We start from the raw sequence: 72,089 nt of genomic DNA on the forward strand, positions 1-72,089 counted from the left end.
AGAGAGGGAGGGGAGAGTTGGGGGTCGGGGTCGGGGTCGGGGACAGAGGGACAGAGATCAGGAGGGAGGGGAGCGAATGGGGGGACATGGCCGGGGAAGAGAGAGGAGGGAGAGGGAGGGGAGACGGAGAGAGGGAGGGGAGAGTTGCGGGTCGGGGTCGGGGAGAGAGGGACAGAGATCAGGAGGGAGGGGGTGGGGGGACATGGCCGGGGAAGAGAGAGGAGGGAGAGGGAGGGGAGACGGAGAGAGGGAGGGGAGAGTTGAGGGTTGAAGTCCGGGGTCGGGGGAGAGAGGGACAGAGATCAGGAGGGAGGGGGTGGGGGGACATGGCCCGGGGAAGAGAGAGAGGAGGGAGAGAGAGGGGAGTCGGAGAGAGGGAGGGGGGAGTTGGGGGTCGGGGCCGGGGTCAGGGAGAGAGGGACAGAGATCAGGAGGGAGAGGGAGGGGATGGGGGGACATGGTCGGGGACGAGAGAGGAGGGAGAGGGAGGGGAGACGGAGAGAGGGAGGGGAGAGTTGGGGGTTGAAGTGCGGGGTCGGTGTCGGGGAGAGAGGGACAGAGATCAGGAGGGAGGGGAGGGGATGGGGGGACATGGCCGGGGAAGAGGGAGGAGGGAGAGGGAGAGGAGACGGAGAGAGGGAGGGGAGAGTTGGGGGTTGAGGTGCGGGGTCGGGGTCAGGGAGAGAGGGACAGAGATCAGGAGGGAGGGGAGGGGATGGGGGGACATGGCCGGGGAAGAGAGAGGAGGGAGAGGGAGGGGACACGGAGAGAGGGAGGCGGGAGTTGGGGGTCGGGGAGAGAGGGACAGAGATCAGGACGGAGGAGGTGGGGGGGACATGGCCGGGGAAGAGAGAGGAGGGAGAGGGAGGGGACAGCTGGGGGTCGGGGTCGGGGAGAGAGGGACAGAGATCAGGACGGAGGGGAGTGGGTGGGGGGACATGTCTGGGGAAGAGGGAGGAGGGAGAGGGAGGGGAGACGGAGAGAGGGAGGGGAGAGTTGGGGGTCGGGGTCGGAGAGAGAGGGACAGAGATCAGGAGGGAGGGGAGGGGGTGTGGGGACATGGCCGGGGAAGAGAGAGGAGGGAGAGGGAGGGGAGACGGAGAGAGGGAGGGGGAGAGTTGGGGGTCGGGGTCGGGGAGAGGGGGACAGAGATCAGGAGGTAGGGGAGGGGACGGGGGGACATGGCCGGGGAAGAGAGAGGAGGGAGAGGGAGGGGAGAGTTGTGGGTCGGGGTCGGGGTCGGGGAGAGAGGGACAGAGATCAGGAGGGAGGGGAGGGGGTGGGGGGACATGGCCGGGGAAGAGAGAGGAGGGAGAGGGAGGGGAGATGGAGAGAGGGAGGGGAGAGTTGGGGGTCGGGGTCGGGGTCGGGGAGGGACAGAGATCAGGAGGGAGGGGGTGGGGAGGGGGAACATGGCCGGGGAAGAGAGAGGAGGGAGAGGGAGGGGAGACGGAGAGAGGGAGGGGGGAGTTGGGGGTCGGGGTCGGGGAGAGAGGGACAGAGATCAGGAGGGAGGGGATGGGGGGACATGGCCGGGGAAGAGAGAGGAGGGAGAGGGAGGAGAGACGGAGAGAGGGAGGGGAGACGGAGAGAGGGAGGGGAGAGTTGGGGGTTGAAGTGCGGGGTCAGGGTCGGGGAGAGAGGGACAGAGATCAGGAGGGAGGGGAGGGGGTGGGGCGACATGGCTGGGGAAGAGGGCGGAGGGAGAGGGAGAGGAGACGGAGAGAGAGAGGGGAGAGTTGGGGGTCGGGGTCGGGGTCGTGGAGAGAGGGACAGAGATCAGGAGTGAGGGGAGAGGGGGACATGGCCGGGGAAGAGAGAGGAGGGAGAGGGAGGGGAGACGGAGATGGGAGGGGAGAGTTGGGTGTTGAAGTGCGGGGTCGGGGTCGGGGAGAGAGGGACAGAGATCAGGAGGGAGGGGATGGGGGGCATGGCCGGGGAAGAGAGAGGAGGAAGAGGGAGGTGAGACGGAGAGAGGGAGGGGAGAGTTGGGTGTCGGGGAGAGAGGGACAGAGATCAGGAGGTCGCAGAGGGGGTGGGGGGACATGGCCGGGGAAGAGAGAGCAGGGAGAGGGAGGGGAGACGGAGAGAGGGAGGGGAGAGTTGGGGGTCGGGGTCGGGGAGAGAGGGACAGAGATCAGGAGGGAGGGGAGGGGATGGGGGGACATGGCCGGGGAAGAGAGAGGAGGGAGAGGGAGGGGAGACGGAGAGAGGGAGGGGAGAGTTGGGGGGTTGAAGTGCGGGGTCGGGGTCAGGGAGAGAGGGACAGAGATCAGGAGGGAGGGGAGGGGATGGGGGGACATGGCCGGGGAAGAGAGAGGAGGGAGAAGGAGGGGAGACGGAGAGACGGAGGGGGGGAGTTGGGGGTCGGGGTCGGGGTCGGGGAGAGAGGGACAGAGATCAGGACGGAGGGGGTGGGGGGACATGGCCGGGGAAGAGAGAGGAGGGAGAGGGAGGGGACAGTTGGGGGTCGGGGTCGGGGTCGGGGTGAGAGGGACAGAGATCAGGAGGGAGGGGGGTGGGGGGACATGGCCGGGGAAGAGAGAGGAGGGAGAGGGAGGGGAGACGGAGAGAGGGAGGGGAGAGTTGGGGGACGGGGTCGGGGAGAGAGGGACAGAGATCAGGAGGGAGGGGAGGGGTTGGGGGGACATGGCCGGGGAAGAGAGAGGAGGGAGAGGGAAGGGAGACGGAGAGAGGGAGGGGATAGCTGGGGGTCGGGGTCGGGGAGAGAGGGACAGAGATCAGGAGGGAGGGGGGTGGGGGGACATGACCAGGGAAGAGAGAGGAGGGAGAGGGAGGGGAGACGGAGAGAGGGAGGGGAGAGTTGGGGGTTGAAGTTCGGGGTCGGGGTTGGGGAGAGAGGGACAGAGATCAGGAGGGATGGGGTGGGGTGACATGGCCGGGGAAGAGAGAGGAGGGAGAGGGAGGGGAGACGGAGAGAGGGAGTGGAGAGCTGGGGGTTGAAGTGCGGGGTCGGGGAGAGAGGGACAGAGATCAGGAGGGAGGGGAGGGGTGGGGGGACATGGCCGGGGGAAGAGAGAGGAGGGAGAGGGAGGGGAGATGGAGAGAGGGAGGGGAGAGTTGGGGGTCGGGGTCGGGGAGAGAGGGACAGAGATCAGGAGGGAGGGGGTGGGGAGGGGGGACATGGCCAGGGAAGAGAGAGGAGGGAGAGGGAGGGGAGAATTGAGGGTCGGGGTCGGGGTCGGGGAGAGAGGGACAGAGATCAGGAGGGAGGGGAGGGGGTGGGGGGACATGGCCGGGGAAGAGAGAGGAGGGAGAGGGAGGGGAGACGGAGAGAGGGAGGGGAGAGTTGGGGGTCGGGGAGAGAGGGACAGAGATCAGGAGGGAGGGGGGTGGGGAGGGGGGACATGGCCGGGGAAGAGAGAGGAGGGAGAGGGAGGGGAGACGGAGAGAGGGAGGGGAGAGTTGGGGGTCGGGGTCAGGTTCGGGGAGGCACAGAGATCAGGAGGGAGGGGGTGGGGAGGGGGAACATGGCCGGGGAGGAGAGAGGAGGGAGAGGGAGGGGAGACGGAGAGAGGGAGGGGAGAGTTGGGGGTCGGGGTCGGGGTCGGAGAGAGAGGGACAGAGATCAGGAGGGAGGGGATGGGGGGACATGGCCGGGGAAGAGAGAGGAGGAAGAGAGAGGTGAGACGGAGAGAGGGAGGGGAGAGTTGGGGGTCTGCGTTGGGGTCGGGGAGAGAGGGACAGAGATCAGGAGGTAGGGGAGGGGGTGGGGGGACATGGCCGGGGAAGAGAGAGCAGGGAGAGGGAGGGGAGACGGAGAGAGGGAGGGGAGAGTTGGGGGTTGAAGTGCGGGGTCGGGGAGAGAGGGACAGAGATCAGGAGGGAGGGGAGGGGGGGACATGGCCGGGGAAGAGAGAGGAGGGAGAGGGAGGGTAGACGGAGAGAGGGAGGGGAGAGTTGGGGGTTGAAGTGCGGGGTTGGGGTCGGGGAGAGAGGGACAGAGATCAGGAGGGAGGGGATGGGGGGACATGGCCGGGGAAGAGAGAGGAGGAAGAGGGAAGTGAGACGGAGAGAGGGAGGGGAGAGTTGGGGGTCGGCGTTGGGGTCGGGGAGAGAGGGACAGAGATCAGTAGGTAGGGGAGGGGGTGGGGGGACATGGCCGGGGAAGAGAGAGCACGGAGAGGGAGGGGAGACGGAGAGAGGGAGAGTTGGGGTCGGGGTCGGGGTCGGGGTCGGGGAGAGAGGGACAGAGATCAGGACGGAGGGGGGTGGGGGGACATGGCCGGGGAAGAGAGAGGAGGGAGAGGGAGGGGAGAGTTGGGGGTCGGGGTCGGGGAGAGAGGGACAGAGATCAGGAGGGAGTGGGTGGGGGGACATGGCCGGGGAAGAGAGAGGAGGGAGAGGGAGGGGAGACGGAGAGAGGGGAGGGGAGAGTTGGGGGTCGGGGTCTGGGAGAGAGGGACAGAGATCAGGAGGGAGGGGAGGGGGTGGGGGGACATGACCGGGGAAGAGAGAGGAGGGAGAGGGAGGGGAGACGGAGAGAGGGAGGGGGGGAGTTGGGGGTTGAAGTGCGGGGTCGGGGTCGGGGAGAGAGGGACAGAGATCAGGAGGGAGCGGGTGGGGGGACATGGCCGGGGAAGAGAGAGGAGGGAGAGGGAGGGGAGACGGAGAGAGGGAGGGGAGAGCTGGGGGTTGAAGTGCGGGGCGGGGAGAGAGGGACAGAGATCAGGAGGGAGGGGAGGGGTGGGGGGACATGGCCGGGGAAGAGAGAGGAGGGAGAGGGAGTGGAGATTGAGAGAGGGAGGGGAGAGTTGGGGGTCGGGGTCGGGGAGAGAGGGACAGAGATCAGGAGGGAGGGGGTGGGGTGGGGGGGACATGGCCGGGGAAGAGAGAGGAGGGAGAGGGAGGGGAGACGGAGGGAGGGAGGGGAGAGTTGGGGGTCGGGGTCGGGGAGAGTGGGACAGAGATCAGGGGGGAGGGGGTGGGGGGACATGTCCGGGGAAGAGAGAGGAGGGAGAGGGAGGGGAGAGTTGAGGGTCGGGGTCGGGGTCGGGGAGAGAGGGACAGAGATCAGGAGGGAGGGGAGGGGGTGGGGGGACATGGCCGGGGAAGAGAGAGGAGGGAGAGGGAGGGGAGACGGAGGGAGGGAGGGGAGAGTTGGGGGTCGGGGTCGGGGAGAGAGGGACAGAGATCAGGGGGGAGGGGGTGGGGGGACATGTCCGGGGAAGAGAGAGGAGGGAGAGGGAGGGGAGAGTTGAGGGTCGGGGTCGGGGTCGGGGAGAGAGGGACAGAGATCAAGAGGGAGGGGAGGGGGGTGGGGGTCATGGCCGGGGAAGAGAGAGGAGGGAGAGGGAGGGGAGACGGAGAGAGGGAGGGGAGAGTTGGGGATTGGGGTCGGGGAGAGAGGGACAGAGATCTGGAGGGAGGGGGTGGGGGGGACATGGCCGGGGAAGAGAGAGGAGGGAGAGGGAGGTGAGATGGAGAGAGCGAGGGGAGAATTCGGGGTTGAAGTGCGGGGTCGGGGTCGGGGAGAGAGGGACAGAGATCAGGAGGGAGGGGAGGGGGTGGGGGGGACATGGCTGGGGAAGAGAGAGGAGGGAGAGGTAGGGGAGACGGAGAGAGGGAGGGGAGAGTTGGGGGTCGTGGTCGGGGATAGAGGGACAGAGATCAGGAGGTAGGGGAGGGGACGGGGGGACATGGCCGGGGAAGAGAGAGGAGGGAGAGGGAGAGGAGACGGAGAGAGGGAGGGGAGAGTTGGGGGTAGAAGTGCGGGGTCGGGGAGAGAGGGACAGAGATCTGGAGGGAGGGGAGGGGATGGGGGGACATGGCCGGGGAAGAGAGAGGAGGCAGAGGGAGGGGAGACAGAGAGAGGGAGGGGAGAGTTGGGGGTCGGGGTCTGGGAGAGAGGGACAGAGATCAGGAGGGAGAGGAGGGGGTGGGGGTCATGGCCGGGGAAGAGGGAGAGGGAGGGGAAACGGAGAGAGGGATGGGAGAGTTGGGGGTTGGGGTTGGGGTCGGGGTCGGGGAGAGATGGACAGAGATCAGGAGGGAGGGGGTGGGGGGACATGGCCGGGGAAGAGAGAGGAGGGAGAGGGGGGGGAGACGGAGAGAGGGAGTGGAGAGTTGGGGGTTGAAGTGCGGAGTCGGGGAGAGAGGGACAGAGATCAGGAGGGTGGGGAGGGGATGGGGGGACATGACCGGGGAAGAGAGAGGAGGGAGAGGGAGGGGAGATGGAGAGAGGGAGGGGAGAGTTGGGGGTTGAAGTGCAGAGTCGGGGTCGGGGAGAGAGGGACAGAGATCAGGAGAGAGGGGAGGGGAGGGGGGGGACATGGCCGGGGAGGAGAGAGGAGGGAGAGGGAGGGGAGACGGAGAAAGGGAGGGGAGAGTTGGGGGTTGAAGTGCGGGGTCGGGGAGAGAGGGACAGAGATCAGGAGGGAAGGGAGGGGTGGGGGGACATGGCCGGGAAAGAGAGAGGAGGGAGAGGGAGGGGAGACAGCGAGAGGGAGGGGAGGGTTGGGGGTTGGGGTCGGGGAGAGAGGGACAGAGATCAGGAGGGAGGGGGTGGGGGGACATGGCCGGGGAAGAGAGAGGAGGGAGAGGGAGGGGAGACGGAGAGAGGGAGGGGAGAGTTGGGGGTGGGGTCGGGGAGAGAGGGACAGAGACCAGGAGGGAGGGGGTGGGGAGGGGGGACATGGCCGGGGAAGAGAGAGGAGGGAGAGGGAGGGGAGACGGAGAGAGGGAGGGGAGACGGAGAGAGGGAGGGGAGAGTTGGGTGTCGGGGTCGGGGTCGGGGAGAGAGGGACAGAGATCAGGAGGGAGGGGAGGGGAAGGGGGGACATGGCCGGGTAAGAGGGAGGAGGGAGAGGGAGGGGAGAGGGAGAGAGGGACAGAGATCACATGTTTCTGCCCAATCCTCATTTCCTCGATCCGTTCGGTCTCCACACATCTGCCGGCCTCTGTTTTATGTGAGGACGATCACTGAATCTTCACCGGCCTTTGTGGTGGGGATTTACAGACATTCACCACCCTTGGAGAGAAGACATTTCCCCTCATCTCAGTCCCGGACAGTCCACCTCCAACTTCTTCACACAGATGGTCATCCGGGTGTGGAATGAGCACAAGTGGTGCATGTGAGCTCAATTTCAACATTTAAGATGTTCGTATAGGTACCTGCATGTTAGGGGTACGGGAGTAGGGAGTTGAAAAGCCTCAGCACCAACTAGATGGGCCAAAGGGCCTGTTTCTGTGTTGTAATTTACTATGACTCTGTGTCAAGAACATGAAATAATACTAATGTTTACTCTAATTCCTTCTAACAGCTGAGCAGACCAACCATACATCTGAGTTGGAGATATTTACATGGCGTTAAAACTGAGGCACTTTAAATTAACAGTACATACAAGAAAATCCCAGCTGCATGTTAACCAAGGCTATTTGTGTGAGAGTGTTTCAGTTACTGTGGGGCCAGGAACCCGTGCAGCTCAGTGGGAACAGGGAATAATACCAATGGAGAGAGTCAAACTGAGCCAGGTTACAGATTGGAGATGGCAGAAATGCTCCATTCTTAGAGAGACAGGAAGAGCATCAGAGAATTTGATGGTCATTCCAGATACAAGCACTGTGCCCAGTTACAACATAATTTCCCTCTCCAACTTGGGAGGAACTACACTGCAACAGTGTGATGCCAGATCACACCTTGGCAACTAAAGTAATCTCATCTGAAATGTTGTCCTACACCCATTGATGGATTTTGTAAATCTTTTTACAGGTTAAAAACGACAAGGAATTTGTCTACGGAAGTCTCGAACACAACACGCCAGTTTTGCTGTCTTTGTGCAGATATTTAAGAAGTGGAGCAAGGGATTCACTCGATCATCCTTCCTGCTCAGACTGTGGGGAGGAATTCACTCAGTCATCTCAACTGAAAGTACATCAGCAAGTTCACACTGGGACAAGGCCATTCACCTGTTCTGTGTGTGAGAAGGGATTCAGTCGGTCTTCCCACCTGTGGACACACCGGTCAGTTCACATCGAGCAGAGGCTGGTCACCTGCTGAATTTGTGGAGAAGGTTTCACTCGGTTATCTGACCTAATGGCTCACCAGCGAGTTCACACTGGGGAGAGGCCGTTCACCTGCTCAGTCTGTAGGAAGGGATTCGCTCAGTCATCTCATCTACAGAGTCACCAACGTGTTCACACTGGAGAGAGGCCGTTCACCTGCTCAGACTGTGGGAAGGGATTCACTCAGTCATCTCACCTATTGACACACCGGTCATTTCACACTGGGGAGAGGCCATTTACCTGCCCAGACTGTGGGAAGGGATTCACTCGGTCATCTCACCTACTGAGACACCAGTCAGTTTACACTGGGGGGAGGCCGTTCACCTGCTCAGACTGTGGGAAGGGATTCACTCAGGCATCCAAACTGAAGGTACATCAGAGAGTTCACACCGGAGAAAGGCCATTCACCTGCCCAGACTGTGGGAAGGGATTCACCCAGTCATCCCATCTACAGAGTCACCAACGAGTTCACACTGGGGAGAGGCCATTCACCTGCTCAGACTGCGGGAAGGGATTCGTTTGCTCATTCAATCTGAAGGTACATCAGCGATTTCACACTGGGGAGAGGCCGTTCACCTGCTCAGACTGTGGGAAGGGATTCACTTTATCATCCCAACTAAAGGTACATCAGAGGGTTCACACTGGAGAGAGACCATTCACCTGCTTGGACTGTGGGAAGGGATTCACTCAGGCATCTCAACTACTGACACACCAGTCAGTTCACACGGGGGAGAGGCCGTTCACCTGCTCAGACTGTGGGAAGGGATTCACTCGGTCATCTGACCTACAGAGACACCAGCGAATTCACACCGGGGAGAGGCCGTTCACCTGCTCAGACTGTGGGAAGGGATTCACTTGCTCATCCAGTCTGAAGGTACATCAGCGAGTTCACACTGGGGAGAAGCCGTTCACCTGCTCGGACTGTGGGAAGGGATTCACTGTGTCATCCAAACTACTGGCACACCAGACAGTTCACACTGGGGAGAGGCCATTCATCTGCTCAGACTGTGGGAAGCGATTCACTCAGTCATCTAATCTACTGAGACACCAGCGAGTTCACACTGGGTAGAGGCTGATCACCTGCTCAGGCATTGGGAAGAGATTCTCTCAGCCATCGCCAACAAATGTGCATCATTGAGTTCACACTGGGGAGAGGCCGTTCACCTGCTGTGCAAGTGGGAAGGGATTCACTCCGTTATCTAACCTTGTGACACATGACCGGGTTCACAATGGGGAGAAAGTTTCAATAAGCTGAATGCTGGATATTTGTTCATCGCCACTGCTGAATGCAATTTCGAGAGTGACTGTCGGTGCTGAACTCTGCAATTATTGCTGCTGCTTACCACACCCAGTTCTGCACCCTGGTCACTGGGCATGGGAGGAGTTTCTTCTGCTACATATTCACCTTTAATGGGACTGGAGTTTAATATTCTGGATCTGTGATAAATAAATCAGTTCTATTTTAAACTCTGTCTCCGGTTCTTAGTGAATTTATAACACAACTAGTGTACAGAAGAGAGTCAACTCAGGCCTGCTGGACCCAGCCAGTGATTCTGTCCCATGACAGTCCTTTTAAATCCTCCCCTGCTGTTCATCTCTCGCTCTCCCTAGGGTGATGAGTTCCAAACAGTCACCACTCTGTGGGTGAAGAGGTTTCCGTTGAATTTTCTGTGGACTGAAGAAGTGGAGCTGACTGCAGTTCTGTCTGAGATGTTCTTCACCCCTCTAATCTCTGGGTTGAGGAAGAATGACATTGGGAGTTAATCTCCTTATTCAGGGCTCATTTCCACATTATGGGCCATTTTCCCTGCCTCTAAAGGGTTGTTAGAAAACACCACTGTCCTCAAAAGACTGAAAGCAGAATGGGAAACCATTAGTTGGATGTTGAACGGAGCAGGGTCAGAAACCAGAGGCGGGTCTGCACAGGGCAGAGTTTGGGACTCTGGACGATGGTTGGGGTAAGAACGTGTGATGAGAAGGGAATCAGCAGTGGGGTGTGGCAGCGAATGACAGAGTGGAAACGTTGGAAGCTGATTGACAGAGAAAATAATCTGGTTGTCTGACTGATGATACAAACAATGCCTGTGGTGAGGTGCTCCACTGGTCGAGGAACATGTGTGTGGTGGGAATGGTTTTATCTATTGAGGGAGTTGTTCCTGCTTGTTTATCCTGTAATATTATATCTGGATGTTTATTTTAGATTATCCTATCTGTAATAATGTATTGATTATCTTATAAATAGTGAGATTCTGTCCCTAACTGGATCAGGCTTGAATTTATGATGCCTTAATGAAGTTATGGTGGTTATTCATGAGTTTGTATTTTAAAGCAAGATTTTGGTGAATGATGTTTGCCTCTTGATTGTACCTTCATAAGTAACCAGATTGATTCAAACTGCTAGAGGATCCTGGAATGTGTTGGATTGTGTCTGGTTTCTCGGCATTTGCTGCATTTATTGCCTCGTTTGTTTGTATTATATGTATTTTTGATTTTTTTTTCTTTCTGTGAACCACCTTGTCCTGTATTTCTGCAAGGAACCCCTCTGTTTCAGGGAAGAGGTCTCCAACTCTCAGTCAGGTGTTCGATGCTTCCTTGTCACCATCTCGTCTGCTCAGATCATTGGGCTGTCTCCCATTGAGGGTCATACTCATTCCACTGGTTAATCTTTTCTTCCATAGTGATGATTCATTTTTCTCAGTTTGCCTCTGATCTAAGTTTTCTGGTCTGTATTTCTTATCATGATTGCAGATACACACACACAGGGAGTGCTGAATCCAGTTCAGTTTTGATGAAAATATATACTTGTAAGTTTTATCTGACAGGTTGTGATTTTTTTTTCATGTGTGTTATTTCTCTTCCTCCTTCCATCCAAGGTAGTGTTAATCTAAGTGGGGTTGAGTGTAAATAGTCGGCCTTTTCTCCTTGGAGTGACAGAGGATGAGAGGTGACCTGATAGAGGTGTATAAGATGAGGAGAGGCATTGATCATGTGGACAGACAGGTTTTTTCCCCAGGGCTGAAATGGCTAACACAAGAGGGCATTGTTTTAAGGTGCGTGGATGTAGGTATAGAAGAGATATCAGGGGTAAATTTATGCAGAGAGTAGTAAATGCGTGGAATGGGCTGCCAGTGGCGGTGGTTGAGGTGGAATTGATAGGGTCTTTTAAGAGTCTCCTGGACAGGTACATGGTGCTTAGAAAAATAGAGGAGTATGGGTAAGCCTAGGTAATTCTAGGGCAAGGACATGTTCAGCACAGCTTTGTGGGCCGAAGGGCCTGTATACTGTGTTGTAGGTTTTCTATGTCTCTAAGTCGCTGCATGTGAGGCTGCTGAACAAGATCACAGCTCATGGAATTACAGGAAAGATGCTTGTATGGGTCGAAGATTGACTGACAAGGCAGAAAGAGTCAGAATAATGTGGAGAATTCTGTTTTGCTGTCGCTAACTAATGGTGTTCCGTAGGGGTCAGTATTGAGACCACATCTTTTCATATTAAATCTGAATGATATGGATGACGGAATTGATACCTTGGTGATGAACTTTGCAGTTGATACAAAGATAGGTACAGGACAGGTAGTTTAGAGCAAAGCCGGAGTCTACAGAAGGACTTTGATAGGTTTGGAGAACAGACAACGAAGTAGCAGATGAAATACAGTGTATGCAAGTGTCCAGTCATGTACAATTGGTAGAAAGAATAAAGACAGAGAGAAAAAAATAAATGGGAGAAAATACAAAAATCAGAAATAGGTACTTGGGAGTCCGTGAACAGGAGCCCCTGAAGGTTTGCTTGCAGATTGAGTTAAGGATGACAACTGTAACGTTAGCATATAGGAGCAAGGATGTGGTACTGGAGCTTTATAACACATTGGTCAGATCACGCAGTTTCCGACCTCCCATCTGAGAAAAAGATATGCTCATATCGGAGCGGGTTCGGAGAAGGTTCACGAGAATGATTCCAGGAATGAAAGCGTTAACTTAAGATCTTTGACCCTGTACTCACTGGTCCAGAGGAAAGAGAGGGGATCTCATTGAAACCTATTAAATATTGAAAGGCCTCGGCAGAGTGGCTATGAAGAAGATGCACCCTACGCTGTGTGGGTCTGGGACCAGAGGCCACGGCCTCAATGTATAGAGCACTGACAGCAGAGATGAGGAGGAATTTCTTGAGTCAGGGAGTGGTAAATCTTTGGAATTCATTGCCATGGACGGAGTAGATGCCAAGTCATTGAGTATATTTAAAAAGGATGTTCAAGGATTATGGGGAGAAGGCAGGAGAATGGAGTTGAGAGAGAGAATCAATTGGACACGAAGGAATGGTGGAACAGACTCGATTGGCTGAGCAGCCTCTGTCTCATATCTCATGGCTCAAGAAGAGTCTAGTGAGGTTGCATTAGGGTTAGGGTATTGTTAGGGTATCCGCACCTGGATTATTGTATCCAGTTTTGGTCGTTCTGCTGTAGGAGAGAGGACGTCAAGCTGGAATGAGTGCAGGAGAGATTTACGAGAATGGTGCCAGTACTCGAGGGACTGAGTTCTGGAGAGAGGCTGGGCAGGTTGGGACTTCACACCTTGAACTGCAGGAGATTGAGGCTGATATGATGCAGGTGTCCCAAACCCTGAGTGTACAGAACTGGGGAACGTGCGCAGTCCTTTTCCCCACTTTTGTGGAACCAACAACCAGACGGCACCGGTTCAAGGTGAGAGAGGATTGATTTAATAGGGATGCCAAGGGAAAATTATTAATCCACTCTCCCTTACGGTTTATTGTTTAACTAACTCGATGAGTCCACTCTCAGGTTAAAGGAGCAACACCTCATATTACATCCGGTTAGTTTACAACCCGATGGCATGAACATCGACATCTTTAACTTCTACCTCTTCCTTTTCATCAAACCCACACGCCTGTCTCCTCCATTCTGTCTCCCCACTTCTCTCTTCTCCACTGTGGATCGTCTCCCTCTGGTTCCTCTTTTACTTCCTTTTTTCCCCATGGTCCGTTCTTCTATCCTATCAGATTCCTTCTTTTCATTCCTTTGCATTTTCCACCTCCCACCTCCCCCACCCACTCACCTTCACTCTTACCTGGCTTCACATGTCATCTACCAGCTTGGACTCTCCACTCCTCACACCATCTTGTTCCAGCTTCTCCCAGTTCCAGTCCCGATGAAGGGTCTCGGCAGGAAATCTCTGTTTTGATTTATCCCCCTCTGTAGAAGCTACCTGACCTCCTGACTTCCTCCAACATTTTGTGTATGTTACTCTGCATCTCCAATATCTGCAGAATCTCATCAGGACAGAGTGCAGAATGCAGAGACTACATCGAGTCTCACTAATGTCGAGGAGGCCACACCTGGAAAACTGGAAACTGCAGATGACCCCAACAGGCACGATGTTGAAAAGTTGCCTCATGTGGAAGGACTGTTTGGGACCCTGACTAGTGGTGGGGAGGGTGGTTTGGGGCAGGACTGGCACTTCATCCACTTGCAGAGTTGGCTTCCAGCCCCCTACACCCCTCCATATCGCTGCAAACCTCTCCCTTTTGTGGACAACACTGCCACTTGGTGGTGATTTGCCATAATAACAGGAGCCCCTGATTTGTGGATTCCATTGTCACTAGGTGGCGCTCTGCCGCAGTAACACTGAGAGACAGAAATGTGACGCTGCAGTCTGCTGAAATGTTTATTCAAGGTTGTTTAATTCCATTTCCAGCAGACAAGTGTAACTGAGATCGAAATAGTTATTACTCCAGCTCCAATGCAGCAGGAAAACACAACAGTAAAAACATATATCCACAGCTTATAAACTGTGCACGGATTGATTGTATGTCCATAAAGTGCCTGCACATAAGATGACAGACAGGAAATTATAAAATAGAGGTGTTTGGTGTGTGGAAGGGTGGGTTAGTTGGGTAGAGATATTTATCAGCCTAACTGCTTGGGGAAAGTAGCTGTCCCAGAGGCTGGCAGTCCTGGTGAGGATGCTGCGCAGTCTACCCAAATGGGAGTGGAACAAACAGTCCACGAGTGGGATGGGTGGAGGGAGATTATGAAAATCAGGCTGGTGTTTGATCTCAAAAGAGGGAATTTGGAAAATACCAATGAGATGCCTTTTAGAACAGCTTGTAATTGTGCCCACTAGGAAAAGTTAATTCTGGATTGGGTGTTGTGTAATGAACCAAATTTGATTAGGGAGCTTATGGTAAAGGAACCATGTGGACCCAGTGATCATAACATGTTAGAATTCACCCTGCACTTTGAGAGGGGAAAGGTACAACACGATGCATCATTATTAGTGCAGTGAGGGGAACTACGGAGGCATGCGAGAAGAGCTCACCAAAGTTGATTGAAAGGAGACACTAGCATGGATGATGGCAGAATAGTAATGGCTGGAGTTGCTCAACTTGACAGCCTCAGGGTTGAAGAGAAACACATCATACTCCACCTGCACAGCTCCAACCTGAAGGGATGAATATCAATTTCTCCTTCCAGTTAAAAAAAAACACTGCCCATAGCCTTTCCTTCTACTCTTCACCCTGGCCATTCACCTTACAGTTATGTAAATATGATGCTACCATTCATTACGAGAGGTCTATCCATAAGGATATATTGTTGAGATGTTATAAGGCAATGGTTAAACCACACGGACAATTATGAGCAGTGTAGGAAAAATGTGCTGGAATTGGACAGAGTCCAGTGGAGGTTCATAAAAATCATTCCAAGTCTGACAGGTTAAACACATGAGGAGCATTTGATGTCTCTGGGCCTGTATCCTGTAGTGTTTAGAAAAAAATGAGGGAGGCTCTCGAACACCGAAAAGCCGAGAAAGAGAGTATGTGGAAAGGATTTTTCCTGCAGTCGGGGACCAGGGGAACACGTCCTCAGAATAGTGGGACTTATCAATTACAACGGAGAAGAGGAAAAATTTTTCCTACTGTGTCTTATGATCGGACGACCGTGCATGATCTAAGCTCCTGTGTCCATTCCCCTTGCTCCCCTTAATTAATTATCTATCTGCAACTCAGAATAACTCAGCCAACCGGCCTTCCCACCCTCGGGGCAGTGAAACCCAAAGATTGTACATTCAAATACATAGATACCTCATTGATCACAATGCGAAATTAAATAGAAAATATAAATTTCCAGGAATTTTCACACATTTCCATTTGAAATGAGCATCCCTTATTGAACGCTCTCTGACTGATGAGAAGAGATACTCTATCAAGACGCTCCACAAATACCCTATCATTTGTGAATATGTTCTAAATTCAGGGCCAAATCATCTCACCTCTGCTGGTAAAGCATCCCATGTATTACACTGGTCAAACTGCACTGCTGGCTCCATAGCTACTCTTAAGATTTCTTTCTGCTTGGGGATTAAAACTGTGCATAGAATTCCAGGTGTGGCCTCACTAATACCCTGTACAATGGTAGCTACACCGGCCCATTACATAATCTCCACTCCCTGTGCAGTGAAGGCCAAAATACAATCTGCCTTTTGAATTACTTGATGCAAAACCAGAATGTTATCATTAAATTTCCTTCCTTTGCTTCTGTGTTATCAGCATATTTGGACATTTCCCATCTCATTCTCTCCTCTGGGGATTAAGCAGTGAACATGTTTACTGAGCATATAGGCATGTACAAGAGCATGTCTGCAGGGTTAGTACTTTGCTCTGGGTGTAAGATGTGGGAATCCCGGGAATCTACCCGTCTCCCAGACGGCCATATCTGCGCCCGGTGTGCGAGATGCAGCTGATGAGAGAACGTGTTAGGGATCTGGAGCTGCAGCTTGATGACCTACAGCTTATAATGGAACATGAGCAGGAGATCGATAAGTGGGTGACTGTCAGGGAAGGGATGGGAAGAGCTCAGATAGTAGAGAGCACCCCTGTGGCCATCCTCCTCAGTAATCGTTATCTTGTTTTGGATGCTGTTGAGGGGGATGACCTGACACAGGACGACCACGGCGATCCGGTCTCTAGCACTGGGTCTGGTTCCGTGGAGCAGAACGGAAAGAGGAAGATGATCTCTGTTTTAAGTCATCATAACCTGAATCCCAACTTTGGCTATCATGGGTATCAGAATCATGCTGCGCAGAACGGTCTGCATTGGCAGGCTTTTTAGCCACACTTTGAGTTATTGCGATAAATGTTAAAATCCATCTGTGGGTCGTCAGTGGTTGGCTTAGTTGTCAACTGCACTGCAGGAACAACTTTACCATCTGCCAGGTCATTCCCTGACAGCAAAGTAACATCTTCCACTGGTAAACTGGAGCATAATCCGATCCTAACAGGTCCCGAAACCAACCCTGACTGTAAAGTGACCTTGTGCAATGGCACAGAAACCATGCCACCCCCAATGCCTTTAATAAGATTTACCTCACCAATGTCAGTCTCATCACCAAACTTTAGAACACTGTCTAATATAAGTGACTGAGAAGCCCCAGTATCTCAAAGAATTTTCACTGGTACCAGGGTTGACCCTTCCTTTACTAATACAAACCCATCTGACATAAAAGGATCAACTCCCTTCTTAACTCGGTCAGACCTCTCAGTCCTTAACTGAGCCTCAACAAAACCTGTGGTTTATAGGTGCTTCAACATACTGATTACAGGCACTTGGGACTGCCTCCTTTTCCTTTTTCTCCTTCAGGATGGAACAATTAGCCATCATATGACCAGCTTTCTTACAATAGTAACAAGTAAAGACCAGAATATTTCTCCTTCAACTGCTTCCCTTCATCCTCACTCTTGTCACGAGTCCCAGCTTTAATTTCTGGTTTACCCTGGTTATCCCTGCTACTCTTTTGGAAGTTCTTATTCGGGGTAAACTTAACCTGATGAGTTAAAGCAAACTTATCTGCTAATCTAGCAGACTCCTGCAAAGTGGCAGCATCCTTTTTATCTAAATACGTCTTTTGTCATCAGGGACGCACCTTTTGAATACTTCAAGTAAAACCAACTCTTTGAAGTTGTTTACATCTTCATTTATACTTTTATATGTGCACCAGCGGTCAAAACACACAAACTTCTCATAAGCAAATTCCATACAAGTCTGGTTCACAGATTTCCTCAAATGTCTAGACTTTTGCCTGTATGCTTCTGGGACCAACTCGTAAGCTTTGGGCACAGCCTGTTTCACTGTGTCATAATCAGCTGCTTCATCAACTGTAAAAGCAAAATAGGCTTGCTGAGCCTTCCCCTTAATTACACTTTGTAAGAGAATAGGCCAACCCTCTTTTGGCCACATTAAACTCTGAGCAACCTTCTCAAAATGCTGGAAGTACTTATCAACCTCTGCTTCATCAAATGGAGGTACCAATTTAAATTCCCAACTAGCCTCAAACTTATCACCAGAGTCTAACGCTAGACCCCTTTGCTGCAATCTCTCTAACTTTTTCAGCTCGAACATCCTTTGTCTTTCTGCTTCCTCCCTGTTCTGCCTCTTCTCTCTGTTTTTCTGCCTCTCTAGCCTCAAACTGCCTCTGCCTTTCCACAGCCTCCATTTTTAATTTTTCTAACTTGTACAGGAGCTCAAGCTCACTATGTTTACTTCCAGGAAACACCTCTTACTCCTCCACTTTAAACACATCCTCAGATGCATAATGTTCAGCTATTATCCTCTGCATCTGTGACCTCCTGGTTGTCAATTTCACCTTAGCAAGTTTTAACCTTTTAGCAATACTCAACAACTCAATCCTCCTGGTGTCCTTTAGTGCCTCAGAGGTTGGCATATCCAGAAATCTATCAACATCCATTGCTGCTGATTTTCCAGACACAAATAAATCAAAAGGGATTTCCCCAATGAAATTAATAATTAATCAATACGCCCCCAAGTCTGTTCCTATCCAGGATGCAGGCCCTAATTTTGTTACGAACCATAACACTTTAGAAATGAACCAGCAGCAATAGGCTACACCTGGAGTCTGGTTTTGATGTTAAAGCCACTATCTTTATTAGTATCTACTTATAATATAGAAACTTAAGCAAGATAAACAATAGTTAGCAGTGGTATGTGTACGTCTGTGTAAATATAACTCCCAAACTATTGAGCTCAGGGGAAACAAGGCTTGGAGTCTTGAGATGGTAAAGTATGAAAGTTCAGTACAACCACAGAATAGTTGAGGAGAGAGAGATATTTGTAATCCAGGGTAAATGTTGAGAGAAGGCAATAACGTGAATTCCACAGTTTCCACGGTGGTAAAATGAAAGAACAGTCGCTGTAGATTTTATCCATCGTCATTCCAAATCCACATACAAATTATCACCGAAAGTGACTTGTCACAAGGGGTATCGTCTTCAAGTGAATTACCACACCACACCCAGGAAAGGGTTAACACATAAGTGGTCTTCACAGGATACCCCAAATCCGATCCACTTCTATGGATCAAACGAGGTGACAACCACACATTCGATGTTCGCTGAATCGATAATTAACCCACCCTTGTGGGCAGAGGAAAGTTCTAAACAGTGACCCTTGGCCACCAGTTCCTTGTTCCGATCCTTCCATTTATCCTCCTTCATCTCTGTCTGACTCTGAGTGTCTGTGTCCTCAGTGAAAACTAAACAAGCTGCGAGCCATGACAAGCTGCAAGTCAGACTGATTTCCATTCTTAATCTCTCTCTCTCTCTTAAAATGACAGTCCACAGCAAACGAAACCTAGGGATTCACAACAATGGCCACTCCCCATTGTGAACTGACTGGTGTGCCAGTAGGTGGGATGACTGAGTGAATCCTTTCCCACATTCCGAGCAGGTGAACGGCTTCTCCCCAGTGTGAACTCGCTGATGACTCTGTAGGTCAGATAACCGAGTGAATCTCTTCCCACAGACTGTGCAGGTGAATGGCCTCTCCTCTGTGTGAACTGACTGGTGTGCCAGTAGTCCGGATAACCTAGTGAATCGCTTACCACATTCTGAGCAGGTGAACGGCTTCTCCCCAGTGTGAACTCGCTGATGACTCTGTAGGTTGGATGACTGAGTGAATCCCTTCCCACAGACTGAGCAGGAAAAACGTGAACAGGAAATGGGATCACATGACTGGTGGAGGGTCTCCCATCTGAACCGGTGGCTCTGCTCCTCGCCCCTCACACGCTGCCCGACCCATCTGCCGCGTTTCCCACATCATTCCATATTTACACCGGCATGGACTAGAAGGGCCGAGATGGCCTGTTTCTGTGCTGTAATTGTTATGTGGTTATATGGAAACATGCTGAAAATATTGCAGAGTAAATCATTGTCCACCCACAACGAGAGGACGTGACAGATCCGGATCTCACTGACTTGTCTGAACGGGTGAAAGATGAAGCTACACGTACATGTAGAGCAGTGACCGGCAGATGATGCAGGTCTGTGGAAAAACGTGAACAGGAAATGGGATCACATGACTGGTGGAGGGTCTCCCACCTGAACCGGTGACTCTGCTCCTCGCCCCTCACACGCTGCCCGACCCATCCGCTGCATTTCCCACATTATTCCATATTTACACCCGATACATTTTCACTTTTTCCTCCATATCTTCCCTGTCTCTTTCCCTCCACCCCCAGGTCACAGAGTCACAGGCTCCAACACACAATTCAGACCCAAAACAGAAATGTGCAGGTTTTATTTAAATCCGTCCATGTGTATTTACATTAATTTCTATTCACATTCCTCCAGCTTCACTGGACAGGAACACTGAAACATCAAGTGAGAAACAGCAGGAGGTGGCCATTCAGCCCCTCTAACCATCAACAAGATGGTGGCTGCTCTCCCATCTCAGCCACATGTTTCTGCCCGATCCTCATTTCCTCGATCCCTTTGGTCTCCAGACATCTGCCGGCCTCTATTTTATGTGAAGACGATCACTGAGTCTTCACCACCCTCTGTGGTGGGGATTTACAGACATTCACCACCCTCGGAGTGGAGACATTTCCCCTCATCTCAGTCCCGGACAGTCCACCCCCTTTTTCAGAGACTGGGATCCCTGGTTCAGCCGGTAATGATGTTGTGCATTTCAATGTGTTCACCTCTCAGTCCTCGATTCTCTAAATGAAAGGGTTATCACATTTGATCTTTCTTCATATGATGACCCCACCACTCCAGGGATCAGTCTGGTGAATCTTCATTGCACTCTCTATAACAAATACTCTCTAACCTCTTTGTTAATCCTCCATGGAATTAATTTCCATCTTCTGCAGCCCCGTGTTGCCCCAACCACTCACCTCCCACCCCCGTCACTATTTCCACCTTCCCACCTCCCCCTCACCTGGATCCACCTCTCACTCCCCAGCTCTTGCCCCATCCCCACCCCTCACCTCTTTTCTCGGACTATTTCCCGTCCACTCTCAGTCCAGAGGGAGGGTCTCGGCCCGAAATGTTGACGGTCCATTTCCCTCCACAGATGCTGCCCGACCCACTGAGTTCCTCCGGCAGTTTGTTCTTTGGTCTGTGTGACCCGTGTTAGTGTGGGGAGCGGGATTTTACACCATATTCCCGGTACAGTCTCAACAAAACACAAATAATTGTCACTTTGCCCGGACCATTGGCCCCGCTTGCAGGGCAACAGTCTGCCGGTGTTTGCCCCCCAATGTGGTGAATCGCCACCACCGTGGGCTCAGACATTTCCACAGATGAGCCCCTCCTGTCCCCACCGGGACAAACATCCTGTCCGCCCCCTCTCTCACCGTCTTCATCCTCTCCCTCCCCGGGGAACCGGCATCAAACCGACGGGCCGAGCGGTCTCCTCCTACCTCTCAGCGACACATCAGACTCCGGCCGCAGGAGACGCTTCACAAACGCCCCAACTTCCCTCGGAGGGAAATGGAAATAAATCAGAAAGCGGACATTTACTTTGACGGTTGTCCCGCCGTGACGGAAAGTTCGGGAGACGGTGTCAGCGGGGTAACGCCCTCTCGGCTGGTCCGCCTCCGCTATTGGCTAGAAGCAGTGATTGACATCGCTTCGCACCAATGGGAATAGCGCAGCGCGTGACTCCTCTGTTGACAGCGGTGGGGGAGGGGATGGTCACGTGATTAGTTTCCCAGCCGTTAAACCGACCAAGCTCGAGCTCACCAGCGCGCGGGGCACAAAAGGCCCCGGATGATCGGTTGAGGTGAGAAGGGATCTCCGGGTTGGGGGTCTCACCGGGCGGCGTTTTCAACACCGACTTCGGGTAGTTGCTGTGACTCCGGACTCCGTGACCCGCAATCCCGGGACAGTCCTGCTCTCTTCCCTCTCTCTCAGCCCCACCATCCGTACACGGGCCCCGGGGAGCTTCCGGCTGATGAGGGAATGGGAACCGATGGGTCTCTCAGACAGAGCTGAGCTCCAGCTGTCTAAATGCAAGGATCGGGAACTCGGAGAAAGGGAACAAAATCTTTTACATCAGCTGTTGTGAAAATCACCTTTGTTCTGCCTCCAGTCACAAACAAGAGAAAATCTGCAGATGCTGGAAATCCGAGCAACACACACAAATTGCTGGAGGAACTCAGCATTAGTACTCTTTTCCATAGATGCTGCCTGGCCTGCTGAGTTCCCCCAGCATTTTGTGTCTGTTGCTTGTTCCACCCCCTCTTGTTCTGGACTTTTCTACCCGTGAGAACATGTTTTGTCCCACTCTCTCTGGGTACATAATGATATCAAACACCTTTGTCCTGGGCCACAAGTAGCTTTCACATCACAAATGTGCCAGACTCCAATGAGACAGACTACTGCCCTTCCCTTCATATTCATTGGCATTGCCATCACTGAGTTCACCACCGTCAGTCACCTGGGGGAGGGTTCAGGGGAAATATTTATGTACAATACAGAAACTGGTGTTACCTGTGTGTATTGTGGTGATGCAAAAGTTGCTGGAGAATTTGAAAGTGGGAAGAAGTGGAGTGATATTTGGAAATCTGAGTTTTTAAAGCGTAATTTAGCAAGCAAACCACATATGGACAATGTGCAAAAGCTCTGGCGAGAAAATCCTTCATTACCCGTTACAGGCCTGCTACATAGGTTGTGTGAGAGTGCAGATGAATTCAACTGAACCCAGAGGAGATCAAAGTTCTTACTGACAGTGATTTGCTAGCAGTTAAAATGAATACCTCTCTATATAAAATTCACTGTGCACATGTTGTCACTGGTTAAAAGAATGAACAGTACAAGATTTACTTTACTTTGTACTTTATTGTCGCCAAACAATTGGTAGTAGAATGTACAATCATCACAGCGAAATTTGATTCTCCGCTTCATACTCCCTGGATAACAAATATTAAATATTATAAATATTAAAATTAGTTAAAATTAGTAAATATTACAAATTTAAATTATAAATCATAAATAGAAGATAGAAGAATGGGAAGTAAGGTAGTGCAAAAAAACCGAGAGGCAGGTCCGGATATTTGCATAGTACGGCCCAGATCCGGGTCAGGATCCGTTCAGCAGTCTTATCACAGTTGGAAAGAAGCTGTTCCCAAATCTGGCCGTACGAGTCTTCAAGCTCCTGAACCTCCTCCTGGAGGGAAGAGGGATGAAAAGTGTGTTGGCTGGGTGGGTTGCTTCCTTGATTATCCTGGCAGCACTGCTCCGACAGCGTACGGTGTAAACTGAGTCCACGGACGGAAGATTGGTTTGTGTGATGCGCTGCGCCGTGTTCACGATCTTCTGCAGCTTCTTTCAGTCTTGGACAGGACAACTTCTGTACCAGGTTGTGATGCACCCTAGAAGAATGCTTTCTACAGTGCATCTATAAAAATTAGTGAGGGTTTTAGAGGACAGGCCAAATTTCTTTAGTTTTCTCAGGAAGTAAAGGTGCTGGTGGGCCTTCTTGGCAGTGAACTCTGCTTGGTTGGACCAGGTCAGGTCATTTGTGATATTTACCCCGAGGAACTTAAAGCTCTATGTGCAGACCGGTCATTACAAATTAGAGGGGACATTGGTGGCAGAACCTCCAGTGTCCCTTATGCCCTCACCTACAAGATGTGCGTCCAGCTGCAGCTCATAACCCTGCACTTTTTGGAGTTGGAACTTGAAATGGATCAATTCCAGATCATCCAGGCAGTGATGCAGCCAGTCAGGATGCTCTCAGTTGTGTTCCAGTAGAAAGTTCTTAGGATTTGGGACTCAATCCCAAGCTTCTTCAGCCGTCTGAGGTGAGCAAGGTACTGTTGTGCTTTTTTCACAACACAGCTGGTATGTACAGACCATGTGAGGTCCTCGCTGATGTTTATGCCAAGGATCTTAAAGCAGTTCACTGTCTCAACCCCAGATCCATCGATGTCAATTGGGATTAGCCTGTCTCCATTCCTCCTGTCATCCACAATCAGCCCCTTTGTTTTTTTTAGATTAGATTGGATTCAACTTTATTGTCACTGTGCCAAGTACAGATACAAAGCCAATGAAATGTGGTTAGCATCTGACCAGAAATGCAAAGAATCGTGTTATTTACAAAATAACTGAATAAAAAAGTGCTACAACACCCAAATATAAAAGTACTGAGACAGTACAATACGGATGCAATACTGCTTAGCGCTGTGACTAGAGGTTCAGCAGTGTCACAGCCTCAGGGAAGAAGCTCTTCCTGTGCCTGTTGGTGTGGGAGCGGAGGCTCCTTTAGCACCTCCTTGATGGGAGGGGAGTTAAAAAGTCCATGGTTAGGGTGAGATGTATCCTTGATAATTCTTTTCGCCCTACCCAGGCAGCGTTTATGGTAGATGTTCTCAATGGTGGACAATTGGCTGTCGATAATCCGCTGGGCAGTTTTCACCACACACTGGAGTGCTTTGCGCTCTGATACAGGACAATTGCCATACCACACTGAGATGCAGTTGGTGAGTATGCTCTCAATGGTACAGCAGTAAAAGTCTGTCATATCCTGGGACAGAGGTGAGCTTTCTTGTTGCTCCGCAGGAAGTAAAGGTGCTGTTGTGCCTTCTTGATCAGAATGGAGGAGTTCAGGGACCAGATGAGATCCTCGGAAAAGTGGACACCAAGGAACTTGAAGCTTGATACACGCTCCACTACAGTTCCGTTGATGTAGATGGGGACGTGAGTGTGGCTCCTGGCATGCCTGAAGTCCACAGTGATCTCCTTGGTCTTCTGGGTGTTAAAGGCCAGATTGTTGTCGGCACACCACGCGGCCAGGTGCTGGACCTCGTCCCTGTAGGCCGTCTCATCATCCCCTCTGATCAGACCAACCACCATGGTGTCATCTGCGAACTTGATTATGGAGTTAGAACCATGTACAGGAATGCAGTCATAGGTGAAAAGGGAGTACAGAAGAGGGTTCAGCCCACAGCCTTGAGGCACGCCGGTGTTCAGGGTGAGAGCGGAGGAGGAGAGGTTATCTAACTGATTGGGGTCTGTTCGTCAGACAGTCCAAGGTCCAATTGTAGATGGATGAGCTGATAGCAAGCTGGCCAAGTTTGGTGATCAGCTTGAAGGGGCTTACAGAATTGAATGCTGAACTAAAGTCAATGAACATCATTCTGACGTAAGAGTTGGGGCTGTCCAGGTGGGTCAGGGCAGAGTGAAGTGCCGTGGAGATGGCGTCCTCTGTTGACCTGTTGGTGCGATGGGGGTCCAGGGTAGTGGGCAGACAGGATTGCAGATGTGATAAAACCAGTCTCTCAAAGCACTTTGCAATGATGGGGGTGAGTGCAACTGGGCGGAAATCATTCAGGCTCGTGGCAGTGGAATGCTTCGGCACTGGCACGATGGTGGTGATCTTGAAGCTTGTGGGGACAACACCCCGGGCCAGGGACAAATTAAAAATGTCCATGAAGACCCCGGTCAACTGCCCTGCACAGAGTCTCACCACACGGCCAGGTATTCCATCCAGACCAGCTGCCTTCCATACATTCACCCTGCTCAGGGTCCACAAACATCGGAGGTGGAAAGTGAGAGAGACAGTTCACCAGGTGGGAGATCCGCTTTGAGGGTGACCTCCTTGTTCCCTCGATGAATGCGAGCGTAGAAGTAATTGAGCTCATCAGGGAGGGTAGCAGAGCTGGAAGGGGGCACAGTACTAGGAGGTTTGAAGTCTGTAATGACCTGTATGCCATGTACATGGACCGGGGCTCTGAAGAGTTGAAATGCTCCTCGATTCTCTGTTTGTATATGTGTTTAGCCTGAGAGATTCCCCTCCTCAGGTTGGCCCTGGCTGAGCTGTGAACCTCCCAGTCTCCAGACCTGAAGGCTGAATCTCTGGCTTTGAGCAGGAGGTGAACCTCTCTGTTCATCCATGGTTTCTGATTGGGGAAAACTCTTATTTGTTTTAGTAATGTCTCTCTATCTACACACTTGTTGATGTGCTCAAGGACAGAGTTGGTGTATAAATCAATGTTAATCTGAGAGTCTGTGGTGGTATGGGCAGCAAACGTGCTCCAGTCTGTGTGCTGGAATTGGTGCTGAAGAGCAGAGTCAGCCCCCTCCAGCCAGATCTTAATAGTCTTCATTGTGGGTTTCACACGTTTAGTGACCGGGCTATACTTGGGAAGCAGAAACAATGAAAGATGGTCGGACTGTCCCAGATGGGGGAGGGTAGTTAGTTTGTGAGTGTCAGCCACATTTGTGTACACATGATCTGAGGTTTTATTACACCTGGTGGTGCATAATACATTTTGGTAAAATCTTGGAAGCACGGTACGTAGGTTACAATGATTAAAGTCTCCAGCGACAGTCAAAGCTCCGTCTGGATGCAATGTCTGCAGCTTGCTAATAGCAGCACTGAGGTCTTTCATGGCTACTTTAGCATTAGCATCCAGTGGAACATAAACTGCGACAGCAATGATGCATGTTTTGTGACAATGAGGGAGAGGTTGTTTTCTTTACACCAGTCGGATGTTGTTCAGACCTCAGGTACAGTCAGCAATCAAATGGTTGAGCATGGAGCGATGAATGTGCTGAGCTGTGTATATCACAATGCAAGAAGCATTGTAGGAAAACCAGATGAGCTCAGGACAGGGAATTCTGATATTGTAGCCATTATTGGGGACTTGGTTGCACCCAACAATCCGAGGGATTTAGAGGAACAAATTTGTAGAGAGATCGTAGACCATGCCAAGAAACAAAGGTTGATTCAGTAAGTGATTTTAACTTTCAATGTATTGACTGGGACTCCCATACTGTAAGAGGACTAGATGGGGTATAGTTTGTCAAATGTGCCCTTAATCAGTACATAGAATTCCTGATGTAAAAGTGTGCAATAGGTTGATGATCCAGGGCTGGTGACCGAAATTAGTGACCATAATGCCATGAGATTCAAAGTAAATATGGAAAAAAGAGAGGTCTGGACCGTGGGTTGAGATTCTAAATTGGAGAAAGGGCAGAAAGGATCTGACAAGTGTGGTTTGGGACAGGCTGTTTTCTGGCAAAGGAATACTTGGTAAGTGGGGGGCCTTCAGAAGTGAAATTTTGAAGGTGTAGAGTTTGTATGTGCCTGCATAATAAAAGTTGAAAGTTAACTGGTGCAGGGAACCTTGGTTTTCAAGAGATATTGAGGCCCCGGATATTTTGTTCCTCTAAATGCCTCAGACTGTTGAGCGCTACCAAGACTCACTAATGACTACAATATCATAATTCCACGCCCTGAGCTCTGACTTTTTTTTTTAGACGTCTGCTGTTGGTTTCTAAAAGCTTCCCAATCGTTTTCACTCTTTTGTTTACCCTCTCTTTGGCTTTTATGTTGGCTTTGGCTTCTCATTTCAACCACGGTTGTGTCCTCCTGCCTTTCCAATGTTTCCACATCTTTCGGATGTATCGATCACTGAGCTCCCAAATTGCTCCCAGAAACTCCAGCCATTGCTGCTCCGTTGTCACTCCCAACTTTTCCCTTCCAAACAAGTTTGGCCAGCTTCTGTGTCATAGAAACATGGAGAAGTTCGGTATGGAAACAGGCTATTTAGCCCATCTGGTCAATGCTGAAAAAACATTTAAGCTGTCTAATGCAAGGGTCCCCAACCTTTTTTGCACTGCGGACCGGTTTAATATTGACAATATTCTTGTGGAGCGGCCGATCCGGTGGGGTGGGGGGGGTGTTGGTGGGTAGGGTTGCCAACGGACAAGAGTAGCAGTCAAATACGTTGCGTTTACCCAGAGAAAGACTACAATGACCATGAAGCCTTGCGCGGGCACCAGTGCGCATGCGCGTCGTGACCTGCCGATTTTTCCTGCAAATCCTTTTTCGTGATTCTGTTCGGAGTGGGGGGGGGGGCGGAGTTAATCATGACTGGAATATACGTAATAAATGGCTAATACACCCAATTTCATTTCTAAAAGGGTTTATCTAACGAATTTAATATTGAACACACAGCACATATTTTCCTTGCATGAATATAGTGATAAGTCAATTATCAGAGGAGCTTGAAGTAAGTGATGAATGAACTTCCAGTAGAAGTGGCAGAAGCAGGTTCGATATTATAATTTAAAGAAAAATTGGATAGCTATATGGACAGGAAAGGAATGGAGGGTTATGGGCTGAGTGCAGGTCAGCGGGACTAGGTGAGAGTAGCGTTCAGCACGGACTAGTAGGGCAGAGATGGCCTGTTTCCATGCTGTAATTGTTATATGGTTATATAAGTAAGTCAATAGCATCATGACATTTTAAGTAACATTTGGATTTTAAACACACAGCACATATTTTCCCCGTATGAATATATAAGATCATTGCAACACACCAATATCGCTGAATCAGTGGGAGCCCTGGGCTTGTTTCCCTCCAACAACACGGTCTTATCGAGGGATGATGGGAGACAGCGATACTCGAAGTGAGTTCCTGTCCAGTCTATTCCGCAATTTAGTTTTCGTTGCATTCATTGGAGAAAACTCCGCTTCGCAGAGATATGTTGGAAATGGAAGCAACGTTTTCAGTGCTTTCGTGGCTATCTCAGGATATTTAGCCTTGACTTTGATCCAGAATGCCGACAGAGATGTTATTTCAAACATACTTCTCAGCCCGCCGTCATTTGCAAGCTCGAGGAGTTGATCTCCTTCCCGCGCTGACACAGATGACGCGCGGGTCATGACCTCACATGTGTAATGGCTGATCAGTGGCCGTGACGGGGAATGAGAAAAGGTGCAGCTGACTCATATCACCAAATCATATTGTTTCCTTGTGGCCCGGGAGCACATGCTTTGCGACCCGGTGGTTGGGGACCGCTGGTCTAATGCAACTACCTGCACCGAGACCATCGCCCTCCATACCCCTATCATCCAGGCTCCCATCCAAACTTCTTTGAAATGGTGAAACCGAGTTCATATTCACCACTTGTGCTGACATCTCAATCCACACTCTCACGACCACTGCAGGAAAGAGCTTTTCCAAATATTCCCATTAAATTTTCACCTTCCCCACTTAACCATGACCTCTGGCCATCCCACGCAACCTCAGTGGAAAAAGCTGCTCGCATTTACCCTATCTATACCCTCATAATTTTGTATATTTCTAACAAATCCTCAAAGCAATGTATAGTTTCCTTGTTTATGTTTAGAGCCTTTTTTAGATGTATAAGATGATGAGGGGCATTAATCGTGTGGAGAGCCAGAGGTTTTTTTCCCAGGGCTGAAATGGCTAACACGAGGGGGCATAGTTTTAAGGAGCTTGGAAATAGATACTGAGGGGATGTCAGGGGTAAGTTTTTCACACAGAGTGGTGGGTGCATGGAATGCACTGCCGGCTATTTGTGTGTGAGTGTTTCAGATACTGTGGGGCCAGGCACCCATGCAGCTCAGTGGGAACAGGGAATAATACCAATAGAGAGAGTCAAACTGAGCCAGGTCACAGATTGGAGATGGCAGAAATGCCCCATTCTTATAAAAAAAGGAAGAGCATCAGAGAATTTGATGGTCATTCCAGATACCAGCACTGTGCCCAGTTAGAAGGTGATTTCTCTCTCCAACTTGGGTTGAACCTCACTGTAACGGTGTGATGCCAGATCACACCTTGGCAGCTCAAGTGATCTCATCTGAAATGTTGTCCTTCACTCATTGATTGATTTTGTAAATCTTTTTACAGATTAAAAATGACAAGGAATTTGTCTACGGGAATCTCGAACACAACACGCCAGTTTTGCTGTCTTTGTCCAGATATTTAAGAAGTGGAGCAATGATTCACTCGATCATCCTTCCTGCTCAGACTGTGGGGAGAGATTCATTTGATCATCTGACCGACTGACGTGCCTGTCATCTTACACAGGGGAGAGGCCATTCACCTGCTCAGACAGTGGGAATGGATTCACTCCATCATCTCAACTGAAGGTACATCAGCAAGTTTACACTGAGACAAGCCCATTCACCTGTTCTATGTGTGAGACGGGATTCAGTTGGTCATCCCACCTGTGGATACACCAGTCTGTTCACACTGAGCAGAGGCTGGTCATCTGCTGAATATGTGGGGAAGGATTCACGCGGTTATCTGACCTAATGTCTCACCAGCGAGTTCACACCAGGGAGCGGCCGTTCACCTGCTCAGACTGCGGGAAGGGATTCACTCAGTCATCTAACCTGAAGGTACATCAGAGAGTTCACACTGGGGAGAGGCCATTCACCTGCTCGGACTGTGGGAAGGGATTCGCTCGATCATCCCAACTGAAGGTACATCAGCGAATTCACACTGGGTGAGGCCATTCACCTGCTCAGACTGTGGGAAGGGATTTGCTCGATCATCTGATCTACAGATACATCAGCGAGTTCACACTGGGGAGAGGCCGTTCACCTGCTCAGACTGTGGGAAGGGATTCACTTCGTCATCTCAACTGAAGGAACATCAGAGAGTTCACACTGGGGAGAGGCCGTTCACCTGCTCAGACTGTGGGAACGGATTCACTTCATCATCTCAACTGACGGTGCATCAGAGACTTCACACGGGGGAGAGACCGTTCACCTGCTCAGACTGTGGGAAGGGATTCACTCGATCACCTGATCTGCAGATACATCAGCGAGTTCACACTGGGGAGAGGCCATTCACCTGCTCAGTCTGTAGGAAGGGATTTACTCAGTCATCTCATCTGCAGATACATCAGCGAGTTCACACAGGGCAGAGGCCGTTCACCTGCTCAGACTGTGGGAAGGGATTCACACAGTCAGCTCACCTACAAGAACACCAGTCAGTTCACACTGGGGAGTGGCCATTCACCTGCTCAGTCTGTGGGAAGGGATTCACTTCCTCATCTAAACTGAAGGTACATCAGCGAGTTCACACTGGGGAGAGGCCATTCACCTGCTCAGTCTGTGGGAAGGGATTCAATTTATCATCTCATCTGAAGGTACATCAGCGAGTTCACACTGGAGAGAGGCCGTTCACCTGCACAGACTGTGGGAAGGGATTCACTCAGTCATCTGACCTACTGAAACACCAGCGATTTCACACTGGGGAGAGGCCGTTCACCTGCTCAGTCTGTGGGAAGGGATTCACTCGATCATCTGATCTACAGAGACACCAGCAAGTTCACACTGGGGAGAGGCCGTTCACCTGCTCAGACTGTGGGAAGGGATTCACTCAGTCATCCCAATTGAAGGTGCATCGGAGAGTTCACACTGGGGAGAGGCCGTTCACCTGCTCAGACTGTGGGAAGGGATTCACTCAGGCATCTCACCTACGGAGACACCAGTCAGTTCACACTGCATAGCGGCCATTCGCCTGCTCAGTCTGTGGGAAGGGATTCACTCGATCACCTGATCTGCAGATACATCAGTGAGTTCACACTGGGGAGAGGCCATTCACCTGCTCAGTCTGTGGGAAGGGATTCACACGGTTAGCTAGCCTACAAGCACACCAGTCAGTTCACACTGGGGATAGGCCATTCACCTGCTCAGTCTGAGAAGGAAGTCACTCAGTTGTCCAACCTGCAGAGACACCCGCAAGTTCATATAACCATATAACAATTACAGCACGGAAATAGGCCATCTTGGCCCTTCTAGTCCATGCTGAACGCTTACTCTCACTTAGTCACATCTACCTGCCTCCACCCTCCGTTCCTTTCCTGTCCATATACCGATCGAATTTTTTTTAAATGACAAAATCGAACCCGCCTCTACCACTTCTACTGGAAGCTCGTTCCACACAGCTACCACTCTCCGAGTAAAGAAGTTCCCCCTCGTGTTACTCCTGAACTTTTGCCCCTTAACTCTCAACTAATGTCCAGTTGTTTGAATCTCCCCTACTCCCAAAGGAAAAAGCCTATCCACGTCAAGTCTATCTATCCCCTTCATAATTTTAAATACCTCTATCAAGTCCCCCCTCAACCTTCTACGCTCCAAAGAATAAAGATCTAACTTGTTCAACCTTTCTCTGTAACTCAGGTGCTGAAACCCAGGTAACATTCTAGTAAATCTCCTCTGTATTCTCTCTATTTTGTTGACACCTTTCCTGTAACTCAGTGACCAGAGCTGTACACAATACTCCAAATTTGGCCTTACCAATGCCTTGTACAATTTTAACATTACATCCCAACTCCTATACTCAATGCTCTGATTTATAAAGGTCAGCAAACCAAAAGCTTTCTTCACCACCCTATCCACATGAGATTCCACCTTCAGAGAACTAAGCACCATCATTCCTAAACATGAGGAATTCTGCAGATGCTGGAAATTCAAGCAACACACATCAAAGTTGCTGGTGAACGCAGCAGGCCAGGCAGCATCTCTAGGAAGAAGTACAGTTGACGTTTCATGGGTATGGTGGATTTCTACCACTGTTTGCTCCCCTCAGCAGCCCGAATCATGCGCCCCCTGTTCACCCTGATGTCGGGTAAGGGCAAGGACATTACCTGGGATAAAGAGGCCGCAGCCGCTTTTGTTAAAACCAAAGAAGCCTTAGCAAACGCCGCGATGCTAGTGCACCCCAGAATGGGCGTTCCTACTGCCCTCACGGTGGACGCATCCAACACAGCAGTTGGTGGAGTGCTGGAACAACTCATCCAGAGTCGCTGGCAACCCCTGGCATTCTTCAGCAAACACCTACGACCACCCGAACTCAAATACAGTGCTTTCAACCGGGAGCTATTGACACTATACCTGGCAATCCGGCATTTCAGATATTTCTTAGAAGGTAGGCCCTTCACTGCGTTCACAGGCCACAAACCGCTTACCTTTGCATTCACTAAGGTGTCCGACCCCTGGTCTTCCCACCAGCAGCAACATCTGTCCTACATCTCCGAATATACGACGGACATCCGGCATGTCCGGGAAAGGACAACGTCATGGCGGACACACTATCCAGACCTACCATACAGGCCCTGTCCCAGGGGGGTGGACTATGCAGCGCTGGCAGAGGCACAGCAGGCAGACGCTGAGATCCCCAGTTACAGGACTGCAGTCTCCGGTTTGCAGCTCCAAGACCTCCCCGTAGGCCCAGGTGAGAGGACCCTACTGTGTTACGTAGCTACCGGCCAACCCCGCCCCATCGTCCCAGCAGCCTGGCGCCGGCCGGTTTTCGAATCCATTCACAACTTAGCGCACCCCTCCATCAGGACAACCGTCCGGCTGGTCACCAACAGGTTCGTGTGGCATGGACTGCGTAAACAGGCCAGTGAATGGGCCAAAATGTGCATGCAGTGCCAAACGGCCAAGGTGCAGTGGCACACCAAGGCTCAGCCGCAGCGGTTCGAACCCACCGGCCGGAGGTTCGACCACATTCATGTGGATATCGTGGGGCCCCTGCCAGTATCACGAGGAGCGCGGTACCTCCTAACTATGATAGACTGGTTCACGAGATGGCCAGAGGCAGTCCCGCTCACCGACACCACCTCCGAATCCTGTGCCCGAGCACTGATCGCAACCTGGGTAGCCCGCTTCGGGGTACCGGCCCACATTACCTCCGACAGGGGAGCCCAGTTGACCTCCAGCCTGTGGTCGGCTATGGCCAACCTTTTAGGATCGCAGCTACACCACACAAATACCTTCCACCGTCACCTGAAGTCGGCTCTCATGGCCGGCCTGGAGGGGCCTAACTGGGTGGATGAACTTCCCTGGGTCCTGCTCGGAATCCGCTCGGCGCCCAAGGAGGATCTGCACACCTCATCAGCCAAGTTGGTGTACGGCGCACCCCTGGTTGTCCCAGGAGAGTTCATACCAGCCCCAAGGGGGCAAGAGGAAGAACCCACAGCAGTCCTGGTCTGACTACGGGAGCGTCTCAGTAACCTGGCCCCCATCCCCACTTCACAGCACGGACAGAGCCCGACCTGCGTACCCAAAGACCTGCAGAACTGTAAGTTTCTTTTTGTACGATGGGGCGGACACCGGGCACCGCTACAGCGGCCCTACGAGGGGCCGTTTAAGGTGATCAGGAACAACGGGTCCACGTTCGTGCTGGACATTTGGGGGAGAGAGGAGGTTTTCACGGTGGACCGACTCAAACCGGCCCATGTGGACTTGGCGCAGCTGGTCCAGGCTCAGGCACCGCGGCGCAGGGGCAGACCTCCCAAACAGAGGCCGATCCAGACTGTGGACATTGGGGGAGGTATCGCCGGTTCTGGGGGGCGTGGTTATGTGGCGACCCAATTTCTAGCACACACGAACCGGCGCGCGCTGGCAGAGAGGCCGGCCCCAAAAAGGGCGCCAGGCCATCTTCAGCAGCAGGGGGGAAATCCCGTGCGCGGAAAGGGTCTGCGATTGTGCATTCCCCACAGCAGTCCCACCCAGGGAGGGCGGGAACAGGAAGGCTTTAAAGCAGGCCGCGAAGTTTGAATAAATCTCTTTTATCACAACTCTAACTCACCGACTACGTGTGGTTATTTTTAGCGCTGTGTGTAGCACACAGCTACAATATAATATTTTCAAGTCTGCGAGCCAATACTTTGGATAAAATTTTAGTATCGAAATTGAGTAAAGAGATTGGTCTATACAAAGAACATACAGTAAGCTTCTTATGCTTTTTGAGAATGAGCGAAATGGAAGCTTCGTAAGAAGACTGCGGTAGTCTCCCTGCCTTAAAGGAATCTGTAAGGGTAGAACATAAGTGTGGTATAAGCAAGGAGGAAAAAGCCTTATAAAACTCTCCAGAGAATCCAGCGGGTCCTGGGGATTTCCCAGAATGCAAATCTCAAATAGCCTGAGCAATTTCCTCCTGGGAAATAGGTTGATCCAATTGCCTACGATCATCTAACGAAAGATTTGGGATATTTAATTGATCTAAAAATTATTCATTGCAATATTATCATTAACAGAGTCAGAACTATACAATTTAGAATAAAATTCCCTAAAAGTGTCATTAATTTCAAGGTGGTCAGTTGTCATGTCCCCATTAATTTTATGTATTTCTTTAATTTGCTGCTTGGCTGAAAATGGCTTCAATTGATTAGCCAGTAGCTTACCAGTTTTATCTCCGTGAATATAAAGTTGACTGAGAGAAGACGGTGGTGTGACGAAGCGCACAGCGGCCACTCCAGTGATGAATATTGTTATTTGTCAAGTAGGATGCTGTGCACGATCCTGATTTGATGGAGACGGATGTGAGAAGCACGGAGGAACATCTGGTGTAACTTCTGAAATGCCTGTTTCGCTGCCGCTGCTACTGTGCGATCTAGAATCTCCGGAGGGGAAGGCCCTGAATCCTCGGCTTTGCCTGTTGCTTGGCGGCCGGGACCAGGGTCAAAGCACTCAGCAGAGATGGTGCTGGATGTCGGAGGGCTGGTCGGAGGCTCGACATTTTCGGATGGACTCAGAGTCGGCTGTGGTCGGGTGCTTCCAGGGTGCTGCATCGGCAAGTTTGCGGCGCTGGAAGTTCATGGCAGGGAGAGTTTCTTCCTTCTACCGTCTGTGTGAAATGATGGGGCTATCGGGACTTTGAGACTTTTTTTTTAACCGTGCCCATGGTCTGCTCTTTATCAAATACAGTATTGTTTTGCAGGGTTGTAACTATGTTATAATTATGTGGTTTTTGTCAGTTTTAGTCTTGGTCTGTCTTGTGTTTCCGTAATATACTGGAGGAACATTGTATCATTTCTTAATGCATGCATTACTAAATGACAAACGAGGACTGAGTGTCCTCATAATCTAATCTTATCTTTTAAAAGTTGGCTTTCAATTGGATACATTAAAAGATCATATTTAGTTTTAGTTTCAGTACGTCTCTTATATGTTTCAGGATCAGGAACTGAAGCATATTTATGGTCCAGTTGCTTTAACTGATTGGCTAATTCATTTCTTTCTTTGTTAGCTTTTTTAATGATGTTTGTGATATAAGAAATAATTTGACCCCAGATGTATGCTTTAAAAGTATCCCATATGATAAGGCTAGACGTCTTTTCCAACATATTTTCTTCAACAATAAAGAGTAATTTGATTCTCCATAAATGTTTAAAAAATCTTCATCGGATAACAGAGTTAAATTAAATTGCCAAAATCTACTCATGGGGATAGGACCAGGAAGCTTTAAAAAATAGAATTACAGGAGAGTGGTCAGAGATAGCAATCTCTTTATATTCAATCGATTGAACTAACAGAATCATTTGACTACCAATAAAAAAAGTCAATCCCAGTATAAGTATGATGGACATGAGAGAAAAAAAAGAATACTCCCTGTCCGTCGGATGAAGAAATCGCCAAGCATCAACTCTACCACATATAGTTAGAAACGATTGGATAAACAAAGCTGATTTATTAAGTGTGGCTGGTTTAATAGATGAGCGATCTAATACTGGATCTAACCAGCAGTTAAAATTTCCTCCCATCACAAGGGAGTACGTACACAAATCTGGCAAAAATGAAAATAGACTTTCAAAAAATCATAGATCATCTACATTGGGGGCATAAACATTAGCAAAAACAATCAATTTACTGTCTGAACTCCGATACAATAACAAATCGACCATTAGGGTCCGAAACAACTTTATGCTGAATAAAGGAAATTGTATTGCCTACAAAAATCGAAACTCCACATGATTTTGCATTAAACGAAGAGTGGAATTGCATATCCTTCCACCGAGTAAAAAAAAACGTAAGCTATCACAGCTGCGTATGTGTGTTTCTTGTAAAAAATAGGTGCTTTTAATTTTTGAATATAAGCAAACACTTTGTTCCTTTTGGTGGGGTGATTCAGCCCTTTCACATTCAAATTAAATAGGTTACTATTTCAAACCATTTTAAATACTAATCAACATGTAACTAAAAATATCTGGCCATGACTTATTAAAACTAGAAAGCAAACCATAAAGTAAGATATTCAAACAAACAATCATATATATTTTTTTCTCTTTTTCAATCTTTATTAGTATCATAATAATAAACATACCACAGTATTGATACAAAATTATTGGGAATACAGCATTGTAATTTTCATAGTTAAATATAAGCCCAGTTGACACATGAGTATTAAATCTCCCTATCATACATGATACAGATGAACAATATAAAACAAAGAAATCTATATAAAAAAATCATGAAAAAGAAAAAAAAACAAAAATATATCCCGGAAAAAAACTAACATAAACAATGTTAATCAACTAAACTAAAAAAAGGCATGGGCTGTTTTGTAACATCGTTAAAAACAGGGAACCATTAGTGTTGTTGACTCCGTTCCTCTCACCATGTATTACAAAGAAATAAAATAAGTTTGGAAAAGGTCAAGTTACATCATATGAAAATGTTTAATAAATGGCCTCCAAGTCTTCTTCGAATTTAATAGAGGGATCATAAACAACACTTCTAATTTTTTTTTTCAAATTTAAACACAACATAGTTTGAGAAAATCAATGAAATGTGGTGGGAGGATTAATCTCTTTCCAATTCAGCAAAATGGATCTTCTAGCCATTAATGTAAGAAATGCAATCATCCGACGAGCTGAAGGGGTTAAATGACTTGATTCTATCATTGGTAACCCAAAAATGGCAGTAATAGAGTGAGGTTGTAGGTCAATATTCTAAACAGTTGAGATAATATCAAAAATATATTTCCAATATTTTTTTCAACGAAGGACATGACCAAAACATTTGAGTTAGAGAAGCTATCTCAGAGTGACATCTATCACAGATAAAATTTATATGAGAATAATAACGAGATAATTTATCCCTAGACATATGAGCCCTATCTACTACTTTAAACTGTATCAACGCATGTTTCGCACATATAGATGAATTAACTAATTGAAGATGTTTTTCCCATTTTACAATTGGTACAATAATCTTAAGTTCCCTTTCCCAATCACTCTGATTTTTATTAGACATATTTTCATAATTATATCATAAATAATTGCTATTACACCATTCTGAAGAGGCTTTAAATCTAATTTTGTTTTTCCAAAATATCCATTGAATATACAAACGTTTGTAAATTCGGGAAGGTAGTTAAAACAGTATTTTAGAAAAATTTCTAACTTGTAAATATCTAAAAAAGTGAGATCTAGGCAAATTATATTTATTAGTTGTTCAAAAGACGTGAAACAATTATCTGAAAATAAATCACAAAATCGTACTCTACTTTTAATTTTCCAAGCCAAATATTCTTAATCTATAGTAGTGGGTTGAAAAAAGAAATTAGATACAATAGGACTTGCTAAAGTAAATTGATTCAACCCAGAAAGAATTCCAAATTGAAACCATATATGTCAAGTATATTTAACTATTGGGTTATCCATTTGTTTATACAATTTAGAAAGAGTAAAGGGAAGCGAAGACCCTAAAATAGAACCCAATGAAAACCCTTGTAAAGAATTACATTCAAGATTCACCCAACGTGGACTTGAAGTTGCGTCCAACTCTCATAACCAAAAATTTAAATATCAAATGTTAATTGCCCAATAGTAAAATCTAAAATTCAGCAAAGCTAAACCTCACCTCCTTTTTAGATTTCTGTAAACGTCCTTTGCCTAACCTAGGATTTTTGTTCTGCCATATATATGAGGAGATTTTGGAATCAACATTATCAAAAAATAATTTTGGAATGAAAATTGGCACCACTTGAAATACGTATAAAAACTTAGGCAAAATAATCATCTTGATAACATTGATCTGACCGATCAATGATAAAGACATTGGTGACCATTTAGTAAACAAAAGTTTAATCTGATCGATTAAAGGTAGAAAAATTAGCTTTAAATAAATCTTTACGCTTTTTCGTAATTTTAACCCCTAAATATATAAAAGAGTCAGTAACCAATTTAAATGGTAAACATCCATCAATAGAAACCTGCATATTTAAGGGAAATAGTTCATTCTTATTAAGCTTAAATTTGTAACCAGAAAAATTACTAAACTGAGCCAACAAGAATAAAGTAACAGGAATAGATTTTCCAGGATTAGAGATACATAATAACAAATCATCTGCATATAATGATAACTCCTGCATTTCATTTCCATGGGTAATACCAAAAATGTTAGGCGAGTCTGGGATGGCAATTGCTAAAGGTTCAAGGGCAATATCAAATAATAATGAACATCCCTGCCTAGTACCCCGAGATAAACAAAAAAAGGAAGATCTTTGATTGTTACTACAAACAGAAGCTACAGGGGAATGATATATCAATTTAATCCAAGATATAAATATCGGACTAAAATTACATTTCTCAAACACAGTAACTAAATATGGCCATTCAACTCTGTCGAAAGCCTTCTCAGCAGCTAATGAAATAATACATTCCAGAGTGTTAAATGAAGGAGTATAAGCAATATTCATTAACCTCCTAATATTAAGAAAATGAATAATGATTTTGAATAAATCCTGTTTGGTCCACAGAGATAATTTGAGGTAGTACCTTTTCTAACCTAGTCACTAATATTTTAGAAAAAAAATTGGAGTCTACATTCAAAAGCGATATCGGTCTGTATGATGCACAATCAGTAGGATCTTTATTCTTTTTAAGAATTAAAGAAATAGAAGCTTCATAAAATGATTGTGGTAATTTACCTAATCTGATTGCTTCTTTAAATATTCTAGATGACCAAGGAGAGAGAATAGAGGAAAAAAAACTTTAAAAATTCCACTGTAAAACCATCAGGACCAGGTATTTTGCCAGAATTCATTGTTATTTCTTCATCTGTCATCGGAGTTTCTAATGTTGAACATTCTTTGTGTGATAATTTTGGAAAGTTCAATTTCCTTAAAATATCATGCATAGTGTTAGAGTCATGAGGAAAATCAGAATTGTATAAAGAAATATAAGATTCTTCAAAAGTTTTGTTTATCTCGTCATGATCAACTGTCAAAGTGTCATCATGTTTACGAATCTGGATAATTTGACATTTAACTGAAGTAGTTTTCAATTGATTAGCTAATAATTTACCCAATTTATCACTATGAATATAGAACTTATTTCTAGTTTTCATTAATTGATTTTCAATTGAGGATGTTAATAATAAGTTATGTTCCATTTGAAGTTCGACTCTCTGTTTGTAGAGCTCCTTACTAGGAGCAATAAAATATTTCTTATCAATTTCTTTAATTTTATCAACCAACAAAAATGTTTCATTCTTAATATGTTTGTTTAAACCAACAGAAAAAGAAATAATCTGTCCGCAGATATAAGCTTTAAAAGCATCCCAAACTGTGCCTTTGGAAATTTCTTCCGTAATGTTAGTTGGAAAAAAAGAAATCAATCTGTTCCTTCATAAATTTAACAAAGTACAGGTCTTGAAGCAAATTGGAATTAAATCACCATTGCCTATTAGTACAAGTGGTATCCATTAACTTGATAGAAAGTTTCACTGGAGCATGATCTGAAATGGCGATAATGTCATATTTGCAGTCGATTACAGATGGAATTAGACGAGTCAATAAAAAAGTAATCAATTCGAGAATAAGAATGATAAACATGTGAGAAGAATGAAAACTCTTTGTCCTTAGGGCGCAGGAATCTCAAACAATTATATATTCAACCCAACACAGCTCCCAGAGAGAAATAGGCCCTACGCCCTCCCCCATCCAAAGCGAGAAAGCTGACCAATAGACAGTCAGTGAGCTAAGAACTAAGTACCGGCCCCAAAAAAATCCTGTTGACAGAAAAAACTCCAGTCTTGCAAGGTCATTATGTCCCTATCAATACACAACATAAAAAGCAAAAGAACTCAGTATTCGAAAATATGAAAAGGTCACTTTAAACAAATCCAAAAAAGCTGTATTAAAATAAAGCCTCAAAAAGGGATAAAATAAAGTAGTATCAAAAAAAACAAAAGACAATATATGAACAGCCAAATGTAAGCTTAATGAAACCTTATTTTAAATTCATATTAACAGAAGAAAAAACTTGATCAAATAAGAAGTATAACAGTTTTAGACTTCATCCTTCAGAAAATCTTTTGCATCTTCAACTGACTTTATTCTTTTTCACAATCCGTTCTTCAAAACAATACTCAGATGAGCGGGGAACCGAAGGGATGGTTTATATCCTTCATTATAAAATTCCAACATAACTTCTTTATATTTCATGCAATCAGTCAAAATTTCAGGTGAATAGTCTTCCACAAATCTAACCATGTAACTTTGGAAATCAATCATTCCTTGTCGCCGGGTATGGCAAATTAAAAGGCCCTTAATATGAAACTCCTGAAAGGTTAGTCCGACCGATCTGGGTTTCGCCGCTGAGGACAACGGCTTCAAAGTCGGAGAGCGAAAAGCTCGATTGAGCTTCGGCTCAGAAGTGAATAAAGCTGGGAAAATCTGCTTCAGAAAGTTTGCAAAGACTTCGAACGGTCAGCGCCTTCAACTGATTCTTCAAGACCCAGGATTTGCAAGTTATTTCTCCTGTTCCTGTTTTCGAGACTGATGATCCTTTTCAGCATTTTATCACTGGATAAAGATAACTCTTTGCAGAGTTTAATTGTATCTTCAATGTCCTCTTCAAGTGTCATTAGCTTCGCAGTATTCTCCTGAATTTGGTTCACATGCTCAAATAAAGTTTGTTGAATTGTATCCAATTTGCTGTTAAGCCATTGAAACTCCTCAGAGAATTCCTATTTCTGCGATTTAAGGAAGTCACTGATTGAATCCAAAGTGACTGGGGATTCATCTTCTGTTTCTCTTTCTTTTGCAAATGCTCTGGTTCTTTTCCCAGCCATAGTAAAGCAGTATTGAAGTATTATAATAAGGTTTCAAAAAAAAAGACTGGTAGAGACAATTAAGTAAACAGGGTAGGAGCAATCGAAAAGCGGCCAACAGGGCTCTGACTGCTTCTTATACCTAACATATGCTTCCTTCTTCCGCTTGACGAGTTGCCTCACGTGTTTTGTCAGCCACGGTTCCCTTTTCCTACCATTTTTTCCTTACCTCAGTGGGACAAACCTATCCTGAACCCAGCACAAGTGGTTCCTAAACTTCCTCCACATTACTCCTGTGCTTGCACCTTTGAACACCTGTTTCCAATTTACTCTCGCTAGTTCCTGCCTCATCCATTCATAGTTAGCCCTTCCCCAGTTAAGCACTTTCCCATTTTGTCTGTTTTTATCCTTTTCCATAGCTATGCTGAAGCTAAGGGAGTTGTGGTCACTCTCACCAAAATGCTCCCCCACCAAGATGTCTGCCACCTGACCAGGTTCATTACCGAGAACTAGATCCAGAATGGCCTGTCCTCTCATCGGCCAGTCCACATACTGTGTCAGGAATCCTTCTTGAATACACCTGACAAATTCAGCCCCATCTATCCCCCTTGCAGTCAAGAGGTGCCAGTCAATATGAGGGAAGTTGAAATCACCCATAACTACAACCCTGTATTTCCTGCACCATTCAAAAATCTGCCTGCTTATCTGTTCCTCGGTGTCCCGAGGGCTATTTGGGGGCCTATAGACCACTCCCGGCACAGTGATTGATCCCTTCCTATTTCTGACTTCCACCCACACCGACTCAGTGGACACTCCCTCTGCAGCGTCCTCCCTTTCTACAGGTGTGATACTATCCCCGACCAGTAATGCTACTCCCCCCTTTTCTACCTCCCATCCTAATCCTTGTAAAACACCTAAACCCCAGTACCTGCATCAGCCAATCCTGCCCTTCCTCCAGCCAAGTTTCAGTAATGGCCACAACGTCATAGTTCCACGTACTGATCCATTCTCTAAGTTCATCCCCTTTATTCCTAATACTCCTAGCGTTGGAATAGACACATTTCAACCCCTTGAACTGGCTACATGTATGTTTTGTCCCTGCCTGTCCTTCCTCAGCAACTCAGAACACACAGCATCATGCCCTTGTCCTTCTACCCTCATCTCTGCACTCACATTCTGATTCCCACCCCCCCTGACAATCTAGTTTAAACCCTCCCCAACAGCTCTAACAAACCTGCCCACCAAGGTATTGGTCCCTTTCCAGTTCAGGTGCAGCCCGTCCTTGTTGTACAGGTCAGACCTTCCCCAGAAGAGATCCCAATGCTCCAGAAATCTGAACCCCTGCCCCCAGCACCAACTCTTCAGCCACACATTCAACTGCCACGACTTCCTGTTCCTACCCTCTCTGTCTCGCGGCACAGGCAGCAATCCTGAGATACCACCCTTGAGGTCCTGCTTTTTCACTTTTTTTCCCTAACTCCCCATATTCCTTCTTCAGGACCTCATCCCTACTCCCATCTATGTCATTGGTCCCCACGTGGACCAGGACATCTGGCTGCTCACCCTCTCTCCTGAGAATACCGAGAACTCCATCCGAGATATCGCGGACCCTGGCACCAGGGAGGCAACAGACTGGGATTCTATATCTTTCCCACAAAACCTCTTAACTGTCCCCTTAACTATCGAATCCCCTATCACTACTGCTCTCCTCTTTTCACTCCTTCCTTTCTGAGCTGAGGGTCCAGTCTCGGTGCCAGAGACGTGACCACTACAATTTGTCCCTGGTAGGTGTAGGTCGTCCCCACCAACAGTATCCAAAACAGTATACTTATTGTTGATGGGAACGGCCACAGGGGTGCTCTGCTCTTTCTGTCTATTCCCCTTCCCTCTCCTGACAGTCACCCAGCTACCTGTCTCCTGACTTTTAGGGGTGACTGTCTCCCTGAAACTCTGATCTATTACTGCCTCTGCCCCCCGAATGATCCGATTTGACAGGAGCTGCAGCTGGATGCACCTCTTGCAGGTGTAGATATCGGAGACAATTGTCCTGTCCCTGACTTCCCACATCCTACAATCGGAGCACTGGACTGCCCTATCTACTGCCTCCATTACTAACTCCTAAGTTAATTAATTAAATAAACTTTCCCGGCCTTACCTTACTGGGAGCAAGCTCATCCTCTGCCTCTGCTCGCTGAAATCTCTCGAGCCAAAGCCTCAAAGCTCCACTCCTTCACTGGCCGCTCTCCACTCCAGTCCACGTTAAACTCCAGTCCCAATAAAGGTGACTATGCAGCAGAAGAACCTCCTCCCATGCTCAGTGACCAGGGTGCAGAACTGGGTGTGGTGAGCATCAGCAATAATTGTAGAGTTCAGCACCGACAGTCACTCTCAAAATTGCATTCAGCAACGGTGATGGACAAATATCCAGCATGCAGCTTATTGAAACTTTCTCCCCAGTGCAGAAATCGTGCTTGACTAATCTTCTGGAATTTTTTGAGGATGTAAGTATGAAAATGGACGAGGGAGAGCCAGTGGATATAGTGTACCTGGAGCTTCAGAAAGCCTTTGATGAAGTCCCACATAGGAGATTAGTGGGCAAAATTAGGGCACATGGTATTGGGGGCAGAGTACTGACATGGATTGAAAATTGGCTGGCTGATAGAAAACAAAGAGTAGCGATTAACGGGTCCCTTTCGGAATGGCAGGCGGTGACCAGTGGGGTTCCACAACGTTCAGAGCTGGGACCGCAGCTGTTTACAATGTATATTAATGATTTAGATGAACGGATTAAAAGTAACATTAGCAAATTTGCAGATGACACAAAGCTGGGTGGCAGTGTGAAATGTGAGGAGGATGTTATGAGAATGCAGGGTGACTTTGACAGGCTGGGTGAGTGGGCGGATGCATGGCAGATGCAGTTTAATATGGACAAATGTGAGGTTATCCACTTTTGTGGTGAGAACAGGAAGGCAGATTATTATCTAAATGGAATCAATTTAAGAAAAAGGGAAGTACAACGAAATCCAGGTGTTCTTGTACATCAGTCACTGAAAGCAAGCATGCAAGTACAGCAGGCTGTGAAGAAAGCTAATGGCATGCTGGCCTTCATAACAAGGGGAATTGAGTATAGGAGCAAAGAAGTCCTTCTGCAGCTGTACAGGGTACTGGTGAGACCACACCTGGAGTACTGTGTGCAATTTTTGTCTCCAAATTTGAGGAAGGACATTCTTGCTATTGAAGGAGTGCAGCGCAAGTTCGCAAGGTTAATTCCCGGGATGGCGGGACTGTCATATGTCGAAAGATTGGAGCGACTGGGCTTGTATACACTGGAATTTAGAAGGCTGAGAGGGGATCTTATTGAAACATATAAGATTATTAAGGGATTGGACACACTGGAGGCAGGAAGCATGTTCCCGCTGATGGGTGAGTCCAGAACCAGAGGCCACAGTTTAAGAATAAGGGGTAAGCCATTTAGAACGGGAACGGAGTTGAGGAAACATTTTTTCACCCAGAGAGTGGTGGATATATGGAATGCACTGCACCAGAAGGCTGTGGAGGCCAAGTCTCTGGATGCTTTCAAGAAAGAGGTGGATAGAGCTCTTAAAGATAGCGGAGTCAAAGATTATGGGGATAAGGCAGGAACGGGGTACTGATTGTGGATGATCAGCCATGATCACAGTGAATGGCAGTGCTGGCTCGAAGAGCCAAATGGCCTATTCCTGCACCTATTGTCTATTGTGAACCCAGTAATGTGTCACAACTGTAACATGCTGTGAGGTTTCAGTGTTAATGTAATGGCCTCTCTGTAATGTATCACTGCTGAGGTTACTGTTTCTCTGTAGCAGCAATGTTTACGTTACGACTAGAGACAACAGGGTTTTGAAGTGCAGGGCTATCCAATGGGAGAAATGTTGTTCTTTCTTGTGAGTCTGGAAGAGAGATTTTTGCGGTCTTTTGCTGGGGAGAGGTGAGAAGACATGAATGGAGAGAGTGAGCCATTTTCCTTTATTTTTTCTTTACTAACTCTATAGTCAAAGTAATAACTACAAAGCCCAATTGTTTAATCGTATATTATGTACCGTTTGTTATTTCAGGGTACTGATTTGTAATGGGGGTCACATCGTGCAGCATCCACCCAAACGAGATTTCTTAAGTTTGGCCGGGCTGGGGGCTATCACCCCCTATATTAAGCTGCTAGCTGAAGTGAGAGTTAAATATGGTTAGATGACTGAGCGAATTGCTTCACACATTCACAGCAGGTGAACGGCCTCTCCCCATTGTGAACTCAATGATGGACATTTGGTGGCGATGGCTGAGAGAATCTCTTCCCAAAGTCTGAGCAGCAGATCAGCCTCTACCCAGTGTGAACTCGCTGGTGTCTCTGCAGGTTGGATGACCGAATGAAACTCTTCCCACACACTGAGCAGGTGAACTACCTCTCCCCTGTGTGAACATGCTGGTGTCTCTGAAGATGAGACAACCAAGTGAATCCCTTCCCACACACTGAGCAGGTGAATGGCCTCTCTCCAGTGTGAACTTGCTGGTGACTCAGTAGTTGAGAGGACAAAGTGAATCCCTTCCCACAGTCTGAGCAGGTGAATGGCCTCTCTCCAGTGTGAACTCGCTGGTGTACCTTCAGTTGAGATGAACGAGTGAATCCCTTCCCACAGTCTGAGCAGGTGAACGGCCTCTCTCCAGTGTGAACTCGCTGATGTATGTTCAGTTGAGATGAGCAAGTGAATCCCTTCCCACAGTCTGAGCAGGTGAACGGTCTCTCTCCAGTGTGAACTCGCTGATGTACCTTCAGTTGAGATGAGCAAGTGAATCCCTTCCCACAGTCTGAGCAGGTGAACGGCCTCTCTCCAGTGTGAACTCGCTGATGTACCTTCAGTTCAGATGACTGAATGAATCCCTTCCCACAGTCTGAACAGATGAATGGCCTCTCTCCAGTGTGAACTCGCTGATGTACCTTCAGATTAAATGACTGAGTGAATCCCTTCCCACAGACTGAGCAGGTGAACGGCCTCTCTCCAGTGTGAACTCGCTGATGTATGTTCAGTTGAGATGAACGAGTGAATCCCTTCCCACAGTCTGAGCAGGTGAACGGCCTCTCTCCAGTGTGAACTCGCTGATGTATGTTCAGTTGAGATGAGCAAGTGAATCCCTTCCCACAGTCCGAGCAGGTGAACGGCCTCTCTCCAGTGTGAACTTGCTGATGTACGTTCAGTTGAGATGAGCAAGTGAATCCCTTCCCACAGTCTGAGCAGGTGAACGGCTTCTCTCCAGTGTGAACTCGCCGATGTACCTTCAGTTGAGATGAACGAGTGAAACCCCTCCCACAGTCTGAGCAGGTGAACGGCCTCTCTCCAGTGTGAACTCGCTGATGTATGTTCAGTTGAGATGAGTAAGTGAAACCCTTCCCACAGTCTGAGCAGGTGAACGGCTTCTCTCCAGTGTGAACTCGCTGATGTACCTTCAGTTCAGATGACTGAATGAATCCCTTCCCACAGTCTGAGCAGGTGAACGGCCTCTCCCCAGTGTGAACTCGCCGATGTACCTTCAGTTGAGATGAACGAGTGAATCCCCTCCCACAGTCTGAGCAGGTGAACGGCCACTCCCCAGTGTGAACTCGCTGATGTATGTTCAGTTGAGATGAGTAAGTGAAACCCTTCCCACAGTCTGAGCAAGTGAACGGCCTCTCTCCAGTGTGAACTCGCTGATGTACCTTCAGTTCAGATGACTGAATGAATCCCTTCCCACAGTCTGAGCAGGTGAACGGCCTCTCTCCAGTGTGAACTCGCTGATGTACCTTCAGTTGGAATGATCGAGTGAATCCCTTCCCACAGTCTGAGCAGGTGAATCGCCTCTCTCCAGTGTGAACTCGCTGATGTACCTTCAGTGCAGATGACAGAGTGAATCCCTTCCCACAGTCTGAGCAGGTGAACGGCCACTCCCAGGTGTGAACTGACTGGTGTCTCAGTAACCGAGATGACAGAGTAAATCCCTTCCCACAGACTGAGCAGGTGAATGGCCTCTCCCCAGTGTGAACTCGCTGATGCACCTTCAGTTGGGATGAGCGAGTGAATCCCTTCCTGCAGTCTGAGCACGTGAACGCCCTCCCGCCAGTGTGAACTGACCAGTGTATCCGTAGGTTAAATGATTCAGTGAATCCCTTCCCACAGTCTGAGCACGTGAACGGCTGCTCTCCAGTGTGAACTGACTGGTGTCTCAGTAGCTTATATGATTCAGTGAATCCCTTCCCACAGTCCAAGCAGGTGAACAGCCGCTCCCCAGTGTGAACTTGCTGATGTACCTTCAGTTTAGAGAAACAAGGGAATCCCTTCCCACAGTCTGAGCACGTGAACGGCTGCTCCCCAGTGTGAACTGACCAGTGTCTCAGTAGCTTATATGATTCAGTGAATCCCTTCCCACAGTCCAAGCAGGTGAACAGCCGGTCTCCAGTGTGAACTCGCTGGTGAGCCATTAGGTCAGATGAACAAGTGAATCCTTCCCTACAAATTCAGCAGATGACTAGCAATTTGCCCAACTAACTGGTGTGTCCACAGGTGGGAAGACCGACTGAATCCCTTCTCACACACAGAACAGTTGAATGACCTTGTCCCAGTGTAAACTTGCTGATGTACCTTCAGTTGAGATGACCAAGTGAATCCCTCCCCACAGTTGGAGCAGGAAGGATGATCGAGTGAATCCCTTGCTCCACTTCTTAAATATCTGTACAGAGACAGCAAAACTGTCGTGTTGTGTTCGAGATTCCCGTAGACAAATTCCTTGTCATTTTTAACCTGTAAAAATATTTACAAAATCCATCAATGGGTGTAGGACAACATTTCAGATGAGATCCCTTGAGTTGTCAAGCTGTGAACTGACTTCACACTGTTACAGTGAAGTTCAACCCAAGGTGGAGAGAGAAATCATCTTCTAACTGGGCACAGTGCTGGTATCTGGAATGACCACCAAATTCTCTGATGCTCTTCCTGTCTCTCTAAGAATGTGGCATTTCTGCCATCTCCAATCTGTGACCTGGCTCAGTTTGACTCTCTCCATTGGCATTATTCCGTTCCCACTGAGCTGCATGGGTGCCTGGCCCCACAGTAACTGAAACCCTCTCACACAAATAGCTGGCAGTGCATTCCACGCACCCACCACTCTCTGTGTAAAGAACTTACCCCTGACATACCCTCGGTATCTATTTCAAAGCACCTTAAAACTATGCCCAATTGTGTTAGCCATTTCAGCCCTGGGAAAGAATCCTCTGGCTATCCACATGATCAATGCCCCTCATTAGCTTATACACCTAAAAAAGGCTCTAAACATAAAGAAGGAAATTATACATTGCTTTGAGGATTTGTTGGAAGTATACAAAATTATGAGGGTATAGATAGGGTAAATGCAAGCAGCTTTTTCCACTGAGGTTGGGTGGGATGACAACCAGAGGTCATGGGTAAGTGGAGAAGGTGAAAATTTAACAGGAACATTTGGAAAAGCTCTTTACTGAAATGGTCGTGAGAGTGTGGAATGAGATGTCAACTCAAGTGGTGAATATGAGCTCGGTTTCACCATTTAAAAGAAGTTTGGATGGGAGCCTGGATGGCAGGCATCTGAAGGCGAAAGTCCCAGTGCAGGTATTTGCAGTAGAGACCTTAAATGTTTTTCTCGGCATTGACTAGATGGGCCAAATACCCTGTTTCCGTACTGAACTTCTCCATGTTTCTGTGACAGAGAAGCTGGCCAAACTTGGTTGGAAGGGAAAAGGTAGGAGTGACAATGGAGCAGCAATGGCTGGAGTTTCTGGGAGCAATTCAGGAGCTGAGTGATAGATACATCCCAAAGAAGTGGAAGCATTGGAAATGCAGGAAGACACAACTGTGGATGAAATGAGAAGCCAAAGCCAACATAAAAGCCAAAGAGAGGGCAAACAAAAGAGCAAAAACGACTGGGAAGCTTTTAGAAACCAACAGATGATGACTAAAAAAAAAAGTCAGATGGGCTCAGGCGGTGGAATTATGATAATGTAGTCATTAGTGAGTCTTGGTATCACCCAACAGTCTGAGGCATTTAGGGGAACAAAATATCCAGGGCCTCAATATCTCTTGAAAACCAAGGTACCCTGCACCAGTTACCTTTCAACTTTTATTTTGGTAGGCACATACAATCCCTACACCCTCAAAATTTCACTTCTGAAGGCCTCCCACTTACCAAGTACTCCTTTGCCAGGAAACAGCCTGTCCCAAACCACACTTGTTAGATCCTTTCTGATACCATTAAAATTGACCTTTCTCCAATTTAGAATCTCAACCCATGGTCCAGACCTCTCTTTTCCCATATTTATCCTGAATTTCATGGCATTATGGTCACTAATTTCTGTCACCAGCCCCGTATCATTTCCTAACAGATCATTGCACACTTCTGCATCGGGAATTCTACGTACTGATTAAGGGCACATTTGACAACCTACACCCCATCTTGTCCTTTTACAGTATGGGATTCACAGTCAATACATGGAAAGTTAAAATCATTTACTGAATCAACTTTTGTTCCTTGGCATGGTCTGCGATCTCTCTACAAATTTGTCCCTCTAAATCCCTCAGATGTTGGGTGCAACCAAATCCCAGTAATGGCTACAATATCATAATTCCCTGTCCTGAGCTCATCTGGCTTTCCTGCGATGCTTCTTGCATTGTGATATACACAGCTCAGCACATTCATTGCACCATTCACAACACGCTGGAGGTACTCAGCAGGTCGGGCAGCATCCGTGGAAATGATCAGTTAACATTTCGGGCCATAACCCTTCGTCAGGACTGAAGAGGGTAGGGGCAGAGGCCCAATAAAGAAGGTGGCGGGAGGGTGGGGAGGAGAAGGCTCCAGGCTCAACCATTTGATTGCTGACTGTATCTGGTGTCTGAACAACATCTGGCTGGTGTCAAGAAAACAACCTCCCCTCATTGTCACAAAACATGCATCATTGCTGTCGCAGTTTATGTTCCACTGGATGCTAATGCTAAAGTAGCCATGAAAGACCTCAGTGCTGCTATTAGCAAGCTGCAGACATTGCATCCAGATGGAGCTTTGACTGTCGCTGGGGACTTTAATCATTGTAACCTACGTACCGTGCTTCCAAGATTTTACCAAAATGTATTATGCACCACCACGTGGAATAAAACCTCAGATCATGTGTACACAAATGTGGCTGATGCTTGCAAACTCACTACCCTCCCCCACCTGGGAAAGTCCGACCGTCTTTCATTGTTTCTGCTTCCCAAGTATAGCCCGGTCACTAAACGTGTGAAACCCACAATGAAGACTATTAAGATCTGGCTGGAGGATGCTGACTCTGCTCTTCAGCACCAATTCCAGCACACAGACTGGAGCATGTTTGCTGCCCATGCCACCACAGACTCTCAGATTAACATTGATTTATAAACCAACTCTGTCCTTGAGCACATCAACAAGTGTGTAGATAGAGAGACATCACTAAAACAAATAAAAGTTTTCCCCAGTCAGAAACCATGGATGAACAGAGAGGTTCACCTCCTGCTCAAAGCCAGAGATTCAGCCTTCAGGTCTGGAGACCAGGAGGCTTACAGCTCAGCCAGGGCCAACCTGAGGAGGGGAATCTCTCAGGCTAAACACATTTACAAACAGAGAATCGAGGAGCATTTCAACTCCTCTGACCCCCAGCCCATGTGGCATAGCATACAGGTCATTACAGACTTCAAACCTCCTAGTACTGTGCCCCCTTCCAGCTCTGCTACCCTCCCTGATGAGCTCAATTACTTCTACGCTCGCTTTGATCGAGGGAACAAGGAGGTCACCCTCAAAGCGGATCTCCCACCTGGTGAACTGTCTCTCTCACTTTCCACCTCCGATGTTTGTGGACCCTGAGCAGGGTGAATGTACGGAAGGCAGCTGGTCCGGATGCAATACCTGGCCGTGTGGTCAGAGTCTGTGCAGGACAGTTGGCCGGGGTCTCCACAGACATTTTTAATCTGTCCCTGGCCCAGGGTGTTGTCCCCCACAAGCTTCAAGATCACCACCATCGTGCCAGTGCCGAAGCATTCCACTGCCACGAGCCTGAATGATTTCCGCCCAGTTGCACTCACCCCCATCATTGCAAAGTGCTTTGAGAGACTGGTTCTGTCACATCTGAAATCCTGTCTGCCCACTATCCTGGACCCCCATCAATCTGCCTATCGCACCAACATGTCAACAGAGGACACCATCTCCACGGCACTTCACTCTGCCCTGACCCACCTGGACAGCCCCAACTCTTACGTCAGAATGCTGTTCATTGACTTTAGTTCGGCATTCAATTCTGTAAGCCCCTTCAAGCTGATCACCAAACTTCGCCAGCTTGCTATCAGCTCATCCATCTACAATTGGACCTTGGACTTTCTGACTAACAGACCCCAATCAGTTAGATAACCTCTCCTCCTCCACTCTCACCCTGAACACCAGCGTGCCTCAAGGCTGTGTGCTGAGCCCTCTTCTGTACTCCCTCTTCACCTATGACTGCGTTCCTGTACATGGTTCTAACTCCATAATCAAGTTCGCAGAGGCCACCATGGTGGTTGGCCAGATCAGAGGGGATGACGAGACAGCCTACAGGGATGAGGTCCAGCACTTGGCTGCGTGGTGTGCCAACAATGATCTGGCCTTTAACACCCAGAAGACCAAGATCATTGTGGACTTCAGGCATGCTAGGAGCCACACTCCCAATCTACATCAACGGAACTGTAGTGGATCGTGTATCAAGCTTCAAATTCCTTGGTGTCCACATTTTCGAGGATCTCACCTGGTCCCTGAACTCCTCCATCTTGATCAAAAAGGCGCAACAGCGTCTTTACTTCCTGCGGAGCATCAATAAAGCTCACCTCTGTCCCAGGATATGACAGACTTTTACCACTGTACCATTGAGAGCATACTCACCAACTGCATCTCAGTGTTAAACCATAGAAACCACAGAAAGTACAGCACAGAAACAGGCCCTTTGGCCCCTCTTGGCTGTGCCAAACCATTTTCTGCCTAGTCCCACTGACCTGCGCACGGACCATATCCCTCCATACACCTCCCATCCATGTATCTGTCCAATTTATTCATAAATGTTAAAAAAAGAACCCACATTTACCACCTCGTCCGGCAGCTCATTCCATACACCCACCAATCTCTGTGTGAAGAAGCCCCCCCTAATGTTCCCTTTAAACTTTCACCCCTCACCCTTAACCCATGTCCTCTGGTTTTTTTCTTCCCTTGCCTCAGTGGAAAAAGCCTGCTTGCATTCACTCTATCTTATACCCATCATAATTTTATATACCTCTATCAAATCTCCCCTCATTCTTCTACGCTCCAGGGAATAAAGTCCTAACCTATTCAACCTTTCTCTGTAACTGAGTTTCTCAAGTCCCGACTACATCCTTGTAAACCTTCTCTGCACTCTTTCAACCTTATTTATATCCTTCCTGTAATTTGGTGACCAAAACTGAACACAATACTCCAGATTCAGCCTCACCAATGCCTTATACAACCTCATCATAACATTCCAGTTCTTATACTCAATACTTTGATTAATAGGCCAATGTACCAAAAGCTCTCTTTACGACCCTATCTACCTGTGACGACACTTTTAGGGAATTTTGTATCTGTATTCCCAGATCCCTCTGTTCCACTGCACTCCTCAGTGCCTTACCATTAACCCTGTATGTTCTACGTTGGTTTGTCCTTCCAACATGCAATACCTCACACTTGTCAGTATTAAACTCCATCTGCCATTTTTCAGTCCATTTTTCCAGCTGGTCCAAGTCCCTCTGCAGGCTCTGAAAACCTTCCTCACTGTCTATTACACCTCCAGTCTTTGTATCATCAGCAAACTTGCTGATCCAATTTACCACATTATCATCCAGATCATTGATATAGATGACAAATAACAATGGACCCAGCACTGATCCCTGTGGCACACCAGTAGTCACAGGCCTCCACTCAGAGAAGCAACTCTCTACCACCACTCTCTGGCTTCTTCCATCGAGCCAATGTCTAATCCAATTTACCACCTCTCCATGTATACCTAGTGACTGAATTTTCCTAACTAACCTCCCATGCGGGACCTTGTCAAAGGCCTTACTGAAGTTCATGTAGACAATATCCACTGCCTTCCCTTCATCCACTTTCCTGGTAACCTCCTCGAAAAACTCCAACAGATTGGTCAAACATGACTTACCATGCACAAAGCCATGTTGACTCTCCCTAATAAGCCCCTGTCTATCCAAATGCTTGTAGATTCTGTCTCTTAGTACTCCCTCCAATAACTTACCTACTACTGACGTTAAACTCACCGGCCTATAATTTCCCGGATAACTTTTCGATCCTTTTTTAAACAACGGAACAACATGAGCCACTCTCCAATCCTCCAGCACCTCACCTGCAGACAGCGACATTTTAAATATTTCTGCCAGGGCCCCCGCAATTTCAACACTAGTCTCCTTCAAGGTCCGAGGGAACACCCTGTCAGGTCCTGGGGATTTATCCACTTTAATTTTCCTCAAGACAGCAAGCACCTCCTCCTTTTCAATCTGTACAGTTTCCATGGTCTCACTACTTGATTCCCTCAATTCCATAGATTTCATGCCAGTTTCCTTAGTAAATACAGACGCAAAAAACCTATTTAAGATCTCCCCCATTTCCTTTGGTTCCGCACAAAGCCAACCACTCTGATCTTCAAGAGGACCAATTTTATCCCTTACAATCCTTTTGCTCTTAATATACTTGTAAAAGCTCTTTGGATTATCCTTCACTTTGACTGCCAAGGCAATCTCATGTCTCCTTTTAGCCCTCCTGATTTCTTTCTTAAGTATTTTCTTGCACTTCTTATACTCCTCAAGCACCTGATTTACCCCCTGTTTCCTATACATTTCATACAACTCCTTCTTCTTCTTTATCAGAGTTGCAATATCCCTTGAGAACCAAGGTTCCTTATTCCTATTCAATTTGCCTTTAATCCTGACAGGAACAGACAAACTCTGCACTCTCAAAATTTCCCCTTTGAAGGCGTCCCACCTACCAATCACATCTTTGCCAGAGAACAACCTGTCCCAATCCACACTTTTTAGATCCTTTCTCATTTCTTCAAATTTGGCCTTCATTCAGTTCAGAACCTCAACCCTAGGACCAGATCTATTCTTGTCCATGATCAAATTGAAACTAATGGTGTTATGATCACTGGAACCAAAGTGCTCCCCTACACAGACTTCTGTCACTTGCCGTAATTCGTTTCCTAACAGGAGATCCAATATTGCATCCCCTCTAGTTGGTCCCTCTATATATTGATTTAGAAAACTTTCCTGAACACATTTTACAAACTCTAAACCATCTAGACCCCTAACAGTATGGGAGTCCCAATCAATGTATGGAAAATTAAAATCCCCTACCACCACAACTTTATGTTTCCTGCAGTTGCCTGCTATCTCTCTGCAGATTTGCTCTTCCAAGTCTCGTTGACTATTGGGTGGTCAGTAATACAATCCCACTAATGTGGCTATACCTTTCCTGTTTCTCAGCTCCACCCATAAGGACTCAGTAGACAAGCCCTCTAATTTGTCCTGCCTGGGCACTGCTGTAATATTTTCCCTAACAAGCAATGCTACTCCCCCACCTTTCATTCCTCTGCCTCGATCAGATTTGAAATATCGGAACCCTGGAATATTAAGCTGCCAGTCCTGCCCCTCCTGCAGCCAAGTTTCACTAATTGCTACAACGACATAATTCCACGTGTCAATCCACGCCCTCAACTTATCCGCCTTCCCCACAATACTCCTAGCATTGAAATATATACACCTCAGAAGATTTTTACCACCACTCACAACCTTTATATCAGCAGATTTGCTTAAACTTTCAACATCATTTATTTTCACCCCAGCCACACTGTCAGCTCTGGCACTCTGGTTCCCACCCCCCTGCAAATCTAGTTTAAAGCCTCCCCAATAGCACTAACAAACCTCCCTGAAAGGATATTGGTCCCCCTGTGGTTCAAGTGTAACCCGTCTCTCTTGTACAGGTCCCACCTGCCCCAGAAGAGGTCCCAATGATCCTGAAATCTGAAACCCTGCCCCCTACACCAGTTCCTCAGCCACTTGTTCCTCCTCCAGAGCATCCTATTCCTACCCTCACTGGCACCTAGCACAGGTAGCAATCCTGAGATGTATGGCAATTGTCCCATTTCGGACTACAAAGCACTCCACTGTGTGGTGAAAACTGCCCAGCGGATTATCAGCACCTAATTGTCCACCATTGAGAACATCTACCATAAACACTGCCTGGGAAGGGCGAAACGCATTATCAAGGATGCATCTCACCCTAACCATGGACTTTTTACTCTCCTCCCATCTGCTAGGCACTACAGGAGCCTCCGCTCCCGCACCAGCAGGCACAGGAAGAGCTTCTTCCCTGAGGCTGTGATGCTGCTGAACCTCACATCACAGCACTAAGCAGTATTGCATCCGTATTGTACTGTCTCCGTACTTTTATATTTGTGTGCTGTAGTACTTACTTTTTATTCTCAGTTATTTTGTAAATAACACTATTCTTTGCATTTCTGGTCAGATGCTAACTGCATTTCATTGGCTTTGTATCTGTACTTGGCACACTGACAATAAAGTTGAATCTAATCTAATCTAAAAAAACAAAGGAGCTGATTGTGGACGACAGGAGGAATGGAGACAGGCTCACCCCTATTGGCATCAGTGGATCTGGGGTTGAGACGGTGAACAGCTTCAAGATCCTTGGCATAAACATCACCGAGGATCTCACATGGTCTGTACATACCGGCTGTGTTGTGAAAAGAGCACACAGCACCTTGCTCACCTCAGACGGCTGAAGAAGCTTGGGATGGGGTCCCAAATCCTAAGAACTTTGTACAGGAACACAATTGAGAGCATCCTGACTGGCTGCATCACTGCCTGGTATGGGAACTGTACTTCCCTTAATCGCAGGAACCTGCAGAGAGTGGTGCGGACAGCCCAGCACATCTGTAGATGTGAACTTCCCACTATTCAGGACATTTACAGAGACAGGGGGGTAAAAAGGGCCCAAAGGATATTGGGGACCCAATTCACCACAACCACAAACTGTTCCTGCTGCTACCATCCAGGAAACGGTACAACAGCAAAAGGACCAACAGGCTCCGGGACATCATCTTCCACCAGGCCATCAGACTGATTAATTCATGCTGATACAATTGCATTTCTATGTTATATTGACTGCCGTATGTACAAACTATTTATTATAAACAACTATAAATTACACATTGCACATTCAGACGGAGATGTAAAGATTTCTACTCCTCACGTACAGGAAGGATGTATGTAATAAAGTCAATTCAATTCAATTCACCCTCCCCACTATCTGTTCTGTCATTCTGGTTCCCATTTCCCCCTACAACTTATTTTAACCACATCACCCTCTCTCCCCACACTAGCACTAGCGAGCCTCACCACTGGGATATTAGTCCCCTCTTGTTCTGTTCCCCTCACTAACAAATCCCCTATCACCCCTTTGACTTTCCTCTGCCAGGTAATCCCCCCAACAGTTTCTAAAGTGGATCCACCTGTTGTTGTGTGGGATGGACACAAGATTACTCTGCGATGGCGATTTAACCTCATTCCCCTTCCTGACTCTCACCCAGTTTCTTGTGTCCTACACCTTGGGTGTAACTCACCTCTCTTCATGTCATATCTATGACTTTAGATAGAGAGGTATTCATTTTAACAGCCAGCAAATCACTGTCAGTAAGAACTTTGATCTCCTCTGGGCTCGATCGACTTCATCTGCACTCTCACACAACCTATGTAGCAGGCCTGTAACGGGGAATGAAGTATTTTCTCACCAGAGCTTTTGCACATTGTCCATATCTGATTTGCTTGCTAAATGACGCTTTAAAAAGTCAGATTTCAAACTATCACTCCACTTCCTCCCACTTTCAAATTCTCCAGCAACTTTTGCATCACCACAATACACACAGGTAACACCAGTTTCTGTATTGTACATAAATATTTCCCCTGAACCCTCCCCCAGGTGACTGACGGTGGTGAACTCAGTGATGGCAATGCCAATGAATATGAAGGGAAGGGCAGTAGTCTGTCTCATTGGAGTCTGGCACATTTGTGATGTGAAAGCTACTTGTGGCCCAGGACAAAGGTGTTTGATATCATTATGTACCCAGAGAGAGTGGGACAAAACATGTTCTCACGGGTAGAAAAGTCCAGAACAAGAGGGGGTGGAACAAGCAACAGACACAAAATGCTGGGGGAACTCAGCAGGCCAGGCAGCATCTATGGAAAAGAGTACTAATGCTGAGTTCCTCCAGCAATTTGTGTGTGTTGCTCGGATTTCCAGCATCTGCAGATTTTCTCTTGTTTGTGACTGGAGGCAGAACAAAGGTGATTTTCACAACAGCTGATGTAAAAGATTTTGTTCCCTTTCTCCGAGTTCCCGATCCTTGCATTTAGACAGCTGGAGCTCAGCTCTGTCTGAGAGACCCATCGGTTCCCATTCCCTCATCAGCCGGAAGCTCCCCGGGGCCCGTGTACGGATGGTGGGGCTGAGAGAGAGGGAAGAGAGCAGGACTGTCCCGGGATTGCGGGTCACGGAGTCCGGAGTCACAGCAACTACCCGAAGTCGGTGTTGAAAACGCCGCCCGGTGAGACCCCCAACCCGGAGACCCCTTCTCACCTCAACCGATCATCCGGGGCCTTTTGTGCCCCGCGCGCTGGTGAGCTCGAGCTTGGTCGGTTTAACGGCTGGGAAACTAATCACGTGACTAGCCCCTCCCCATCGCTGTCAACAGAGGAGTCACGCGATGCGCTGTTCCCATTGGTCCGAAGTGATGTCAATCACTGATTCCAGCCAATAGTGGAGGCGGACCAGCCAAGAGGGCGTTACCCCGCTGACTCCGTCTCCCGAACTTTCCGTCACGGCGGGACAACCGTCAAAGTAAATGTCCGCTTTCTGATTTATTTCCATTTCCCTCCGAGGGAAGTTGGGGCGTTTGTGAAGCGTCTCCTGCGGCCGGAGTCTGATGTGTCGCTGAGAGGTAGGAGGAGACCGCTCGGCCCGTCGGTTTGATGCCGGTTCCCCGGGGAGGGAGAGGATGAAGACGGTGAGAGAGGGGGCGGACAGGATGTTTGTCCCGGTGGGGACAGGAGGGGCTCATCTGTGGAAATGTCTGAGCCCACGGTGGTGGCGATTCACCACATTGGGGGGCAAACACCGGCAGACTGTTGCCCTGCAAGCGGGGCCAATGGTCCGGGCAAAGTGACAATTATTTGTGTTTTGTTGAGACTGTACCGGGAATATGGTGTAAAATCCCGCTCCCCACACTAACACGGGTCACACAGACCAAAGAACAAACTGCCGGAGGAACTCAGTGGGTCGGGCAGCATCTGTGGAGGGAAATGGACCGTCAACATTTCGGGCCGAGACCCTCCCTCTGGACTGAGAGTGGACGGGAAATAGTCCGAGAAAAGAGGTGAGGGGTGGGGATGGGGCAAGAGCTGGGGAGTGAGAGGTGGATCCAGGTGAGGGGGAGGTGGGAAGGTGGAAATAGTGACGGGGGTGGGAGGTGAGTGGTTGGGGCAACACGGGGCTGCAGGAGATGGAAATTAATTCCATAGAGGATTAACAAAGAGGTTAGAGAGTATTTGTTATAGAGAGTGCAATGAAGATTCACCAGACTAATCCCTGGAGTGGTGGGGTCATCATATGAAGAAAGATCAAATGCAATAACCCTTTCATTTATAGAATTGAGGACTGAGAGGTGAACACATTGAAATGCACATCATTACCGGCTGAACCAGGGATCCCAGTCTCTGAAAAAGGGGGTGGACTGTCCGGGACTGAGATGAGGGGAAATGTCTCCACTCTGAGGGTGGTGAATGTCTGTAAATCCCCACCACAGAGGGTGGTGAAGACTCAGTGATCGTCCTCACATAAAACAGAGGCTGGTAGATGTGTGGAGACCGGAGGGATCGAGGAAATGAGGATCGGGCAGAAACATGTGGCTGAGATGGGAGAGCAGCCACCATTCTGTTGATGGTTAGAGGGGCTGAATGGCCACTTCCTGCTGTTTCTCACTTGATGTTTCAGTGTTCCTGTCCAGTGAGGCAGGAGGAATGTGAATAGAAATTAGAAACATAGAACAACTACAGCAGAACATAGGCCCTTCAGCCACAATGCTGTGCCGAATATATCCTTACCTCAGAAATTACCTAGGGTTACCCATAGCCCCCTATTTTTCTAACTTCCATGTCCAGGAGACTCTTCAAAGTCCCTATCATATCCGTCTCCACCACCATCGTTGGCAGCCCATTCCACACACTCACCACTCTCTGTGCAAAAAAAAAAACTTACCCCTGACATCTCCTCTGCACCTACTCCTCAGAACCTTAAACCTGTGTCCTCTTGTGGCAAATATTTCAGCCCTGGTAAAAAGCCTCTGACTATCCACAAGATCAATGCCTCTCATCATCTTATACACCTCTATCAGGTCACCGCTCATCCTCTGTCACTCCAAGGAGAAAAGGCCATGTTCACTCAACCTATTCTCATAAGGCATGCTCCCCAATCCAGGCAACATCCTTGTAAATCTCCTCTGCACCCTTTCTACGGTTTCCACGTCCTTCCTGTAGTGAGGCGAACAGAACTGAGCACAGTACTCCAAGTGGGGTTGACCAGGGTCCTATTTAGCTGTAACACTACCTCTCGGCTCCTAAACTCAATCCCAGGGTTGATTTAGGCCAATGCACCGTACCGCCTTCTTAACCACAGAGTCAACCTGCGTAGCAGCTTTGAGTGACTTATGGACTCGGACCACAAGATGCCTCTGATCCTCCACACTGCCAAGAGTCTTACCATTAATACTATATTCTGCCATCATATTTGACCTACCAAAGTGAGCCACTGATCTGGGTTGAATTCCATCTTCTACTTGTCAGCCCAGTTTTGCATCCTATCAATGTCCGCTGTAGCCTCTGACAGCCCTCCACACTATCCGCAACACCTCCAACCTTTGTGTCATCAGCAAATTTACTAACCCATCCCTCTACTTCCTCATCCAGGTCATTTATAAAAATCACCAAGAGTAGGGGTCCCAGAACAGATCCCTGAGGCACACCACTGGTCACTGAGCTCCATGCAGAATATGACCTGTCTACAAGCACTCTTTGCCTTCTGTGGGCAAGCCAGATCTGGATCCAGAAAGCAATCTCCCCTTGGATCCCAGGCCTCCTTACTTTCTCAATAAGCCTTGCATGGTGTACCTTATCAAATCAAATGTTCTTCTGATGTTCGCCTTAAACTAGACTGGTGTTTAATATTGTGGATCTGTAAAAGATAAATCAGTTCTGTTTCAAATCTCATGTCACAGATACTTACTGTCTCTGCCACACTCACTCTGTACACTAGAGAGGCCACTCAATCCGTCTGCTCCCTGCCCATGTTTCTGTTCCATATCAGTATTTTACAGTCTAGCCCTGTTGTTCACTTCACCTCTCACTCTCCCCATGATGACAGGTTGCAACTCGTCACTACTCTGCAGGAGAAGAGATTTCCCTTGAACTTCATAGAATCAGAAATCTAGAGCAGATTACAGGCCCCTCAGCTCACAATGTTGTGCCAATCATGTAACCTACTCCAGAAACTGCCTGGAATTTCCTGACCGCATTGCCCTCTATTTTCCTAAGCTCCATATACCTGTCTATTGGTAATCATTTTCCAATGTCTATAGATTCAGGATCAGTTCCTGTGGATTGGAGGGTAGCTAATGTTATCCCACTTTTGAAGAAAGGAGGGAGAGAGAAAACAGGCAATTATAGACCAGTTAGTCTGACAACAGTGGTGGGGAAGATGCTGGAATCAAGTATAAAAGATGTAATAGCAGCACATTTGGATAGCAGCGGCAGGATAGGTCCCAGTCAGCATGGATTTACGATGGGGAAATCATGCTTGACTAATCTTCTGGAATTTTTTGAGAACATAACTATGAAAATGGATATGGGAAAGCCAGTGGATGTAGTGTACCTGGACTTTCAGAAAGCCTTTGATAAAGTCCCACATAGGAGGTTAGTGTGCAAAATTAGAGCAAATGGTATTGGGGGTAGGGTACTGACATGGATAGAAAATTGGTTAGTAGACAGGAAACAAACAGTAGCGATTAATGGCAGAATGGCAGGCGATGACCAGTGGGGTACCGCAGGGTTCAGTGCTGGGACCACAGCTGTTTACAATATATATTAATGATTTGGATGAAGGGATTAAAACATCAAGTTTTCTGATGACACAAAGCTGGGTGACAGTGTGAAATGTGAGCAGGACGTATGAGAATGCAGGGTGACTTGGACAGGCTGGGTGAGTGGGCGGATGCATAGCAGATGCAGTTTAATGTGGATAAATGTGAGGTTATCCACTTTGCTGGCAAGAACAGGAAGGCAGATTACGATCTAAATGGTGTCAAGTTAGGAAAAGGGGAAGTACAACGAGATCTAGGTGTTCTTGTACATCAGTCACTGAAAGCAAGCATGCAGGTACAGCAGACAGTGAAGCAAGCTAATGGCATGCTGGCCTTCATAACAAGAGGAATTGAGTATTAGAGCAAAGAAGTCCTTCTGCAGTTGTACAGGGCCCTGGTGAGACCACACCTGGAGTAGTGTGTGCAATTTTGGTCTCCAAATTTGAGGAAGGACATTCATGCTATTGAGGGAGTGCAGCGTAGGTTCACAAGATTAATTCCCGGGATGGCGGGACTGTCATATGTTGAAAGATTTGAGCGATTGGGCTTGTATACTCTGGAATTTAGAGGGATGAGAGGGGATCTTATTAAAACATAAGATTATTAAGGGATTGGACACGCTGGAGGCAGGAAGCATGTTCCCACTGATGGGTGAGTCCAGAACCAGAGGCCACAGTTTAAGAATAAGGGGTAGGCCATTTAGAACGGAGTTGAGGAAAAACTTTTTCACCCAGAGAGTGGTGGATATATGGAATGTTCTGCCCCAGAAGGCTGTGGAGGCCAAGTCTCTGGATGCTCTCAAGAAAGAGATGGATAGAGTTCTTAAAGATAGAGGAATCAAAGGTTATGGGGAGAAGGCAGGAACTGGATACTGATTGTGGGCGATCAGCCATGATCACAGTGAAAGGTGGTTCTGACTCTAAGGGCTGAATGGCCTACTCCTGCACCTATTGTCGATTGTCCAAGTGTCTTAAAAGACCCTATTGTATCCACGTCTACCGATGTCTCTGGCTGTGCATTCCACACACCCACCACTCTTTGACATCTCCTGTGCGCCTGGGTCCAAGCACCTTAAAACTATGCCCCTCGTGTTAGGCATTTCAGCCCTGGGAAAAAGCCTCTGGCTATTCACACGACCAATATCTCTCATCATCTTATACACCTGCATGATTTTCTCCAGGCTGAATAAGACGATGAGCTCCCTGTGTATTTGAAGTTCTTCAGTGCTGTGAAATAATTTAGCTAAACTCCTTCTTCGCTGTTCTTTTCAACGTTTTCGGTCATTTTCACTCATTTCAAAGGACTGTGCCTCAGACAGCTGGGTTGTTGCAATGCGCCTCTAAAGTCTGACAGCAGACTAGCGAATGATTCTTCGATGGAGCAGATTCAGAAACCAATGAGATGCCGGCCTGAGTCAGGGCTTTGAGGCTCCAGAGAGCGATGGGGTCTAGAGTTTATGGGGAGGAGGAGGAATCTGACCAGCAGGATGTGCCTATAAATCAAAGATGAGAAACATTTAGAAACATTGATTGAAAAAAAAAGTGGGTTCTGCAAAATACTGGAATAAATCAGCAGATCAGGCAACGAATGTGGAGAGGAATAAATAGACAACATTCAGGCCGAACCCCTTCAGCATGCCCAGGCTGTGTACTCCTCTGCTTAGTCGCTGCCTGAACTGCAAAGTTCCTCCAGCATTTTGTGTGTGTACGTCTCTGTATTTCCAGCAACTGCAGAATCTCTTGTGTTTTATATCTACATCTGTAAGAGGATTGTACTTTGGCATTAGATACACATTGATATTGAGTATATTGTTTATGGGAGCCACTTTCTGCGTTAAAACAGCTGCTGAATTTTCTACACACACAAAAAAAAGCTATGGACGTGGAACTGGTGCTTGCAGAAACTTTTAATGGCACCGTGATTACCAATAAAGCCCTGCGATATAAAGTTCGCCGTCGCCGAAGCACCGATCAAATGCGCAAGCATCAGGGCTGTTCCGTTGCCGAATATCACGCATGCGCGCAGTACACGCTAAGCTTAAGGAGATCGGCTGTAGGGAGACTGTTGCGGGGTGGGGAGAAGGGAGGTTGGTGGGGTTTCAACACCGACTTCGGGACAGTTGCTGTGAGCTCCGGACTCCGTGACCCGAAATCCTGGGACAGTCCTGCTCTCTTCCCTCTCTCTCAGCCCCACCATCCGTACACGGGCTCCGGGGAGCTTCCGGCTGAGAGGGAATGGGAACCGATGGATCTCTCAGACAGAGCTGAGCTCCAGCTGTCTAAATGCAAGGATTGGGAACTCGGAGAAAGGGAACAAAATCTTTTACATCAGCTGTTGTGAAAATCACCTTTGTTCTGCCTCCAATCACAACCAAGAGAAAATCTGCAGAGAGGGCACAGTTTTAAGGTGCTTGGAAGTAGGTACGAAGGAGATGTCAGGGGTGTTGTGTTCTTTATACGTACCGTGGGTTACTAATAACAAACCATATTCTGCAGAATTGAACTTCTACTTAACAGCAGCAAAACCACGTCTTACACTGCCATGCTTCTCTATCATTCTTCATTTCTGCTCATGTTAGTAACTCTGTCCAGTCACGTCATGACACGTGATATCACCACAAGGGGTAAGTTTTTTTACACAGAGTGGTGAGTGCGTGGAATGGGCTGCGGCAGCTGTGATGAAGCCGGATACAATAGGGTCTTTTAAGAGGATCCTGGATAGGTACATGGCACGTAGAAGAATACAGGGCTATGGGGAACTCTAGGGAATTTCTGAAGTAAGTAATGTCTGGCACAGCATTGTGGGCCAAAGGGCCTGTATTGTGTTGTATAAATGGGGAAGTCACTTACCCATGACCTCTGGTTGTCGTCCCACCCAACATCAGTGGAAAAAGCTGCTTGCATTTACCCTATCTATACCCTCATAATTATGCCTACTTCCAACAAAGCCTTTTTTTAGGTGAATATGATGATGAGGGGCATTGATCATGTGGATAGCCAGAGGCTTTTCCCAGGGCTGAAATGGCTAACACGAGGGGCATAGTTTTAAGCTGCTTGGAAATAGATACCGAGGGGATGTCAGGGGTAAGTTTTTTTTACACAGAGAGTGGTGGGTGTGTGGAATGCACTGCCAGCAGTGGTGGCCGAGGCAGATAAAATAGGGTCTTTTAACAGCCTCTTAGATAGGTACATGGTGCTTAGAAACATAGAGGTCTATGTGCTAGGGAAATTCCAGGCAGTTTCTAGAGTAAGTTTCATGGTTGGAACAACATTGTGGGCTGAATGGCCTGGAATATGCTGTAGATTTCTATGTTCTATGTTGAACAGTGAAATAACTTTGGCTATCCTACAATCCTCTGATAACTCTCCCATTACTAAGGATGATTTAATTATCTCTGCTGGGGCCCCGACGATTTCTGCACTTGCCTCCCATGGGGACCGAGGGCGCACCTTGTCATGCCCTGGAGATTTATCCACCCTCTTCTTTAATCTGTACAGGGTCCACGATTTTAATGCTGCTTTTCCACACTCTCATTGACACTGTGTCCATCTGAGTAAATAGAAATGAAAAAAATATTTAAGATCTCCCCCATCTGCTTTGGTTCCAGCCATGGATTGCCATTCCGGTCTTCCAGAGGACCAACTTTGTGCCTTGCAATCCTTTTGCTTTTAATCTATCTCCAGAATCCCTGAGGATTATCCTTCATCTTTTCTGCGAGGGGAATCTCATGCCGCCTTTTAGCCCTCCTGATTTATTTCTTATACTCCATTTCAACCTGCCTGCCTATCCCTGTTCTGCAACTCCATTTTGTGCTTCATCAGGGTCTCAATATCTCTTGAAATCTAAGGTTCCCTACAGTTTCTATCTTTACCTTTTATTCTGACAAGCACATACCCGCTTTGTACTTTCAAAATTTCGCTTTGAAGGCCTCAATTTACCAAGCACACCTTTGCCATAAAGCAGCCTGTCCCAGGCCACAGTTGCCAGATCCTAGTGTCATAATTCCAGGTGTTGATCCATGCCCTGAACACATCCGCCTTTCCTACGCTGCTCCTTGTATTGAAATATACAGGGCTCAGCATATTCACTGCACCATGCTCAACTTTTTCATTCCTGACTTTGTCTGAGGACTGAACAACAACTGTCTCCGCAAACCCTGCACTATCTGTTCTGTTATTCAGGCTCCCATTCCCCCTGCAACTTCAGTTTGACCCTCCCCCACCACCACCTCCCATAGCAGCTCTATCACCCCTTTGGCTTTCATCTCCCAGATCAATAAAAAGGAGGTGCATACCTGGTACAGGCAGATTGGAACAAATGGGGTACTTGTGAGATACAGGAAATTCAAGTGAACACTTATGAAAGACAAAGAAGGCATGAGGTTACCCCAGCAGGCAAGATGAAGGAGAATCCTCATGGATTCTGCAGATATGTTAAGAGTGAAAAGATTGCAAGGGAAAAAATTAATCCTCTGCAAGATCAGAATGGTAATCCATATGAGGAGACAAAATAGATGTGGGAGATATTTTTTGCTCAGGAGATGAACGCAGAGTCTATAGAAGTGAGGCAAAGCAGCATCAAATTCCTAGACCCTGTACAGATTACAGAGGTGGAATATGGGAGGTGGATCAAGAAGGTTTGGTCACTCAGCACTCAAGATGAGATAGTAAATTGGATGAGACACTGTCTTTGGGAGAAGCCAGTGTGTGGTAGCAGATGGCTGCCTCTTGACCGCATCCTGTGACTAGCGGTGTGCCACAGGGATCAGTGCTGTATCTGTTATTGTTTGTCATCTATATCAGTAATCTGGATGATAGGGTGGTTAACTGGATCAGAAAATTTGTAGCTGACACCAAGATTGGTGGTGTAGTCGTCAGCGAGGAAGAGTATCATGGTTTGCAGTATGATCTGGACCAGCTGGGAAAATGGTTTGGGAAATGGAAAATGTAATTTAATGCAGACAAGTGTGAGGTGTTGCACTTTGGTATGACCTACCAAGGGAGGTCTTTCACAGTGACTGGTCAGGCATGGAGGAGTATTGTAGTAGAAAGGGACCTGGGAATACAAGTCCTTAATTCACTGAAAGTGGTATCACAGTTAGATAGAGACAGAAAGAAAGATTTCAGCCCATTGGCCTTCATGAACTAGAGTACTGACAACAATAGACGGATGTTATGTTGACTTGTAGAAGGCACTGGTGAAGCCTAATTTGGAGTATTGTGTGCGGTTTTGGTTACCAACCTACAGGAAAGATGTGAAAGAGGTTCAGAGAAAATTCACAAGGATGTTGCCAGGTCTGTAGGACTTGAGTTATAAGGAAAGATCGAACAGGTCAGGACTTTATTCCTTGGAATGTAGAAGACTGAGGGGAGATTTGATTAGGGTATACCACTATTATGAGGGACATAGATAGGGATTTTACCACTGAGATGGTGTGGGACTACAACCAGAGGCCATGGGTTAAGGGGGAAAGGTAAAACGTTAAGGGGAACATGAGGGGAAACTTCTTCACACCGACGATCATCCAGGTGTGGAATGAGCAAAGAGCACAAGTGGTGCATGCAAGCACGATTTCAACATTTAAGAGGTTTGAGTAGGTGCCTGGATGGTAGGGGTATGGGAGTGGGCAGTTTAAATAGTTCAGCACAAACCAGATGGCCCAAGAACCTGAAATAATACAAAAATTCACTTTAAGTCCTTTTCACAGCTGTGCAGACCAACCATTCATCTCAGCAGGAATTTTTTTATATGGCGTTAACACTGTGGCACTTTAAGTTAATCATACGTAAAAGAAAATCCCAGATGCACGTCAAGGAAGACTATTTGCGTGAGACTGTTTCAGTTACTGTGGGGCCAGGCACCCATGCTGCTCAGCAGGAACAGGGAATAATACCAATGGAGGGAGTCAAACTGAGCCAGGTCACAGATTGGAGACGGCAGAAATGCCCCATTCTTATAGAGACAGGAAGAGCATCAGAGAATTGATGGTCATTCCAGATACCAGCACTGTGCCCAGTCAGAAGATGATTTCTCTGTCCATCTTGGGTTGAACCTCACTGTAACAGTGTGATACCAGATCAAACCTTGGCAACTCAAGTAATCTCATCTGAAATGTTGTCCTACACACACTAATGGATTTTGTTATTCTTTTTACAGATTAAAAATGAGAAGGAATTTGTCCCCAGGAATCTCAAACACGACACGCCAGTTTTGCTGTCTCTGTCTAGACATTTAAGAAAAGGAGCAAGGGATTCAATCGGCCATCCTTCCTGCTCAGAAGGTGGGGAGGGATTCACTCGTTCATTTGACCAAATGGTACACCCATTATTTTACACAGGGGAGAGGCCGATCACGTGCTCGGACAGTGGGAATGGATTTACTCAGTCATCACAACTGAAGGTACGTCAGCAAGTTCACACTGGACAAGGCCATTCATCTATTCTGTGTGTGAGGAAGGATTCAGTCGGTCTTCCCACCTGTCGACACACCAGTCAGTTCACATCGAGCAGAGGCTGGTCATCTGCTGAATTTGTGGGAAAGGATTCACTCAGTCATCTGACACAATGGCTCACCAGCGTGTTTACACTGGCGAGCGGCCGTTCACCTGCTCAGACTGTGGGAAGGAATTCACTCAATCATCCAACCTAATGGCACATCAGCGAGTTCACACTGGGCAGAAGCCATTCACCTGCTCAGTCTGTGGGAAGAGATTCACTGATTCATCCAACCTACAGAGACATCAGCGAGTTCACACTGGGGAGAAGCCGTTCACCTGCTCAGTCTGTGGGAAGAGATTCACTCAGTTATCCAAACTACAGATTCATCAGCGAGTTCACACTGGGGAGAAGCCATTCACCTGCTCAGAATGTGGGAAGGGATTCAGTCAGTTATCCGCCCTGCAGAGACATCAGCGAGTTCACACTGGGGAGAAGCCGTTCACCTGCTCAGTCTGTGGGAAGAGATTCACTGATTCATCCAACCTACAGAGACACCAATTAGTTCACACAGGGGAGAAGCCGTTCACCTGCTCAGTCTGTGGGAAGAGATTCACTGATTCATCCACCCTACAGAGTCATCAGCGAGTTCACACTGGGGAGAAGCCATTCACCTGCTCAGAATGTGGGAATGTATTCACTCGGTCATCCCAACTACTGGCACACCAGTCAGTTCACACTGGGGAGTGGCCGTTTACCTGCTCAGAATGTGGGAAAGGATTCAGTCAATCGTCCACCCTACTGACACATCTGCGAGTTCACACTGGGGAAAAACCGTTCACCTGCTCAGTCTGTGGGAAGAAATTCACTCAGTTATCCAACCTACAGAGTCATCAGCAAGTTCACACTGGGGAGAAGCCATTCACCAGCTCAGAACGTGGGAAAGGATTCACTCAGTCATCCAACCTACTGGCACACCAGTCAGTTCACAATGGGGAGTGGCCATTGTTATGAATCCCTAGATTTTGTTTCCTGTGGACTGTGTGAGAGAGAGAAGAGAGAAGAGAGAAGAGAGAAGAGAGAGAATGGAAATCAGTCTGACTTGCAGCTTGTTTACATCACTCACAGCTTGTTTAGTTTTAACCGAGGACACAGACACTCAGAGTCAGACTGAGATGAAGGAGGATCAATGGAAGGATCAAAACAAGGGAACTAGTGGCCAAGGGTCACTGTTTAGAACTTTCCTATGCCCACAAGGGTAGGTTAATTATCGATTCAGCGAACATCAAATGTGAGGTTGTCACCTCGTTTGATCCATACGAGTGGATCTGATTTGGGGTATCCTGTGAAGACCACTTATGTGTTAACCCTTGCCTGGGTGTGGTGTGGGAATTCACTTGAAGACGATACCCCTTGTGACAAGTCACCTTCAGTGTTAATTTGTATGTGGATTTGGAACGACGATGGATAAAATCTACAGCTACTGTTGCCTCGTTTTACCACCGTGGAATTCGACAGAATTGCCTTCTCTTGACATTTACCCTGCACTACAAATATCTCTCTCATCACCTATTCTGTGGTTGAACTGAACTTTCATAGTTCACCATCTCAAGACTCCAAGCCTTGTTTCCCCTGAGCTCAATAGTTTGGGAGTTATATTTACACACACATATACACATAACACTGTTAACTTTTGTTTATCTTGCTAATTACTATATTGTTAGTAGATACGAATAAAGATAGTGGATTTAACATCAAAAACAGACTCTAAGTGTAGTCTATTGCTGCTGGCTCATTTCTAAAGCGTTACGGTTCATAACAAAATTTGGGCCTGCATCCGGGATAGGAACAGATTTGGAGGCATATTGATTAATTATTGATTTCATTGGAGAAATCCCTTTTGATTTATTTGTGTGTGGAAAATCAGCAGCAATGGATGTTGATAGATTTCTGGAAGCGCCAACCTCTGAGGCACTAAAGGACACCAGAAGGATTGAGTTGTTGAGTATTGCAAAAAGGTTAAAACTTGCTAAGGTGAAATCGACAATGAGGAGGTCACAGATGCAGAGGATAATAGCTGAACATTATGTATCTGAGGGTGTGTTTAAAGTGGAGGAGTTGGAGGTGTTTCCTGGAAGTAAACCTAGTGAGCTTAGGCTCCCGTACAAGTTAGAAAAATTAAAGATGGAGGCTGTGGAAAGGCAGAGGCAGGTTGAGGCTAGAGAGGCAGGAAAACAGCCATTACTATTCTGTCATCATCCATGCTAGTGTCCCCTTCCAATCAACTTTGGTGAGCTCTTCTCCCATGCCTTCGTAGTTCCCCTCACTCCACTAATAATGATGCATCTTCTTGCACCTTTCCCCTCTCAAAGTGCAGAGTGAATTCTAACATGTTATGATCACCAAGTCCACGTTTCCTTTACCATAAGCTTCGTAATCAAACCTGGTTCATTACACAACACCCAATCCAAAATTAACTTTTCCCTAATGGGCACAATTACAAGCTGTTCAAAAAGGCATCTCATTGGTATTTTCCAAATTCCCTCTCTTGAGATCAAACACCAACCTGATTTTCATAATCAACCTCCACCCATCCCACTCATGGACTGTTTGTCCCACTCCCATCTGGGTAGACTACGCAGCATCCTCACCAGGACGGCCAGCCTCTGGGACAGCTACTTTTCCCAAGCAGTAAGGCTGATAAATATCTCTACCCAACTTACCCACCCTTCCACACACCAAACACCTCTACTTTATCATTTCCTGTCTGTCATCTTATGTGCAGACATACTTTTATTTATTATTTTATCATTTATTATTATATTGTAATTTGTCCTCTACTGTGCCTATTTTCTTGTTTATTATTTATTGTAGTGCCCTGCACTGTTTTGTGCACCTCATGCAGTCCTGTGTAGGTCTGTAGTCAAGTGTAGTTTTTGTGTTATTTTACGTAGTCTAGTGTAGCTTTGCGTTGTGTCACTTAGCCTAGTGTAGTTTTGTGTTGTTTCATGTAGCACCATGGTCCTGGAGGTATGTTGTTTTTACTGTGCACTGTAACAGCAGTTTATGATCGAAATCACAATAAAAAGTGACTTGACTTGACTATACCGAGCGTCACTTTATGGACATACAATCAATCCGTGCACAGTTTACAAGCTGTGGATATATGTTTTTACTATTGTGTTTTTGTGCTGCATTGGAGCCGGAGTAATAACTATTTTGATCTCAGTTACACTTGTCTGCTGGAAATGGAATTAAACAACCTTGAATAAACATTTCAGCAGACTGCAGCGTCACATTTCTGTCTCTCAGTGTTACTGCGGCAGAGCGCCACCTGGTGACAATGGAGTCCACAAATCAGGGGCTCCTGTTATTGTGGCAAATCACCACCACGTGGCAGTGTTGTCCACAAAAGGGAGAGGTTTGCAGTGATATGGAGGGGTGTAGGGGGCCGGAAGCCAACTCTGCAAGTGGATGAAGTGCCAGACCTGCCCCAAACCACCCTCCCCACCACCAGTCAGGGTCCCAAACAGTCCTTCCACATGAGGCAACTTTTCAACATCGTGCCTGTTGGGGTCATCTCCTGTTTCCAGTTTTCCAGGTGTGGCCTCCTCGACATTAGTGAGACCCGATGTAGTCTCTGCATTCTGCACTCTGTCCCGATGAGATTCTGCAGATATTGGAGATGCAGAGTAACAAACACAAAATGTTGGAGGAAGTCAGGAGGTCAGGTAGCTTCTATAGTGGTGGATAAATCAAAACAGAGATTTCCTGCAGAGACCCTTCATCAGGACTGGAAGTGGGGAGAAGCTGGAACAAGATGGTGCGGGGAGTGGAAAGAGTCCAAGCTGGTAGATGGTAGGTGAAGCCAGGTAAGAGTGAAAGTGAGTGGGTGGGGGAGGTGGGAGATGAAGTGAGACACTGTGAGGTGGAAGCTGGAAAATGCAAAGGGCTGAAAAGAAGGAATCTGATAGGATAGGAGAGCGGACCATGGGGAAAAGAGGAACCAGAGGGAGACGATCCACAGTGGAGAAGAGAGAAGTGGGGAGACAGAATGGAGGAGACGGGTGTGTGTGTTGATGAAAGGAAAAGGAAGAGGTAGAAGTTAAAGATGTCGATGTTCATGCCGTCGGGTTGTAAACTACCCGGATGTAATATGAGGTGTTGCTCATTTAACCTGAGAGTGGACTCATCGAGTTAGTTAAACAATAAACCGTAAGGGAGAGTGGATTAATAATCTTCCCCTGACATCCCTATTAAATCATTCCTCTCTCACCTTGAACTGGTGCCGTCTGGTTGTTAATTCCACAAAAGTGGGGAAAAGGACTGCGCACGTTCCCCAGTTCTGTACACTCAGGGTTTGGGACACCTGCATCATGTCAGCCTCAATCTCCTGCACTTCAAGGTGTGAA

Source organism: Mobula birostris, chromosome 13, assembly GCF_030028105.1.
Source record: "Mobula birostris isolate sMobBir1 chromosome 13, sMobBir1.hap1, whole genome shotgun sequence".
NCBI classification, from domain to species: Eukaryota; Metazoa; Chordata; class Chondrichthyes; order Myliobatiformes; family Myliobatidae; genus Mobula; species Mobula birostris.